The sequence below is a fragment of the Urtica dioica genome, chromosome 10 (genome assembly GCF_054948205.1).
Source record: "Urtica dioica subsp. dioica isolate 48M chromosome 10, U.dioica_male_clone48M_v1_H2, whole genome shotgun sequence".
NCBI lineage: Eukaryota > Viridiplantae > Streptophyta > Magnoliopsida > Rosales > Urticaceae > Urtica > Urtica dioica.
The window spans coordinates 2,633,060-2,694,007 of NC_142765.1; the positions used below are offsets into that span (position 1 = coordinate 2,633,060).

At 37.7% G+C, this 60,948-nt stretch overlaps 8 protein-coding genes across 13 annotated transcripts; 5 read left to right on the plus strand and 3 right to left on the minus strand.

Annotated features, from left to right (window-relative positions):
* The first annotated feature begins 6,834 nt into the window (after nucleotides 1–6,834).
* On the plus strand, nucleotides 6,835–13,483 carry LOC149383037 (kinase superfamily with octicosapeptide/Phox/Bem1p domain-containing protein). 2 transcript variants are annotated; one of them, XM_089628568.1, is made up of 10 exons: nucleotides 6,835–7,044; nucleotides 7,149–7,202; nucleotides 7,885–10,838; nucleotides 10,937–11,017; nucleotides 11,397–11,549; nucleotides 11,659–11,822; nucleotides 11,907–12,054; nucleotides 12,136–12,258; nucleotides 12,359–12,446; nucleotides 13,046–13,483. In XM_089628568.1, the coding sequence occupies exons 3-10, from the start codon at nucleotides 8,004–8,006 to the stop codon at nucleotides 13,237–13,239; spliced, it is 3,786 nt and encodes a 1,261-aa protein (XP_089484694.1). In that variant the 5' UTR covers nucleotides 6,835–7,044; nucleotides 7,149–7,202; nucleotides 7,885–8,003; the 3' UTR covers nucleotides 13,240–13,483. The 2 variants fall into 2 exon arrangements, with proteins under 2 accessions (XP_089484694.1, XP_089484695.1); XM_089628569.1 differs by having other exon boundaries at nucleotides 7,149–7,170.
* A 5,401-nt stretch (nucleotides 13,484–18,884) lies between these two features.
* LOC149383038 (GRAS family protein RAD1-like) lies at nucleotides 18,885–20,346 on the minus strand. The gene has a single exon (XM_089628126.1). The coding sequence runs from the start codon at nucleotides 20,323–20,325 to the stop codon at nucleotides 18,952–18,954; it is 1,374 nt and encodes a 457-aa protein (XP_089484252.1). The 5' UTR covers nucleotides 20,326–20,346; the 3' UTR covers nucleotides 18,885–18,951.
* A 6,594-nt stretch (nucleotides 20,347–26,940) lies between these two features.
* Nucleotides 26,941–31,719, plus strand: LOC149383039 (uncharacterized). 4 transcript variants are annotated; one of them, XM_089629113.1, is made up of 5 exons: nucleotides 26,941–26,996; nucleotides 27,816–28,491; nucleotides 29,184–29,748; nucleotides 30,871–31,258; nucleotides 31,348–31,719. In XM_089629113.1, the coding sequence occupies exons 2-5, from the start codon at nucleotides 27,881–27,883 to the stop codon at nucleotides 31,497–31,499; spliced, it is 1,716 nt and encodes a 571-aa protein (XP_089485239.1). In that variant the 5' UTR covers nucleotides 26,941–26,996; nucleotides 27,816–27,880; the 3' UTR covers nucleotides 31,500–31,719. The 4 variants fall into 4 exon arrangements, with proteins under 4 accessions (XP_089485239.1, XP_089485240.1, XP_089485242.1 ...); XM_089629114.1 differs by having other exon boundaries at nucleotides 26,982–27,084; XM_089629116.1 differs by lacking the exon at nucleotides 26,941–26,996 and adding an exon at nucleotides 27,060–27,079.
* Nucleotides 31,720–33,764: 2,045 nt separating this feature from the next.
* Nucleotides 33,765–35,151, plus strand: LOC149383040 (acyl-CoA--sterol O-acyltransferase 1-like). Its single transcript, XM_089629562.1, has 2 exons — nucleotides 33,765–33,951; nucleotides 34,616–35,151. The coding sequence occupies exons 1-2, from the start codon at nucleotides 33,845–33,847 to the stop codon at nucleotides 35,067–35,069; spliced, it is 561 nt and encodes a 186-aa protein (XP_089485688.1). The 5' UTR covers nucleotides 33,765–33,844; the 3' UTR covers nucleotides 35,070–35,151.
* Nucleotides 35,152–38,755: 3,604 nt separating this feature from the next.
* NF-YC2 (nuclear factor Y, subunit C2) lies at nucleotides 38,756–41,404 on the plus strand. 2 transcript variants are annotated; one of them, XM_089628415.1, is made up of 2 exons: nucleotides 38,756–38,953; nucleotides 40,269–41,404. In XM_089628415.1, the coding sequence occupies exon 2, from the start codon at nucleotides 40,348–40,350 to the stop codon at nucleotides 41,131–41,133; it is 786 nt and encodes a 261-aa protein (XP_089484541.1). In that variant the 5' UTR covers nucleotides 38,756–38,953; nucleotides 40,269–40,347; the 3' UTR covers nucleotides 41,134–41,404. The 2 variants fall into 2 exon arrangements, with proteins under 2 accessions (XP_089484541.1, XP_089484540.1); XM_089628414.1 differs by having other exon boundaries at nucleotides 38,756–38,870.
* A 193-nt stretch (nucleotides 41,405–41,597) lies between these two features.
* On the minus strand, nucleotides 41,598–44,885 carry RH36 (RNA helicase 36). Its single transcript, XM_089628413.1, has 6 exons — nucleotides 44,103–44,885; nucleotides 43,402–43,724; nucleotides 42,475–42,678; nucleotides 42,302–42,383; nucleotides 42,107–42,205; nucleotides 41,598–41,948 (listed from the first exon to the last, which is right to left on the minus strand). The coding sequence occupies exons 1-6, from the start codon at nucleotides 44,739–44,741 to the stop codon at nucleotides 41,784–41,786; spliced, it is 1,512 nt and encodes a 503-aa protein (XP_089484539.1). The 5' UTR covers nucleotides 44,742–44,885; the 3' UTR covers nucleotides 41,598–41,783.
* Nucleotides 44,886–46,454: 1,569 nt separating this feature from the next.
* SDRB (short-chain dehydrogenase-reductase B) lies at nucleotides 46,455–48,945 on the plus strand. The gene is made up of 5 exons (XM_089629480.1): nucleotides 46,455–46,743; nucleotides 47,350–47,509; nucleotides 47,589–47,761; nucleotides 48,311–48,533; nucleotides 48,653–48,945. Exons 1-5 carry the CDS (start codon nucleotides 46,552–46,554, stop codon nucleotides 48,805–48,807), a joined length of 903 nt encoding a protein of 300 aa, XP_089485606.1. The 5' UTR covers nucleotides 46,455–46,551; the 3' UTR covers nucleotides 48,808–48,945.
* A 1,683-nt stretch (nucleotides 48,946–50,628) lies between these two features.
* Nucleotides 50,629–57,204, minus strand: FTSH12 (FTSH protease 12). The gene is made up of 19 exons (XM_089628730.1): nucleotides 56,634–57,204; nucleotides 56,034–56,218; nucleotides 55,713–55,939; nucleotides 55,359–55,636; nucleotides 55,208–55,285; nucleotides 54,893–55,135; nucleotides 54,687–54,827; nucleotides 54,268–54,435; nucleotides 54,065–54,177; nucleotides 53,457–53,673; nucleotides 53,287–53,358; nucleotides 53,086–53,205; nucleotides 52,891–53,007; nucleotides 52,156–52,332; nucleotides 51,896–52,015; nucleotides 51,747–51,821; nucleotides 51,541–51,648; nucleotides 51,180–51,260; nucleotides 50,629–51,086 (listed from the first exon to the last, which is right to left on the minus strand). The coding sequence occupies exons 1-19, from the start codon at nucleotides 57,012–57,014 to the stop codon at nucleotides 51,009–51,011; spliced, it is 2,979 nt and encodes a 992-aa protein (XP_089484856.1). The 5' UTR covers nucleotides 57,015–57,204; the 3' UTR covers nucleotides 50,629–51,008.
* Nucleotides 57,205–60,948: the final 3,744 nt, after the last annotated feature.

Below are 60,948 nucleotides of genomic sequence, written 5' to 3' on the forward strand. Positions count from 1 at the left end.
TACTTAAGCACGCTTCAAAGCTCTCTCTCTCTCTCTCTCTATCTATCTCTCTCTCTCTCTCTCTCTCTCTCTAAACGGTTGTTGATTGTGCAATCATTTTTTTTTTCTCTAGCTGATTGACATAAGGTATTGGCCTAAACATCTTTTGAGCAATAGTGGTTGTAAATTGATCGACTAAACTAGAAAAACCTTCCTCCACGTTTAGTGAGTTTCTCTCTTTAATTAATTTCTTCAATTGATGTCTAATTCGGGGTTTCTTTTTTCCATGTGTTCAGAGTTTTAGGTTTTCAGTTGAAGAATAATAATCTAAAATGATTTAGATTTTAGAAGTTAGTTTGGAATAGAGGTGTGATATTACTAATTGTCTTGATGAAATCTGGAATCGTTAAACGAGACATTGTTTTGTGTGATCGTTACATGAAACATTATTTTTTGTGAATGATCTTATTTTAATAGAACAAGCAACTTATATTGACAATGGATGACTTGTCGAAGCATTGAGTAGCTGCCAAACCCGGAATAAAAAAGGGTCGGGCCGGTCCGATATTTAAATTGGTCCTGGTTTGGGTCTTTGTTCTAGGCCCAAAATCCGAGCCCGGTCCAAAGCCCTTGAAAAGCACCAAATCGACATGACCCAGGCACAGAATCGGCAGGACCCAGGCACAAAACCGGCACGGACTGGGCACGGCCCAGACACAAGCCCCTTTGAGGCCCAATTTATTTTTATTCTCTAAATATATTTATTATATAATTGATTTGATCGACATATCTAATAATTTTATATCATTATTATTTAATAACTGAAATTGATTCTTTATCAATCAAATACACACATACACCAATGATGATTTGATCCACGTATAAAATTAAAATTAAATGTCAATATAGAGCTCTGAACGTAGATCACGTATGTGATTTATTGAAAGTGATTCTTTGTCAGTATTTCAACATAGTGTGGGATTCAAATTTGCAATGAAAACTGAACGTATGACTTGAGAGTCAAAACAAACAATTGTGACCGTATCGTTTAGTTGCATGGTTATTAATATACGATTGAATGCAAAATAATATGGCAATAATTATTATAGACGTTGTAAAATATTATAGACGTTATTAATATGAATGTTGGTTGTAATTTTTTCCTATAAATAATGGTTTAGTTTCATTGAAAAACTCAAACCTTTCAGTATCATTTTTACTTATGGCCAACTCAAATGTGATTCCCGACATCGGTGATGAATCTCTTAACGAGGATGAAACTTTATTGAACTCCACAAATGCTATTCCATCCCAAGAATCTATCCCAGATGTGAGCGAGTCCGATCAAGCATCAAAGCGTCCAAAAAAATCCAACGCTTGGAAATACCTTAAAGAAGTGATCATGCCGAGCAAAACAAGCCCCACTGAGATGGAAATGCGAGCCGTTTGTCATCTTTGCAAAAATAATTACTCGAGAAAGGGAGGCGTTTTCTCGTTGTAGGGTGTGAGATTTGGGAGTTTGAAGTTTCCCGTGCAGAATTTAGCCAATATTTGGGCGGTGAAAGGCAAGGAGTTCTCTTGACGACCCGTAGGAGTTGCGGCCTACACCATATTCTCAGAGATCACGCACTTCATTTCGAAGGTTATGGATCATGGTGACCACGTCAAGACAGGTAGTCGGAGTAACTCCCTGTTAGGGAGAAGTTATTTGTCGCCTTTCGTTTGACCCTTGGTCCGTGTGGCGATTGTCGTTAGTAGGAACCGCATGAGGAGCGTTAGGTCGAGAACTAAGACGTTTTCTTAGGTCTTCACCACGCTCTTTGCATTGGACGGTGGGCTGATCCCTAAGATTTTGGTTAGCAGTGCGAAGGCACGAGCTTCATCTAGGAGTCTTGTTCTTTGCATCCGCTGACTTTCCACAACGTCTTCCCTTTGAGCAAGTCGGTCATAGGCGGGACGTCAGAAGTTTTCTTCTTGGAAAATAGCAGGCGCGTTCCTCTCTTAGGCGGGAGGTTCAAGAAATCGACTTCATTTATGGCGGGGAGTCCCCCGTCTTTAGCAATAGAAGTTTTGATATATTCGAAATCCTCGAGGTCTTCGTAAGTGAGATCGCTGTCATGACCTTCCTCATTGAGGTTTTCGGGTCCCTCGTTGGGGATTTTCATGAAGGCATTCTTCGCTCGTCATAGAGATCTAAGAATAAGAAGAAGATAGATCAAGCTTAGAGGGGCGAAGATGCAGTGCCTATGGTGCACGCTCCAACACTTATCATTAGTCTGATTACTATGTGAGGTAGGGAGCCGACATTCGTTAGTGAATATTTAGAAAGTTGATATGCTCGACACAGAGGAAACACAATGCAAAGGGTCCTCGATAGCATTTCAGAACTCTAGAATCGAGTAATCTTGACATGAAGTGCACAACGTAAATCGGCTAGCATGGGCGCATAAGGCCGGCATGCGCTCGCACGAAGTTGCTTCGCCCCGCGCCAGGTGATGGGTGCGGCGCGCCGAAGTTGCTTCGCGCTTATTTTTCAAGCACACGCGGTGTGATTTTGGAGGAGCACGTGAGGGGCGGTCCTCAGTGCATGGGCACGACGCGTTGAAGGAATGGCGCACCGAGTAGTTTGCGCGCCGCGCGTTTCTTTGCGCGGTTTGCGTGGTGCCCGCATGCTCTGATGGGCTCGAGCCTAGTTTTTTGAGCCCGTTTGAGTGAACTTTGACTCTTTTGAGCCTTGATGAGCTTTTTAGTGGCCCGACCATTGAGCTTTAAGACTTGGAATTCGATGCGGATCGCACGAAATTTAATATTTCGGGTTTTTTGAGAACGACCATGTTAATATAATATGTGAATTATCTTTTTCAACCATTGTGTCACAAAATTTAGTGTTTGTATGTATTCAAAGTTGTTGTACAACCGTATATTTTAAAAAATTAAGCTAAAATTCTAGCATAACATAACATCTCTATATGAGTTATATGTCTTAGTTCTCTAAAATATATATAAAGGACGCATACATAGTTACATACAGGCACGAAGCCATACAGGAGTGAGAGGGGGCTACAGCCCTCCCTAAATTTTTTTTTTTTTTTGTTGCATTTTTTACCTTTTTTTTTTTTTTTTTTTTTAATTTTCTTACAATTTTTACCATAAAAGTTTACAAATTAGCCTCATCTCAACATTTGTTTTGAATATTAACCCCTCTAATTTGAATTTCTGGTTTTCATGGTTACATACAGGCGACATAGAAACATGTAGCATATCTACTACAACACCACGTAGAACAACGCATACACAGTTAAAGACATTAATTTTTTTTACCGAGCTTAACAATGTGTTGAAAAAGTAGGAATGGCATTGTAGTAGGCTTTTTTTAAATTTGTTTTTTTAATGGCATTGAAGTTCCAAGGAAACGCACACCACATATAACTATTTGATTTTTACTATTTAATAATAGAAATAGATGAAAAGTTATCAGAAACGCTGATAAAAAGTTTTTTAATACTTAAATTCTACGCCTTTGTGAAAAGCAATGCATATATATATATATATATATATATATATATATATATATTTATATTTATAAACAACCAATAAATCTACGTGGTGTTGATGATCTTATCTTATAAACATTCAAAATTCTACTTTTAATTAAGCAATATATGACTATCCATCCTTTTCATGTACATACCCATATTTTTTGGGCGGAGTTTCAATAGATTGTCGTTATCTAATTTAAAAGAAGCAAAATAAATTGTACATATTAATCCTTTCAAATAAAAATGTCAAATAATTTATAAAAACGGGCCCATAATGGCAATTTTATATCAAAAAAATTAAGTTAGATAGTGACCTACGCCATTTATTATCAAACCCCTTGCTTATTCATGTTCACAATTCTATGGCATAATAATAATATAAAAAATTTAATAATACGGCAAGAACTCTGTAGCAAAGCTTAAGAGAGAAGAAAAGGAAAAAAAAATAAAAAAATAAAAAAATAAAAACCGACCAAGTTTTTTCTTCCGTAAATTTATGAACGTTTGAAACTCAAATAATAAAATAAATAAATATATAGTACATAAAAAAGGTCAAATATATATGTACTAATTTTGTTGGTTATTTAATCAAATTGTTAGATCTATCTCTTCACATGACTTCACGTTTCCATTGATCTCTGACTTGCATTTCAAGGGAAAGCCATATGTGAGCAATTGCGTTAAAATAATAAGTCAATGACCGCCTTGATGATTATTGAAATTCGATGAGCTTTATATACGGCAAAAGGGAAAGGGAACAAAAAAAAAATGGTAAAAGGTTCAGTTTTTTGAGGACTTGGCTTTGAGATGAGACAAACGAGTCAATGTAGTTACAAGAATAGATAAATCCAGTCAATGTAGCTTTGAACCGTGTTAAATGGTGCAATAATGCCTGAATTTGATAATGAAAATTTGATATTTTTAATACACCATAGTGTTGAATATACACATAAACTGTAAAATTATATATGTATATATATATAATATGCAGACGAAAATGATTTAGAATCAATCTCCTTCTCATTTTCAATCATACAAGATAAAACAATAATTTAATAATATGCACATTCACTTTTCCAAATACTCTCCTCCAAATGAAAAAAAAAATAGTTCAATGAAAGCTCTCTCTCTCTCTCTCTCTCTCTCTCTCTCTCTCTCTCTCTCTCTCTCTCTCATAAAACCCTTTGCACAAAATGTCGCAACTCATCGCTCATCGAAGACCACTTGGCCTTCCATGAAAATATGTATTCTCCTAAGCTTTTTATTGCTGGCCTAAAATTTCGATTAAGCCATTGTCGATGGTTTGTGATAGTTTTTGAAAATTTGCATGTGCTATATTGCATATGATTGAATGTAATACTTTTTTTAATTCTATGATTTGCGATGAGATGCGATAGTTTGTAATAGACTGCTGTATTTTTTTTATGACTGTGATGTTATATGTGTTATGATTATATTATGATATAATAATGCCTGTAATAATTTAAGAAAGATATATATTATATATACGATTACAGAAATAATGTATCGAGATTTATGAATATTTTTCTGTAATAATATAATATACATGTACAATTTTTAATTTTATAACCTTAAGAAAAATAAACTTATCATAAATTTTCACTAACTATAAATATATAGTTAGTGAATATATATATATATATATATATTCTATTTGGGCTTTTCACTAAAGTATGGCTACATACATTCACTTGCAGGTCGTTACTCACAACCAATCATGAAGATGTACTGACATAGAAGGAAGATAGAACATGGAGAAATAAAAAGGAGAGTAAGTTCTGAAGGAAAAATCAATAGGCACGAATATCGATGGGCGTTATTAAAAAAATGGTCTCCACTTTTCCAAACAAAATAATTTATTTTTCAAGCGAAAATGACAAAAGTGTCCCAAATTGAAATGGCAAATACTTCACTTTTTTTTATTATTATAAAAAAAAAGCTATCTAAACTGTTCGGTAAATAAAAAAACTACTTTGCGATTAAAATTCTTTTTTTATTTTTTAATTAAAAATAGGAAAGGCAAAAGTACATTTCAAACTACGGTGGTAAAATGTATGTCCATTAGTTTTGAAATTAATCAATAGTTACCTTAGGTGTTTAATAAGATCACATAGTCCTTTTATTCAACAACCAAAAAAAAAAAAAAAACCCACATAATCCTTTTATCAACCAAAAGAATCTTAACTTAATAATATACTTTTATCTCTCTTAGCATTAGACTCCATGGTGCCTACACCCTATTTCTCCATCATTTTGATACAATCATTTCTTACCTCTTGGATTGACCCCTACTTAATCTGGATCGAAACTAGTTTAGATCATAAATTTTGATTCTGACATTTACCTTAATGCTACCGAAACTACCGTTATGTTGGCTGACATTTTTTTTCTTCGCATTTTTATCTACCGTTATGCCACCGAAACTACAGTTTGGACCGAAGACAACAAAATTAACCATAAGACATTCTTTTCGGCTATTTTCGCATATTTTACATTTTTTTTTATTAATTACGGGCTGTTGGATTTTAATTCAATGGTCAGTCTTGCATATTCTAACAACTCGCCACGACAAACAACAATATTACTGCGGCGATTTTTTTTTTCTTATTTCATGTTTAAATATTGCATAAAATGCAAAAACTTAAACGTATTGAAAATCTAAATTGCGCAGCCAAAAATTCTATGTTATGAAGATGTCAGATTTTCGCTGTTTAGTTTATGCACGTTTTGAGAACCGAAAATTTCAAATCACTGATGCCCAAGATCACCTTTACTCTGCATATTCTGTTCAAATTATTATCAAATATTAAGTCTACTATTCTCTCTAGCTCTCCAACAATGGATTGATATAGATTTCGATTGATCTCTTCCGTCAACCAAACCTTTGTCTTCTCCAAACTCTTTATATCATGATTTAACCGCTTATTAATTACTTATTAATAATAGTGCAAAAATCTTAAAAAAAAAAAAACTATAACATAATCACACACCGCTTAATATATAATTTTTGTTGACATTCATTGAATTTTAAACATGATCTTAAAGACTAATTTAATTTTGGAATTAATAAGAAGCTGATGATGAAATATTAATTTAACCGAATTCCACCCAGGCTAAGGGCGGTCAGTCAACGAGTGCTGCTGATCACCAATACATAAAAAATAAAAAAAAAAAAAATAAAAAAAACAAATAAAAACAAAAACAAAAACAAAAAACACTTGAGTGGCCTTCCCGTAAATATGTAATAGAACAAGGGTATTCCCGGAACACAAAAATATAGCCTTACTATTTGTCTCGACTCAAAGCACAGAGAGAGAGAGAGGAATCGTGTGTGTTTTGGCCCAGCAATCATACCGAGAGGAAATAAAATATCGGCAACGCGTGAAATTAAAAGCCGTCGTTTTTGTTTGTCTTGAAATTCAAATAGTAATAAAAATACAAAAAAAAAAAAAAAAAAAAACGAGAGATTTCTTGGAGGAGAAACGCGAGAAATTGAAGGAAAAAGGTCTGAGAAAACTTTCATTTCGGAACTTTTATTGTTGAGCTTGTTTTGTTATCGGTACTGTGTTCTGATTCTTCTTTCGTTGCTGTTAAATTGGTTGCTTACAGGTTAAAGATCCATTTTTTCTGGGTAAGGAAATACAACATTTCGTATTGTTTCAGGTACTTCAAAATAAGCTTATTTTGATTTGTTTAAGTTGATCTATCAATGATTGCGAAGGGTACGGGGTTTTCAATTTTGATCTATGCGTTTTTTTAATTTATTATTATTTTTGTGTGTATTGTTTGTTACGTGTTGTACTGAATTTTATCATAATTTCTTGTCTTTCAATTTTGTTTATGAAATAGTGAAGTTGTGATTGCCATATGAGTGAAAAAAAGGTCTGAGATTGAACGTTTTGAGAGTAATTGAGAAATGGAAAATTTACGAAACAGTGATGAAATTGGTCAAGCTCGTAGGATTTTTTTAGCCCAAACCAGAACATGTCTAGGTGCTGGCGTTATAAATGAGGTTTGGTAGCCTCGTTAAAAGGATATGCATGTTTGTTTATGGAAATATTACAGAGTTGAGATTTATGCACAGATTTTGATCCAGAAAAAGAAATCTATGGATTTGACTTCGTAACTTTTGGGTTGACCTTGAACCGAATATTCTATTTCGTGCTATTATAGAAGTTAAAAAAGGACAATTGAAGTATACGATCAAAAGAGATTGTTTTAACTCGAAGTTATCGATCAAGAATTATAGAACTCTTGAGTTTATGTTGGAGCTATTTTATTTCTTCCTTTTGTTTTTGTTTTTAAGTCTGACTACATCTCGTAATTTCGTTTTCTTTCGTACCAGCCCGCAGCTGCCAATGAGAGTTTAGTGGATACCAAATGGTTTCTCCGTTGAACTTCGCTGTGGGTATTAATCCCGACTGACTGTGAAGAATCCTGGAAAAAGTTCCGAAGAATGGTACAATGGAGCAACAGAGGACAAATAAGAAGTTTCAGTACAATCCCGCTGAGCCTGGAAATGAAGAGTTCACGTCAACATCTCAGACTCTCGTGTCCGACAGTCTCAGCGGCGGCGCAAATTCTTATGCCAGACCCGCTAATCCAAGTGCTTCAGAAGTCAAACCCGGGCTTAATTTCTCAATACAGACGGGCGAGGAATTCGCGTTTGAATTCATGCGCGATCGAGTGAATCAATGGAAGCCGTTGCTTCCCAATGCCGTCGGCGATCCCAATCACGCGCCGGGGTACGTGGAGCTGAAGAGCTATCTAGATATAAGCCATACGGGTTCTGAAGCCGGGTCTGGAATTTCAATGGTGTCCTTGGGAGAGAGAGGTACAACAAATACGACACAATTTGAAAGGGCAAACTCGTCTTCCCGAGGAGACAGAAGTGTCTACGCATCCGCACAATCAGTGCCTCGAATGTCATCGGGATATGAGAGTAACAGAGGGGTTAGTCAGGGCTATGCTTCTTCTGGAGCCTCTGAAAGCTCAACGGGAAAGCTGAAGGTTCTTTGTAGTTACGGCGGTAAAATTTTACCTCGGCCTGGTGACGGGAAGCTCAGGTACGTTGGAGGCGAAACCCACATAGTTCGCATAAGGAAGGACATTTCCTGGCAAGAACTCACCCAAAAAACCTTTTCAATATACAACCAAACCCATGTCATCAAATATCAGCTTCCCGGGGAGGACCTCGATGCCCTCGTCACCGTGTCTTCTGACGAGGATCTACAGAACATGATGGAAGAATGTGCAGAAACAGATCATCGGGCGTCTTCGCAAAAACTTAGGATATTTCTGTTTTCACCGAGCGATTTGGATGATGCTCATTTCGGCATTGGTAGCGTGGACGGTGATTCAGAAGTTCATTACATGGTTGCCATCAATGGAATGGACCTTAGCTCCAGAAAAGTCTCGAACGATCATTTAGCAAGCTCCTCGGGAAATAACTTGGCCTCTTTGGATCGAGAAATCGTTGAAAAGGAGAAACACATGGCCGTGACACGTTCGGCGGGGCTGGAGAATGTAGGTTCTGCCAGCAATATCGTTCCGACACCAGTCAGACAATTTTCCGAACCGGTCGTGCCAAGTTCTTCAAACGCTTATGAACACCATCCTCATTTTTACCACGGTCAGATGATGCATCTCGGAGAGAATATTCATTACCAAGTGCACGGTGGCAATGTCGCTTCTAGTTCGCCTTTCCCAGAAGTTTCTGGTTCAACGCCTCTCAGCGAGTTCATCGATCAGCAAGGGCGTCTGACTCAGGGACAGTCTTTTGGTGTCATGGGAGTAAATAATTCGGAGATGGCAGTTAGGGAGGCGAAGATAAAACACGATGGCTCACAGCATCAAGCCAGCCCCGAAAAGATCACTCCATCAGGGAAAGAATATATTGTGGCTTCACAGCCATATTTCCCCGTTGAAGATCCACCCATCACAGTCGTTACCGCCCCAGCCCCAGAGATAGCTCAGCGATCACTGTCTTCGAAGAACGAGGCAGTTCTCCAGGAGCCTAGCAGGATCGCTCCACCGATGAGTTCTGCAAATCCACCACAGATTCCCAAGGGTTTCGAGGACGATCACCATTACGTAACTGGTGCTCCATTTCCTCCTCCGGGCTATATCAGGTCTGACTCGAGTGTGAGCGACCAGAGCTACCCAGAACCTCCTGTGGTTCCTCCAAGAATCTACTATTCGGAAAGGATCCCCAGAGAGCCGGCAGAGTTGCTGAATCGATCATCGAAGTCTGATGATTCGTATGGCTCTCCGTTCATCTTACCTCCTCCTCATTCTTCCAATATTTCGAGGACGGATTCAACCAAGGAAGGTGCCGATAAAGTTCGCAGAGACGGAAACCCAGGTTCCCAGATCGAGCAAGCCTCCTCAGCTGCCATTACACAAGACGGCCTCGCCAAACTTCAGAAGCCTAAGGAGTTCGTTGATTCGGTTCGCCATACCGATGCAAAGCATTCGCAGAATGTGGAAAGTGTTCCTGTTGATAGTATTGCTAAAGAGGATGGTACTCTCAAGTCTGAGCATGACGGAGTTTCCTCCAGAAAAGGCCAAAAGGAGGAGAAATCGAGTGAAATCTCAACAGCCGCAACTGAAAAACCAGCAGAAAGTCAGATTACTTCCACGGAGCGCCAGGTTGATGCTGCGACGAATCAGACGGCACATGAATTCGATGTGGGCACTGGCAGCGATCTCATTGGTGACAATAGGGCCGTTCATCCAAAGTCTTATCCATGGACAGAGAGCACAGGCCAACACTTTTCTCAACAAGAAACTTCGCCGATCATATCTTCGACGAAGCAAGCGGACATCTTAATCGATATCGAAGATCGCTTCCCTCGTGATTTCCTATCCGACATTTTCTCGAAAGCAATAATGTCCAAGGATTCGCCTGATTTTGGCCTGATGAACAACGATCAACCTGGTTTAAGCTTGAATCTGGAAAACCAGGATCCCAAGCATTGGTCGTATTTTCAAAGATTACAAGAAGGGTATGATCGGAAAGATGTTTCTCTAATGGACCAAGATCTTGGCTTTTCGTCTGAACTGGGAAATGATGGAGGCGATAGATCATATCCTTTGGGTTTACCAACAGATGGAACTCCGCTGGAACACGCAGAACCACAGCTGAATTTTGGGGAAACCAAGCACAATGAGATGGCCGGTCCAACAACTGTTGATTCAATGCATCATAGTTATGAGCATTCCCTACTAAAGGAAACTGACAGCACCCAGTTTGGTGCTATGATAGAGAACATGAGAGTGCCCGAGTCAGAATATGAGGTACTCATTGCTGGAATATATATATATATATATATAAAATTTTCTGTTATAGTCTTCTATGCTTCTTTTTTTATGATACCCCAATTACTTTGGTGCAGGATGGGAATTTCGATAGCAGGAGCGTTGGTCTACCTCCTCTGGATCCTTCCATAGGAGAATTGGATTATAGTACATTGCAGGTATAATGATTTGTTGGAAAAATCATTATGGGGTTCATGGAACTGGTGGTATTATATGATAAGTTATTTGTCTTGGAATTATTTTATGATGTGGTTTTCATGTGTTTGTGTAATATCCTTATTACAGACCAGTGCTTCAGTTAAGTTGGCAGTTTAGCTCCATTACATCTTTGAAAACATGTTATATATATATAAAAAATAAAAATAAATAAAAATAAAAAAATCCCTTATAAATGCTCAGTAGTGAAATCCACCAATAGTCAACTATTTAGTAAAGAACTTCGAGTGCTTATTTGCTTCTAGAATTCAGAACGTGGTTTTTACAGTCTGGTCAGCTTTTGTCTATAACTGGTTGATTCTTCCATATTGATCCACGCAGGTCATAAAGGATGAAGATCTTGAGGAGCTAAAGGAACTGGGTTCGGGTACCTTTGGGACAGTGTACCATGGAAAATGGCGGGGAACCGATGTTGCCATCAAAAGAATCAAGAAGAGTTGTTTCACTGGCAGATCATCGGAGCAAGAAAGATTGGTAAGCAATCCTGAATACATTTATACAACTTTGTAACATAAGCTCTTTCTTTGTTTCTCTACATTTAGAACTTATTTATTGTGCCAATCATTATTATCGTTAATTTCAGACTGTAGAGTTCTGGCGAGAAGCCGACATTCTTTCTAAGCTTCACCATCCGAACGTTGTAGCGTTTTACGGCGTAGTGCAAGATGGGCCGGGAGGGACTTTAGCCACCGTGGCTGAGTACATGGTTGATGGTTCTCTTAGGCATGTCTTGCTTCGCAAAGATAGGTAAAAAAAAAAAAAAATCCAGCAAACTCAGAGGTTTAATATAATGTAATTCTATTCCACATTTAACACGGTCTTCATTTCCAGGTACCTTGACCGTCGCAAGCGTCTAATCATCGCGATGGACGCAGCGTTTGGAATGGAATATTTGCACTCAAAGAATATCGTGCATTTTGACTTGAAGTGCGACAACTTGCTCGTTAACTTAAAGGATCCTCTACGGCCGATTTGCAAGGTACTTTATTCAGTATCCTACTTCTAGTCAAGTGAAACGTAATAAGAATGCCGTCGATACTAAAGCTACATCGCCTTGCAGGTTGGTGATTTTGGCCTTTCCAAAATCAAGAGGAACACTCTAGTTTCCGGTGGTGTTCGGGGAACACTGCCTTGGATGGCACCCGAGTTGCTAAATGGAAGCAGCAACAAGGTCTCCGAAAAGGTTGGGAGAGCTAGTGAACCTATCGATTTATTTTTTATTTTCTTTGTGGTCCTTTTTCGAGCTTTTGTTACAACGATTTACCAAACCATGTTGATTACAGGTCGATGTGTTCTCTTTCGGCATTGTTTTGTGGGAGATTCTCACGGGCGAAGAGCCATACGCCAACATGCACTACGGGGCTATCATAGGTATGGATTATTTTTCTTCCTTATTTTCAAGAATACCTCATTCAGGTTATGTTTGGAACCTGAAAAATCTAAAGGAAAAAAAATGAGAATCCTTCATGTTTTCTTTGGATTGAGGAAAATTGAAGGAAAGTCCATGTAAATGGGAGTTGGATGTGAATACTATCTTGGATGATTTATTTTTACTAAAATCAACCAAAATTGTTTTTTTTCCCCACGTCTAATGCCAAACTTGTCACAAAATTCAGCATTCTGTGACAAGTTTGGTAATAGATGTGTCAAATAACATTTATTTATTTTGGGATTCATATCCAAAGTTCATTAAGTAAATTTGGGATTTCCGTTTCCTTGGAAGAACGTATGGAAAAATGTAAGTCTTGAGCAAATTTACAGATGTGGAAAATGAAAATACAAAGGATTCTATTATTTTCCCTTCGTAAGTCGTATTTCATCGACTTCCAAACACAACAGAATTTTTTTTTTGTTTTCCTAAACTTCCCTTCAAAATTTTATTTCCCATTGTAAAATTCCGGTTTCAAACACATTCCTCGTGTGCAGTGAAAAAATCGTGTTAACAAATATTTTCTGAGTAAATAATACAGGGGGAATTGTGAACAATACATTGAGGCCATTGATCCCGGGTAGTTGCGATTTAGAGTGGAGAACGTTGATGGAGCAATGTTGGGCTCCGAATCCGGTGGTGAGGCCATCGTTCACAGAGATTGCGAGTCGGTTGCGTGTTATGTCTGCTGCGGCGAGCCAAGCCAAAGCACACGGCCACAAGGCGCCGAAGTAGAGACCGACCCAAAAAATGCAAAGGCTCATTTATTCATTCAGTTTGTGCACAAAGAAGAAATGGACAGATCAGAGATGGTAATATATTTTTACTTGTAAGGGGTTATTATTTATTTCTTTTTTCTCAACTTGGTTTTTCTATTGGGACTGGAGTCTGAGTTGAGGTTTAGCAATTTTTATGAGGTGACAAGTTTACAAGATTATTTACCCGTGAATGTATTATTCAAAGTTGCTTTTGCGTGCAATATCCTTCTTTTTTTACCATGCAACTTCTACACGCTAAAGAAGAAAGGGAAGAGATAAATAGAATCTTTGAAGAGCTGAAAATGAAAGTAAGATTCCCTTTTCAACTATAGATGTAACACTTAAAGTTGTAGAGTTAAGTGTTTTTATTTTTAATCTAAATTTGATATCAGAAATCCAAAAAGTCAGAAAAACAAAGGAAAAGTACGAAAAAAAAGTGAAAAAAAGTACTAATCAAACTGGATTCATTTTTTTCTTGGAGAAGTCTTAATGCTCAATCTTGCGAGGGGAAACATTTCATTGCTTGCTACTGCTTCTCTAGCTATCTGTAAATCGGCACCGGAAGCAAAAACAAACGGCAATCCACTTTCCTTTGCAAGTGTTACTGCGAAGACCCAGTTCCGGGATGCCAAGAGAGTATACCCTGTGTGTGTGTGTGTGTGAGAGAGAGAGAGAGAGAGTCCCGTAATGGTAAATTATTAATATACTTACATTTTCGGATAAACAAGACATGACTGTGGGGACGTGGGGTAACCAAGGGGATTATGAGACGAGTTATCAAAGTCAATTCATTTGTTTTCTTTAGTCGTAGAGCAAGTGCATGTTATTGAGAGATTGGTCGACCTCTTGAATTGTGAACCTAGTTTATCAATAATGTTAGCAATTTGTGTTCAATGCGATACGCGTCCGATGAAAGAATGACCTATATCAAGTTTATAAACCAACACATCTATCTAGTAGGGCGAGTCGGGATTTGAATCCCCGACACCGTGGTTCGTAGCCACTGCTAGAATCTCAAAGATCGATGTAAAGTAGCGTTGATATTGCGTGTTTCATCAGTAACCATGGCTTACGAAAGGCTATTTTTTTTTTAGTGTTGTCGCTTTTTTGTCGATTTGTATTTCATATTTGAGGGAAAAATTAAATTTTTTTAAACACTCCAAAACACAATAAACTATAATAATTATGGGATTAATTGTAATTTTTATGTTGAATATATAATGATAAGTTTTTGGGTTTTTTTTTTTTTGTTTTTTTTTTATGTCTTTCTCATATGAAGAATGTCCCACACTTACATATAATATCCAGCCTTATAAATTTAGCCCTTCAATATGTATATAAATTATTACGTAATATTAATTGTCATGGGTAAAAATCCACAAAAGATACAAACGACAATCCAACATAAAAATTGACCCGCGAAACTGGGATCAAAAGGAAAAGGCTCGGAAGCCCGAGGGAGACGCGTCGGCCTCCTTTCCGCCCACCTACCCAAAAGGCGCACTAGACACCAAAATGTGCCCGGGACGCCAAAAGTCCACGTCAAAGCGGGGGCGCAACGCCAAAGTGTGCGGCAATTACCGAAGTGGCATGCGGGACGCCAAAGTATTCGACAGATGCCTAATTGGCGCACGGGACGCTATAGTGCGCGACTAATGCCAAAGTGGCACGCATGACGCCATACCTTTCAAGCCATTCTCTCATTTTTTTCCCTCACCATCCTCTCACTCGACCTTCTCTCTCCCTACGACATTTCACGAAGATTTTTCTCTACTGCGCTTTTAATTACTTCGCGACGTCTGCACTGGAATTGCAATCGCTCATGATGAGTCTGTGAAAGTCGAGCCTTGGAGAGTGCCAGAGGATGGCATTAAATCGGAGATTGCAATGAAGGTTTTCAGTGTCTCCACAGAAGGTTGGACGCTCGTTTTCGTGATCATATACAGCTTGGAACTATCTCCTCCACCAGCAGTGCGCAAGGTAAGCTTTATTGTTGAAAACAACAAGCTTGAATTCCAATGACCACTCACAGCCAACTTTGGAAAGTCACATCTTTCTATTTCCTAGGTTAATTCTCATTGTTTCTATGTAAAACAATCATTTCTACTTATCTCATTTCTTGTATAAATAGAGGATTAATTTCTCCTCTCATAGAGCAAAATATACAAAATATTTTTCATATTCTCTCTGAGTCATATTACAACATTTATCTCTCCAATGAGTGATGTCTTTTGGTCTTGTGTTTGGCAGTGTTCATCATGTCTTTTGGTCCTGGCCTCCAAGTTCATCTATGTCGTTGCTTCACTTCCCTCCTTGCCCCTCGCTCTGATCCGACACGCCCGCCGCATGTTCGACAAAAAACCCCACAGACAACTCGGCGATCCTTTCCTCTGCAACTCCGTGATCAAAGCTCACTCTCTACAGGGACCCGAGGACACACAAATTGGCTTGCAAAATATCTGGTTTACATATTGCTACAGCAATATACAAGTTAAGACAGTGTTGATAATCTGAAATAAATAACATTGTAGAAAAGAAATTATATTTTGTAGGCCTACAAATTATCAAAATATCAAGACTAGACCCATTAGTTTAATAATATCCGAAATTGGAATTTTGGACACTTTTCGGACAAAAATACCCCTGAAATTCCACACACACACACACACACACACACACACACATATATATATATATATATATATATATTTATAACATTGGATTTCATCATATTGCATCGGATTTTGACGGATTTCATCGAATTTTGGCGGAGATTTTGGTTTGAAGGTCATCGGAAAAATCTGATGCATCTCATCAGATTTCATCGGATTCTTATGAAATCCGATGATCTCCGATGAGAGTCATAGGATTTTTTCAAGTTGTTTTTAGAAACTCTAACTATGGAACCTTCGACCACCGAAAGTTCTAATCTTAGCGCAACCAATTCGAAGGTGACAAGACTTGTGATGAAAAGGGATAGAGAGATGAAAAGGGTTTGAAATGAGAGAGGAAGATAGGTTATTTGAATTTCAGGGGTATTTTTGTCCGAAAAGTGTCCAAAAGTCCAATTTCAGATATTATTAAACTAATGGGTCTAGTCTTAATATTTTGATAATTTTGAGATCTACAAAATGAAATTTCTCTTGTAGAAGAAACAAATCACTTCCGAGTTTTTTTTTTATATAACGCATAGAAAAGATTTTTTTTGGATGTGAGAATATATTCAGGCCTTTCAATGGTGGACAAAGAAGGGGGTAATATCGAGAGGGAGAGAAAGAGGTTTTCCATTTTTTTTATACACAAGAATGAAGAAAAGAGATGGAAAAATACAATTTTATCCTTAATTGTTGAATATCGTTAGAGAGCCGTTAAGGATCACATATTCACCAATGTAGAGTTCAAGGGCGCAAATGATATTTTTCAAACTTTGGGAGTAGGTTGTTACGACGATATGAGTTGAGGAGGAATTTAGGTAATTAATCCTTTTTTATATATATAATAGTGACTAGAATAGGCTGCGAAGTTGTTTAGCTTATTTTTCTTGTCACATTGAAAGTTTATTTTTAGCAATAATGCACAACTATAAACCCAAATATATTGACACCAACATTCATAATCAACAAGGCTATTCTATCATTTGAAATATTAACACTGTCACATATATTTGTGGTTCAAAAAGAGGTGATTTGTTGTGTAAAGCTCTTAATAAACTATTCACTACATTATTATTAAATCTAACTATCGTATTTTTTTACATTATTATCATATTCACTGCACATATATTACTTGTAATCTTTATATTATTATCAACTATCATATCTTTTTTTTTCATTATTATCATATTCACTGCACGTATATTACTTCTAATCAACTATCATATGTTTTATTTGTTTACCAACTAAAAGATAATTTGATTTAGATCTAACTTACTTTTCGGCTATATTTATAAATAGAGTAATTTTTGGTTGAGAGAACCCTCAGCAACAAATACAAAATAAACATATACTCCGAAACTGTCGCCGCATGAATGTTTGATGTTCCCAAAGTGTGTGTGCTCTCTTGGTGGCGATCAGGAGTAAAAAATCTCATTCTAATTAAGGACGGTTTGGAAAGAGCTGGAGCTTTGATTGTTACTTTTTCGTTGATATGACCTTTACTACCTCTGTTTTCAATGGTTGCCAGGTAAATATCTACCGATGTTTTCCTAATTTTTTTAATTAATTTTTATATTTATTTTGCAGGATGTTTATACCATGTATTCCATCCATATAGGATTGCACACTGGCATATTGTGTAGCTACAAACAAAAGGGAGAAGAGATGACATTGTACATTCGGAATGCGTGGGAAGGCATTGGGTTCAATGATGTCATCAAAGTTGTCATTTAAATCGAGGAGGTTGTCAAAGTCATTTGCCATAAGTCGTCGTTTTTTCTATTTTGTCTTTCTCTCAATTTAGGTTATGTTCATGATTTATTTCATGAATATGAATTTGATGAAGAGAAGTCAGTTTGTTTTTTCTCAATATATGACAAACAATTTACAATCTCACTTGTATAAATGTATGTATATTCTTATACCTTTTATAATGTATATTATTTTTTAATATAGGTTTATTAAGGAGTTCAATTCTACGTATATTTTTTTTAATGTTTGTATATTCTATAATGTATATCTTTAAAACAACACAAAAAAATATATTCCATCCAACTTCACCGAAATTCTTGTACAAAATGAAAATTTTCATTCTCCCCTTTGCAAGGAGTAACTAGTAACTGAATACGTAATTTTCTTCAATATAGTTTATTTATCTCATTTGTCACATTTATAACAGCTTCAAACAATAAACTTCACTAATAAATACATGAGTAATAGTAATATTAGTAAATTGCAAAAAAAAAATATATTGATTAGGAAGAAGAAAGATATTAGTGAACTTACATATTGTTTTTCAATCAAATCGTTGAATGCATTCCTAATGAACCTTACAAATCTCGTTGCTCTCTTAATTTTTGAAGGATGTTTATACCATGTTTTCCATCCTTAGGATTGCACACTGCATATTGTGTGGTTACGAACAACGTTTAGAAGAGATTGCATGGTACATTCGAAATGCGTGGGAATGCACTGGGTTCAACGATGTCATCAAAGTCGTCGTTTAAATCGAGGAGGTTGTCGAAGTCATTTGGCACGAGTAGCATGATGACATAATTCATTTTTATGTTTCGTCTTTCTCTGGATCTAGGTCATGTTCATGATTTATTTCATGTATATGAATTCGATGAAGAGAAATCAGATTGTTTCTCGGTAGATGACAAACAATTTACAATTTTTGTAGTATAAATGTATGTATATTCATATACATTCTATAATGTCTTATTTTTTAATACAGGTTTATTAAGGAGTTCAAATTCTATTATATATATATTTTTTTAATCTATGTATATTATATAATGTATATCTTTAAAAAAACACAAAAATATATTCCATCAAAATTCACCGAAATTCTTGTATAAAATGAAAATTTTCATTCTCCCCCTTTGCAAGAGTAGCTAGAAATTGAGTAAGTAATTTTCTTCAAAATAGTTTATTTATCTCTTTTGTCACGTTTATAACAGCTTCAAACAATAAACTTCAGAAAATACATGAATAATAGTAATATTAATAAACTGGGAAAAAAAAAAAATTGATTAGGAAGAAGAAAAATTGTGAGTAGGCACTGATTCCCAAGCAGAGGCAAAGAACAACGACCGTCCTCTCCACCCCAACAACACACAACCTTCCTCAACCGCCAAAGTATAGTCTCTCTCGTCACACAACAAAACCCGAGTTTGGGCCAAAAAGTCAAGCCCATTAACAACAGGCCTAAACCCGGACCGGCCCAAATGGCTTCTCCACCGGTCCGCTCTCTCGTGTCTCTCGAACCGGGCCGAGCCCTCAAAGCCCACGATGTTTCTGATCTCCGAACCGAACCGAATCTTCTCGAGCCTCGCTCTCTCGAAGCTCTCTCTGGGGAGACTCAACTCGAGCGAGTCGAACACGGCCGAGTAGTAATGAAGCGACTCGGCGAACCGACCGAGGAAGAACGCTCCGTTGTGGTCCGCGTCTTGCTCCGTCGCTGTCAGGACCACCGGAGACGAGGAGAGATTCCTCACCGCCGCGAGAATCGCTGCCGGAGATTCCGCGGAGGAGGAGAATTCGTGGAGGCGTGCGAAGCTGTTGACGAACACCGATTCGCCGTTTCTTAACCCTAGATTCTCTCTGGTTAGGATCGACGGCGTTATCGGTCCCGGAATCAGCCTGAGATCCAACGATATTCCGAGGGAGACCGCTTCTCCGATGAGGTTTTCCGTTCCCGGCGGGTTCGGTTGATCGCCGATTAGGGCGGTGATTCTGAGATTTCTCGGCGGACCTTCGGGGCGAGAAGAGAGAGTTCTTATCAGCGGAGACCATTGGAGAGTGCTTTCCATTCCTAAATCGATAATGTGGATGCAGTCTTTTCCGGTCGATTTCTGGCTTATCGCTTCGTTCGCGACCATGAATCCGAACGCGACGAACGGCGTCGTTTGATAAAGGAGCCGAAAAGCCTCTGCTCTCTCCGAATCAGAAGCAGAAGGAGAAGAATTAGGGCTCGTGTTTCGATGAAGCATTGAGAGGCGATATTCGAGCCCCGCGGCGAACCAGTGACAGACTCTCTGAAGAGGATTGCCGAGAGGACTAACCGAAGATCGGATCTGAACAAGAAGAGACTCAGCGAGCTTCGAGTCTCTGCAATTCACGGCCTCAGCGCCGGCCAGCAAAGTATGGACCAAGTGAAGCCCTTGATCGACCGTTGAGCTTGACTTGTCACACAAGCAATCAGTTCGGGGCTCTTCGGTGATATGATCGTAGTCGTTGATAAAGCTATCCACCATGTCGTCGATCTCCGAGCTAGAGCTAGTCGTGGCCGCAGGGGAACATAGCTCGATATCTAGGAATATCTCTTCCCACTGGTTTCCGAGCTCTTCCTCGATTCTTGCCGGACAGAATCTCCGAATGGCAATATCGCGGTCTAGACATTCCATTCTCAGATTATTGATGAAGGTGAAATTTTAATATGCTTTATTCATACGAAAATAAGGAAGCTATATATAAATGGAAAATAATCCACAAAAAAGGTATATTTTGGTTGATTGTTTGTTGTGTGATCGATGACTTATAAGACATCTAACTAAGAGCTCAAAAGCCTTGACAATATTTGATGATAATATCTCAATAGGTGTGTAATGGGTGACCAATAATGTTTACTTTTCTGCAAGATATTCCTAGGATATCGTACACAATATGTTGCCAATGCTGAGAGACTTGGCAACATAATTTTGATAGAATATATTAGAATGTAACACTAGCTTAAAAGAAAGGGGGAAAAAATCCGATTTTCCGGTAATTTCTAGTGCAAAATATTCGGTATATGGAAGATATGTATTTTATATGATATTAATTTTTATTGGTGTTAGGCTTTTGTCCCAAGTCATTTCCTAGATTTGTTCGGCCAACAAGAAGCAATGGCACATCTTCAGGATGGTCTAAGCTAAGCTTGGCCTAGCTTGTAGGAGTATATATATTATACTTAGTTTGAATGCATCAAATCATTCAAGCTTTGACCTTTCTTGAAATCTATTTTTGGACCATAGTTTATTGGACTCCCATATAACTAACTGTTAAAAAAAACTATTTTGTTTAATTTGTCAAAAGTTATTGTAGTTTCGTCATGGGATTAGGTAGCTATAGTTAGAAAGTTGGTGTTTGATCTAATTGATTTTGATCACTATATAGCTTCCTTGTCTGAGTGATTTAAGATATTTTAACACTTGAGAACGTCGGCAAGTTCTATAAAATTGAAAAACATCATATCATATGTTAAATATATGACTCATAGCTCGAAATGGTTTTTAAAGTACTTGGCCGGATTAATATCTTGTCGGCCGGTAATTGATTGTATGGTACGGGAATGTCGATGATTGGTAGTAATGTCAAAACCATCAGGTAAAATTGGATTCTTCTTTATTGCCACGAGATTTATAACATCAATTGTTAATCTATATGATGTTCAAAGATTAATCATGAAGCATGTAATGGTGAATGAAAATCGAACTAAAAGTCAAGGTTATTCAAGCTGTTACTTTTTTTTTTTTTTAAATAAGGAAATCTTAATTTTCATTGCGGTAAAATGTGAAACTAAAACTCCTTTGCGTATGTGAGGTAGTGGGTGCAAATTGGAATAAATTTTGGAAAAACGACCACTTTATTTTTATTTTATTTTTGCTCGATAATCGTTGATTATTTATAACATTTTAACTTCGACTTGTTGAAAAATGAATTAATAAGTTTTTTGGAAGAGAATAAAATTCTTCGAAAAGTCATTGATGATCAACTGAAGTGGTTTGGTTTGAACTGTTCTGATAGGAGAGAGACATTGGATTCTGATCATATCTGGAGTGGCCTTTGAAGCGAGCTTTATAGCCTGGTGGATCTCATAGCATTTCTCAACTGTGTGACCAAGTATTTTGCAATGAGCACACAGAGAAAACTAGGATCCAACAAATCTCTGTTTTTCCTCTTGAGACACAAGAGAAAACACTTTACTGATAGGAGGATTATGATCCATTAGAAGTACTTGACCTCTAGCTCTATAAAAGACTCTCGAGTCCCATCTGAAAAGCCATGACACACTCATTTTGATAGTACAATTTCCACAAGCACAATTAGGTAAAAAAAATTATTCAGTTCATCCCTAGATGATACCAGCTTAATGAAGTATTCAGCCACATTTTTTTCTTCTTGAACTAGATTAGCTCTATCTCTCTCTCTTTTCAATTGAAAAATTCCAAGGCCATTACTCTGATGAAAATGATTGTCAAGATCAATCCAGATCTCTTAAGCATCATCAGAGAAGAGAACATTAGACGAGATTTCCTTACTAATTGAGTTCAACAACCAAGATAGACTATATTGTTGCTTCTCTTCCATGAATTACAAAACAAAATATCAGAAGTATGAGGTTTTAAGATCGTACCGTCCACGAACCGTAACTTGTTATTCATTGAGAGCGCAATATGAACTAAAATCTATTCCACAAGTAGTTATCTTTGATCGATGCAAATTCTTCTCCAACTCAATATGTGAAGCTTGATCGCCCTCCATGGTAGGATCGAGAGTCGAAAATCTCAGATCGAGCTTGGTCGAGAAATAGCAATGGCGGAAGTCACTGATCTGGTACCATATTGTGGATCGAGATCGAGTGAATTGGGAGAGAGAAAAAGAGAATCCAGAGAAGTGATAGAGCGGGAAAATGATTGCTCTGTTTCATTGATTGTAACTGAATCAACAACAAAATATAAAATAAAAAGTATAATAAATACAAGAATTAATGACATGTATCCCCCCCGAACTCATGTCGCGATTACAATGTGCCCCCTAATCTCGAATTTGTTTAAAAAATTGTTTTGATCTCTTTCTTTTCTCGCACGTTGCACCTTTTGTCAAATTGTGGCTGGATATTATCTCGGCAGGGTTTTGTCACGTGAGGACGTTTTAGAGGTAAATTATTTTTTCCATTTTACTGAACATAATTAAATTCATTTAAAGGCTGAATAAATACATGGATCCTAAATACATTTGTTAAATATTCAAAAAATTTCTCAAAATCGGGACGAGAGGGAAATTCTCAATCGGAACCCTAGAACCCAAAACTTTCGTGATTCCATCTTCCATAGTCCATCGAACCCTAAATCTCATAGTCGTTGTAAACGACATCGTCTTCCACGAGTGGTTTCACACCCAGCATCGATAAAACGGAGTCCATTGACAATCGTCGGAGGCCGCGGTGCTATTGTTGCATGCTATGTAAAGAGCGGACTTCGTGGCCGTCTGACAATCCAGGACGTAGGTTTTATATGGGTGTTCAAGATACAAGATAAGTTTTGGTCGCCGTCTGTTCTCGTAGGTTTTATGGATGTTTGACTTTGTTTGAATGCCTATGTTTATTTAATCGCAAAAGAATGTTGACAAAGGTTGTGGAATGTTAGAGTGGATTGATCCACAAATGTGTAAAAGGTCAGTCCAAATCATTCCCGGGTTGCTAAAAAGAATCAATACTCTCGAAGATGCACTGAACATCTAATTGTCGAAGAATTATGGTGATGACAGTGACCAAGTAGAGGTGAATAATTTGAGTGAGAAGATAGGAGAAGAAACCCAAAAGAAATTAAGCGTTATCTGATTATAATGGTTGTCTATGTTGTTTATGTTATCGTTTTCAAATGAGTAGCATTTTCGTTCAAGTAAGTAGCATTTTGTTATTTTTTTTGTTACACTTTTGGAAATTAGACTGCTTTGAAGTGCTAAATCTTTTTGTAAATGAGAAGTGCAATGAAAAGAGGTTGTTTTGGCACTTTTACATTCTCATATTCGATACACAAAATAATCAAAACAAATCACTTGATAAGAGGTTGTTACTACCATACTTTATTTACTGTTACCATAATCAGTTAGTTACACAGAAACATAACTTAAGCACATGTTTGTTACACAAAATACATCAAATGGCCATACATACATGACTTAAATAAAAGTTTGATACACAAAACAGATTAAATGGCCATATAAGCTGAAGTCAGGTTTGATACACAACCTAGCAATACACAAAAAACATATCACCATTGCCAAATCAAAATAAAGTCATTGGGACCCATTTTGCCTAGTTGGGAACTTATTCAGTTAATGTTGTTTTGGTACTACTATGCATAACATGTGTTCAAGGGACAATATTTAAAACAAAGGTCATGGTAGCGGCAAAAGCATATTCCATGGAGGCTTTTTCAAGAAATGGAGTTAATCAAAGCCGAGGATGAGGACGTGTACAACTGGTTATGCGAGAAAAATCCAACTCATTGGGCGAAGAGAAACTTCAGAACCACTCCCAAATGTGACATCTTGCTAAACAACCGATGTAAAAGTTTTAATGGTACTAGGGCTGTGTTACTAGCTAGGCAGAGTTCGATATTGTCTATGCTAGAGAGAATCCGGATGTAGTTAATGCAGATGATGAGCAAACAAAGACTGGCTTCCGAAAAATGGCATGGTGACATAGGGCCAAGAATATTCAAGATCATAGAGAAGAATAAAGACATCAATGGTGAGAATATTGCACAATGGGCTGGAGACTTACATTATCAAGTCACTAACATATATGTGTGTATGTATGCTTTTGATCACCTGGGCCAAATAACATGTTCTTGTGGTAGATGGGATTTGTCAAGTATGTTACTCCACTTTATTTTCAGGAAGAGGTTTGATTTTATTTTAGTTCTTATTAATCCATCAGAATTCCTTTGATTTTATTTGATTTGATATTAATTCATAGGAATTCCTTGTGCACATGCAATTCAATGCATTTGGCAAACGAAACAGCAACTAGAGATGTATATTAGTGAATGCTACAAGAAGGCCACCTACATTAATTGCTACAAGCACAAGATAAGTCCCATTAACCCCATTGAACAATGGCCTAAGATAGGTTTGACACCTATTGGAATGCCTTTCAATGGAGCAGAGTCGGGAAGACCAAAAAGATTGAGGAGACTCGAAAACGATGAGACTGTGCCACGAGGTGGAACAAGGATGACTAGGAAATATGTCACAGTCACCTGTTCTGGTTGTGGCAAACCTAGACACAACCTCACAACTTGCTTTCGGAGAAAACAAGAAGAGTTGGTAAGTTTGTCAGAGTTTGTTAAGATCAAATCCTTGTTGCTCAACATGGTGGTCAACCAAGGGAAGCTGGAGGTGCTAGTTGTCAAACCGAACCAAGCCAAGCCACTCAACATCCACCTACAAGGGTTAGTTTCTCAACTCTTTTTGTGGAATTTTTTTTTACTAAAGTGATGTGTCTAATCTAATGTTCTAGTTTAATCTTTCAAATTGCAGCGCAGTCCGAGACTGAATAGGGTCCCAACTAGACAAAATGGGTTACTCCCAAGGACTTTATTTTGATTTGGTGATGGTGAAGTTTTTTTTTCTTCTTTTTTTGTGTATTGCTAGGGTTGTGTATCAAACATGACTTCAGCTTATATGATGAAATGGAAATTGCGTCTTTGAAAACTTTCCCACTAGGAAAGACTAATTCCAATTTCAGATTGGGGCAAGCCATGTCCGTGTCTTCTCTGAATTCTTGAAACTTGGGAAGCACTTTCTTTGACAAGTTTGTAGGTTTGACATCATCTTCATCGGACGACTCGTTGTCCAAGTCTATATTTTCTTCATCGTTGTAGTCGCTGGCGGCATAAGATATAGGATCATCGTCACTAACCGCAAATTTTATGTTGCCTCTTTGACCACATTCCACAACATCCCCATCAACATCTACATCATCTTCACTGTTCTCAAACCCGCTATCTTGCTCATGCACCTCAAGTTCTACAATAGCAGGAGCTTGGATATGGTGATCACAAAACAATGAGATTTCAAATGTCTCCTCAATCCATTCGCCGACTGCTATCATCATACTCTTATCTGAATCAAGGTAGAAGAACCTTGTTGACGCTACCGGTAAAATGTAGTACAATGTTGAATCAGAATAAGTAAAATTCTTCTTCAGAATCGAATCAAGGTCCAACAACGACAGCTTATCAATGTCACAGTGGTCTACATAGTCGACTCGACCTTCTACGTACGAAAAACGTTCATTCATCATCTCCATTCTACCCCATGGTGAACTTTGAAGGTGAATTTACCAGAACCTTTCACTGCGAATAAAAATAACAAATCCATTACATATTGTATTAAATCAAAGAATAAACGTAATAAATACAAACGGACCCAAAACCAACAACTAAATCAACCACTAGTGGTCCCTACTCTTTTGTATTTAAAGCTTCTAAATTTTAAAACCAAGAAAATCAGACAACAGTAGTGGTCCCTACTCTTCAAATTTAAAGAATCAAAGCTTCAAACCGACAAATACCAGACATCGTGGTCCTTACCGCATTTTAGCCCTAAAAACATATATAAAAAGGGATTCTCACCATATTTTGGGCCATCATGGGTCGATGTGCTCCATTTTGACTCATCTTTCTTCTTCTATCTCTGCCCACGACTTACCAGATTTTTCTTCGGAGACTCGACTTTTTTCTTTTTCTTCGTTGGAGACTTCGTTCGGAAACCAGTACTGTTAGGGTTCGAGTGCATTGGAGTATTCAAAGCTTTCGAAGCTTTCACCATTTTCATGGTACGAATGAAAACCTAGATTTTTGAGATTTGTTTATTTTTTTTTACTTTTACTTTCATACATATATTATACAATTAAAATTCAAATTAAAACTATTTAATAAGTAAAACAATAATAGTTTAACTCAAGTACGAGAAAATACAATTATACCCTATAAAATATCTTCACGTGACAAAAACGTGTTGAGTTAATAGTCAAATTTTGACAGAAGAGACGACTTGCGAGAAAAGAAAGAGATCATATGACTTTTTTAAACAAATTCGAGTTCAGGGGTAAATTGTTTTTCAGCCAAGTTATTGGGAAGACCTGTCATTTATTCTAAATACAAACGATGAGTTGACGTGTATAGAACGAAAATAAACGACAAAGAATTAAAGAATACGACATGAAATAAATCGACACTGATTCTATATCTATACGCTATACAATCGTAACAAGAATTAAGGAAGTATTAACCGAGATTCGTTGGTGAGTGTTTCTCTCTTTCTCTCTACGAAAGCCTCTCTTCTTTCTCTCGCTTAGGGTTTCATGCTCGGATCACTCGGTTCTTCGTAAAGTTCGCCTCTTTATTTATTACTTTTCCTTGCTCTGAGATTTCACTTACAGAGGCTTTTCCTTTTCCTAGTAACTAGACAGAAGACTTGGATTAGATTCGAGTTATGATGGAAGAGTAAAGTGAAAATTTGCATTTCCTCTTGTCATGGTTATACTATCTGTCTGTAAATCTAACTCAAATGAATTAGGGCTGAGAACAAATAGATTTGCCTTTTCATACTTGTGAAACCCATATGGGCGTATAAATAGCTCTATTATTTCTTTCAATTCTATAGCAATCCAATAGTATGAGATCATGATTATATATTGCATAAAAAAAGAATTTACTTTTTGGTTAAGAGAAAATCGTATATGAAGAATTCAATAGATTTCTCAGTAGTTATTGCTAATTATACATTATAAGCATGGGATACATAGGACTTTAGAGGTGAATTAAGTAGTTTTAGGTTCAGAACAGGATCAATATTATCAAGAGTTGTATAGCCTATACATAGAGGAACTGAGGCTCTCCGATTATCTTGTATTTTCTTATCGTTTATCATAAGATTTCGAAGATTTCTATCAGGAATTAATGTACAAAACAAAGCTTGAGAAAGAACCCAAAACAAAGCTTTGTCATATCATCAGACTTCGAATTCAATAAATGCGCATTCAAAGAAACGCAATTTATTTATCTATCGATTACCCTGATTCAATCTTTTTTTCTTTCTTTTCTTAATCGACTATTTGCAGGTCCTTCATTCAATCTCTAGTATCTTCTCTTCTTTTCTCTACACACCCCCAAAAATAGGAAAAAGATGCCGCCGGAGCCAGAGCAAGGCGATCGGAGGCAAGAAGGAGGCGGCGGAGGAGGATTCGGATCGAGCATCAGCGGCATAATCAGGATCGCAGTTTTCTGGTATTTCGCGTCGAAGCTGTTCTCTCCGAAAGGAGGCCCCGCGACCGGCGGAGGAGACCCGGCTCTGACCACGTCGAACCTGTTCCAGAAATCGGAGCCGATCGACGTGTGGGTTTACGTGAACTCGAGCCTGGTGTGGCATCAGAGCGACATCCCGTATGGGGAGTGGGGCCCGCAGAGCACGAGGTCCGCGTCGTTGGAGTACGCTCTGTCGGAGGCAGTTCTGTCGCGAAACGCGTCCCTTGTGGCCGAGGTGTTTGTCTGCAAGGCCGGGTTCCCTCACGACCCTTCCGATCCCGAGTTTTCTCCCGAGGCCTCGTTCCGCGTCACTCACCCGCTCGTCACCTTCGTCCCCAAGCCCAAGTCCAACTCCAAGAGGAGCCTCCTCGACGCCTCCGATGACAAGGACAAGGAAGAGGAAATTCCCACTCTCGAAGCCTCCGATTCTTCTGCGTGGATGCCGTATTGGAGGCCCAACCTCACTATCAACTTGCTCCACGACTTCACCACGTACGTGTTTTTTTTTTTTTTTTTTTTTTATGGGTAGTATTGGGCCGGCCTTCCCAGACCCACTTTCACGAAGTAGTTTATCCCGGTCCAACCAACAGCCCCGAGCTCAGCGCCGCGCTGACGTGGCCGTTTGTACTCGTGACTTTGATCTCTTCGCTGTTGGAGACGAGTGAGGCGTGGAGGGCTTTGGTCGTGTGAGAGAAGCTCTTTCAGCGGAGTAGCTTTTGACCCGTACACGTTTAGCCGTATGTTGTTGTTATAATCTGCATATATAAGCAAGTGAAGTTGAAGATTACGTAATTATATATTACTGATATTATACCATGAAAAATGAGAGAGAGAGAGAGAGAGTGATGAGGAGAAGAAGAAAGCTGATGTGGAGATACAAAACAGACCCCATCTATTTTATAACCATGGTGTTTTGTGATACAGAAAACTAGAAGAAGAGGCTAGAAATCTTTATCGATAACTTGTACTCTTTGAGTACAAATCTCCAAAGGTGATGCAAAGGAAATCGATTCTCGCATACCTATATCTATATACCCATAAAAGACATTCCTTGGTTTTTAGTAGCCCAGTGAGCCCACTCGCAATATCATTTTGGGAAAACCCGACTCGAGAGTCCCTGGCAGAACAATCCTTTTGGGGGCGATTGATTGATGTGACAAAAATGAATGCCTTTTGTTTCGCAGTTACCCTCGCAACGCTTTGCCTCCGATGATCGCCCCGTTCCTGAAGGTGGAGCCGGAGTCCGGGAACTACTACCCGACAGTGTACTTCAACGACTTCTGGCTTCTGCGCGACAAGCTGATCCCGATCAACGCGACGACGATCTCGAAGACGCTGCCGCTGAACGTCGAGGTGGGACCCATCAGCATGACGAAGTGGCAGGTGCTCCACCAGATCGACCAGTCGTTCAGCGTCCACGCGAGCTACGGGAGCATGGTGGACGGCGAGGCGGACGAGCTGAAGCGCGTGTTCCTCGAGGGGAACCCCGTCCTGCTCGGAGTCACCATGCTCGTCTCGCTCCTCCACTCCGTGTTCGACTTCCTCGCCTTCAAGAACGACATCCAGTTCTGGAACAAGAACAAGTCCATGGAAGGCCTCTCCGCCAAGTCCGTCGTCGTCAGCTTCGTCAGCCAGCTCATCGTCTTCCTCTACCTCCTCGACAACGACACCTCCTGGATGATCCTCGGCAGCTCCGGGGTCGGCTGCTGCATCGAGTTCTGGAAGATCGGCAAAGCCATGCATATTCAGGTACCTAGCTAATTTAAAGCAATCATGGTTTTAAAAGGCGGTTTCAAGGCGCGCCTTTGAGGCGAGGCGTTCATAAATCTCCATTAGGCTTAAGCCTGGGATAAAAAAGAGCGATTGGCGCCTTGGCAGTTTTCGGTATGCTCAGAAAATAAACGCTGAAAAATCGCCTGAAACTGGTAGATTTAAAATAAAATAAAAAATTGGCCCAATTTAAATGTTTGGGCCTTTTTTTGGGCCATTTTTTGATCAGAAACTAATAAGACAAACGAAAATTAGAAAATTAGGACTGAAACTTGCGAACTTGCTGAAACCTGCGAAAATTAGAAAGTTAGGGTTTAATCAATCGTTTGATTGTTAGAAGTTTTATGGGTGATACATTTTTATTGTTAAATTAGCATTTGATGGTTGAACTAAGCCTTATAAGTACACTTTTTGTATATTACTTAAGATTTTATAAAATATTTTCAAAAAATTGGCTACGTAAGCCACCTAAACTATAAGAATTGTAAATTAGCCAACCTTTGGTAAATACTTTGTAAATAGCCAACTTGCATACGTGGCAGCCTATTAACTACCTTTTTTACATGTTTGGTTGGATTAAATAAGTCTTTTACTAATCTGTTAATAAGTTAACTTGGTTATTTACAAGAAATTAACGAAAGGTGGGCTATATCTCAATTCACTATAACCGTGTGACTATATAACTTAATAACCCAAATATTTTTTATTTATGCCTATCTTTTGAGGCTTACGCCTCAATACACCTTGCCTCAGAAACAGAAATCGCCTCGGTTACCATTTAGGCCTTTTAAAACCTTGGTTTCAATACATTTTTTACCCTAGGATTAAAATTTCCACCTCAAACGTTAAGATTGCTATTCAGCCAACGTTTCATGGAAGTTTTGAATATAGCCACCGATGCTGACGTGCCAAGATTAATTCCCTAGGCTTCTGTTATTTTACCCACGTTAATTTTGGTAGATGGCTAAAATACAAAATAAACAGAACTCTGATTGTAACTTAAGGTGATTATTGGCTAGTTAGCTACTGAACCCAAACTTGAAACTGCGGCTATCTTGTATTTTTTTTTTTTTTCCATTAATGAGTATTGGATTGGTGCAGGTGGACAGAAGTGGGAGGATCCCGATGCTGAGATTCCGGGACCGGGAGTCGTACAGCGGGAACAAGACAAAAGAGTACGACGACATGGCGATGAAGTACTTGTCGTACGTGCTGTTCTTGCTGGTGGCGTGCTCGGCGCTGTACTCGCTCAAGTACGAGCGGCACCGGAGCTGGTACTCGTGGATCCTCTCGTCCCTCACGAGCTGTGTCTACATGTTCGGGTTCATCATGATGTGCCCTCAGCTCTTCATCAACTACAAGCTCAAGTCCGTCGCTCATATGCCATGGAGGCAGATGACTTACAAGTTCCTCAACACCATCATCGACGATCTCTTCGCTTTCGTCATCAAAATGCCAATGCTTCACCGCCTCTCCGTCTTCCGTGACGGTACAGATCCAGATATCACTTGCTCAATCACTCACTCACTCATTCTTTTTCGTGTCACTCAAGCTCGTCTTCTTTTGTTTTTTGTGCAGATATCATCTTTCTTATTTATGTATACCAAAGATGGGTCTATCCAGTGGACAAAAGACGTGTCAATGAGTTCGGTTTTGGAGGAGAGGACGCCGACCAGCCTACGGAACAGCTCACCGAAGCCACACCCGAAGATGATAAGAAAACCAACTGATTTCCTTTTTTTCGTCTCTTTCTAATTCATGTTGCCTGCCTCGGGAAGATAGTGTCTTGCTTTGTCTACATTTTTTTTTTAACAAGGTTTAGATTTTTTGGTTATGTAATTTACATATAAATCTTCTAGTTCACTAACACCATTCAAGTGAAACTCAAAACATGTATGAAGGGGATCTTGTATTTTTGGGAAAGGAAAGCAACATGCATTACGTTTTTAATCTCTCATTCAGTTCTTGTTTCTCATATCTATAACTGCAAAAGCTAAAATTGGGAAATGGGTCCTAATAAACAGGCGTTTGGGGTTATAATTGTTCATATGACTAGTTAAGTTGCCCTCTTTGCCTTTCGGCGTCCGAGTCGCGAAATCACCTTTTCGTAAAGTGCCCCGTGGCAGAAGCTCTGTGGACTAAAGTTTTTTATAGTATGAATTTCGACTCTCCTCTTTCCGTCTCGTTCTCAGATTTGTGTCTTTCGTCTAAGAACCCGGGAAGACCGATTAAGTGGCAACAGGTGGCCAGAACAGTTTTTTTACGACCTTTTGGGGTATTTGGAATCAAAGGAACAGATACATTTTCGAGGACGCTGTTTTCTGCATCGAAGACCTTTGGGACAGTATTTTCAGGATTATCGGCCTTTGGATTTTGACCCGTAATCCTGACTTTTCTAGTTTTAGCCTTTCTGTTCTTTGCCGAGATTGGCCTAGTGCGATCTAGTTTGTATCTTGCTTCGTTCTAGATGAAAGCTTTCTTTTCTCTTTTAATGATATTTTCAGTCTTAAAAAAAAAAGACTAGTTAAGTTCATCTTCTCCTCGTGCTCTGTCCTGCGCCGTGTAGTCTTTCATGCCTTGGATCGCTCTTCCTGTTGGAGCCTCTCGAAGCTTTCCTCGTCTTGATTTGGTCCTTGAAGAACTCTTCTTGAGGCAAGACGTGAAGCGAAGCAGCAAAACAAAACAACTTTTAAACGGAAGAATTTAGTTGAGTTGAGACCTCTTGGTCGACCGTTGAGCTTGACTTGTCGCGCAAGCAATCTGTGTAAGGCTCCTCGTTGATATCATAGTCGTTGATAAAGCTATCCACCAACATGTTGATCTCCGAGCTGGCAAACCGGGGAGGCTAGAGCTGGTCATGTCCACAGGGGAACATAGCTCGAAATCTCGGAATATCTCTTCCCACTGGTCTCTGAACTCTTCCTTGATTCTCGCCGGACAGAATCTCCGGATGGCGATATCGCGGTCTAGACATTTCATTCTCAGATTATTGATGAAGTTGAAAGTTTAATGCTTTAATCTCAGCGAAAAAGCTATATATAAATGGAAAATAATCCAAAAAAAAAAACAAAGATATAGCGATATAAGCCACATAAACACAAGCGTTTGCGTTTTAGCCAACGTTTTGTAAATTTTTCGTAAATAGCCAAAAACTATTGTAAATATTTCGTAAATAGTCATATTTACTCTGCGTTTTTTATTATTTTGATAGCGTAAATAGATTTACGTGGCTATTTACAAAAAATTAACGAACCGTTGGCTATTTCAAAATTTCTTACATTTCATATGGCTAAATAACTACTGGATTAAAAAAAAAAAAAAAAAAAAAAAAGGAAATATACTGGTTGATTGTTTGTCGTATGATTGATGACTTACAAGTTACAAGGCATTTTATCTGACCACGAGCTCCAAAAGCCTTGACAATTAAATGGGGTAGGTTTAGCTTGCATGTGTACACCTAATAATAGTAATAATATAATAATAGATATCAATCGAATTATTTTAATATGAAAAGCTTACCATTTTCATCACTCAATTAGGTGTTTCTTGAGTTGACTATATCCTGTCAAAGAGAATGGAAAGCGAGAATAATAATGAAGTGAAGAACTTCATAAAGGTATGGACCACAATCTTGATCTCTCTATATTTTTGCCATGAAATTGTAAAGAAAGTGTCTCCAGGGACAAAAAGACTAGTCTTGACTCTCCCAATAGTGTCACTCTTTCTATTCCTTCCTCTGAAACTCAATTCCATCAATCTCGGACTCACAACCTCTTTCTTCATCACATGGCTTTGCAACTTCAAGCTCGTCCTCTTCTCTTTCAACAAAGGCCCTTTGTCTCACCCGCAAATAACCTCTCTTTCCCGTTTTATTGTCGTTTCTTGTCTCCCTATTGAGATACGACGAAAAAACCCACCCAATCACAAGAAAACGACAATCAAAAGTACCGTTATTAAGCTGTCGTTTTTGGCCACGTTGTTTTGGGTATTCAACCACGACAAATGGTCAATTTCCCACCCGCAGCTAACGTCACTCCTTCACGCGCCTCTTGTCTATCTCTTGGCGGAGACAATCATGGCTTGCTTGGCCGGCTTGGCTCGAGCCGGTTTAGGAGCCGATATAGAGCCGCAATTCGACGAGCCGTACTTGTCCACGTCATTGGAAGACTTTTGGTTTCGAAGGTAGTATAAGTATATTTTATTAGGGTTTTTTTTAGCTATATAGCGATTTGAAAATTAGCTTTTGGGAAATAGAAAACTTTTTGTAAATAGTCACCAGCTCTTATTTATAACGTCGAAAATGGCGTAAATACCCACCTCTTATTAAATAACAACTTTTGTGTAAATTTTAAGCGAATAATCTCTATTTTGGCATTGTTTGAAAGTTTTAGGATTTCATTTATACTTTTGGAGTCTGATGGTTTATTTACAATTATTAACGCATATTTACAACTATTAATGTCTTTTGACTTTGTTAATAAAATACTGTGATTATTTACTTAATTTTTTTTCTTCATAAATTGGCATCTAACCCATCAAAATTGAGAGATCTACTTTATATCAAACTTTTTGTAAATTTTAAGTGAATAAGCTCTATATTGGCATTGGTTGAACGTTTTAAGATTTCATTTATACTTTTTAAGTCTAATGGTTTATTTACAATTATTAACGCATATTTAGAACTATTAATGTCTTATTGGCTTTATCAATAAAATCTCGTGATTATTTACTTAACATTTATTGAAAGTTTGCTATATGGCAAAAGTTAATGTTTTCACTTGACTATATATCTAAAGAGCCTGTTATTATTGGCTTAAGGGCAATTTAGTTTTTTTACCATCATAAGGTACAATCTCCCTGTCGCCCACATCATGAAGACGACTGTACAGGATCCGATTTTCTCGTTATGGGCCGATTTTGTGGGCCCAAGATGGGCTTTTATTCCTTCGGTGATGGGCTTATTTCTGGTCAACGGGCTGGTCCACAAGCTCGTTTACTACTACGTCACTCGGGCGTGGCCGACGTGGGAGATCACGTGGTTCTTCATCCTCCACGGATTTGCTTTGACGGTCGAGATTTATTTGAAAGAGGCTCTGATTGGAGTTGACACGTGGCGAATCCCGAAGATGGAATCGGTGGCGTTGACCAATGGGTTCTTTGTGTTGACTACGGCGTGGCTGTTTTTCCCGCCGTTGCTTCGGCTTGGATTTGGAGCTCGGTTACTCGGAGAGTATCAAGCTTTAAGTGTGTTTTTTAAGAGCATCGCTCAAAAGCTGTATTTGATGCATTATGTTGTGTAGACCCAACAATCAAGATGTGGCTTGAAAATTATATATTATTCATTGAGCAGATTTAAAGGTATTTAATTTTAACTCTGGATACTTTTGGTGTAATTATAGTATGTTGTAGTTAGAATTAGAATTTGTATTTCCTTATGCTTTTGAATGTCTTATATAGTTATTTTTAAATGTATTGTTTTTAGGAGTTAATTTAATGAGCGGTTTAGCTACTCTGTCTATTGAAAAAGATATGGTCGAGAAACTTGATTATACAAATTTGATTAGTACTTTTGCATCAAAAGTGCTAGGTGTGTTATGTTTTGATGAATGAAAAACTTGATTATTTAAAAACAAAAAAAAACAAACAATATTTTTTTAGTCTTAGAGAATGGAGATAGAGGAAATGGATAAAAATCGATATTCAATAATCATCAAAATCACTGATTCGAGTATGAAATACAAGACTCGGAGTTGCAATTCGAACATCGAAAAAAGTCATCTCTTGGTTTTTATTATTCTATTTTGATTCAGGGCAATTTATTATTTCAAAATCGAGAATTTGGGAATTAGAATACTGATTTGGGTTTTGTTTCGGTTTCTTATATCAGAGTCAACATTAATAAAAAAAATCAATAAAATATATATTTGTGACATTGTTATTTATTTTACGGTATAATTTCATCATTTTAATTAAATATAAAGTATAAATTCGAAATTTTTGAAACTTAAATATTAAGCTTAATATTTAACTAAAACACGAAGTATATATATATATATATATATATATATATATATATATATAATTTTCCCTATAGTAAATTATATACATATTTATTGGTATTACAAGTCATTCTCAAGATTTGTTGGGCAAAAAGAAGCAATGAGACATCTTCTTCAGGGTAGTCTAAGCTAAAAGTTTGGCCTAGCATTTAGGAGTATACATATCATAATTTTTTACAGTGCATCAAATCATTCAAGCTTTGACCTAATGTTCAAAATATCGGAATATATTAGTGATATATCGCCGATATATCAATTTTTAAAGAGTCTCGATAAAAAATCCGTTGTAATCATTATCGTTTTATAAATATCGTTAAAATATCGATATTTTTAGTAATTAAAAAAATCCAAAATATCGACAAAATATTGTTTTATTTTTTATTTATTTTTTATTTCTTATCATTTATATCTTTTACTTATTAATTTTACTTAGTATAATGATATTGTCAATCTTTCCTTATTTATATTTTACAATACATTAAAATATATGTATGACAAATAACGTATTATATATATATAATATCTATATTAATAGACTAAATAATTAAATATATAATACTATTCTTTTTTATTATTTTAAAGAATATTTGTAATGTAGTAGAAAAATATAACAATTTCTTTGAAAAACATCATTTTATTACATTTTTTAATATCGAGAAAGTAATGTAAATATTAATAATGTATATCTATAAGAAAAAAGTTATAGGTATATTTTAAATTTGATTGTTTTATTAGAAATTTAAAAATATAAATAGTGGTACATATTTTATTATATTTTGTTATAAGATTTTTGTCGATATATTCGTCGATAATCGATATATCACCGATATAATCAGTAGTCGGTATTAAAATTGTTATAGAATATCCGTCGATATATCCGTTGATACTCGATATATCCGTAAAATCAGAATCTCGGTATGAGTATCGGTATCGATATTTTAAACATTGCTTTGACCTTTCTCGGTGCATCAAATCATACAAGCTTTGACCTTTCTCGATATCTACATTTGCCAATAGGTTTAGAGGATAGTTTATTAGATTCCCATATAACTAACTATTTTTTTAGACGAATATAAGTTATAACTAGCTATTAAAATAGTTTTTTTTTTTTTTAATTTGTCAAAAGTTATTGTACTCAAACAAACTCAAGTCATGGGATTAGGTGAGGTAGCTACGGCCTACGGTTAGAATGTTGGTGTTTATGTCTAACTGATTTGATCACCATATGGCTTTCTTGTCTGAGTGATTTAAGACGTTTAAACTCTTGATCAGAATGTCGGCAAGTCCTTTAATATATATTTTAAAAGAAATTGAGAAAAAGGTAAGTCCTTTAATATTGTAAAACCATCATATCATATGTTTATCTAATTAATTTAAGGGATGAAATATACGACTCGTTGTTCAAAATGGTATTGCTAGTAGATGGCCGGATTAAAAAGTTGTCGGCTAGTGAATCGATTGTATGTCACTATGTCTTAGGAAACTCGATGATTGGTCGTAATGTCGATTTTTTATTTACAGAAAAATAGAATAAAAGAAGGTCAATTTTTAATCATTTGCCTACGTATATGTTCAGTTAAAATAATTCAAAATATTTTTTAAAAAATTAACTAGACATAATCTAAATAGAGAATGGTTAACAAATAAACCACTTAAAACATATTAATTTTATTTTAACCAACGTTTAGTTAATAATTGATAAGTAGTCAAATTGATGATGTGGCAAGTGAAACCACTTATTTTGTACCGAATATACCCTTATTAGTTAATTAATAAAATTGATTTTCGTATTAAAAAATCATCATTATTCTTTAAATTCCATAATTATAGGATCTGGATTTTATGAATTCAAAATAAACTGAAACAAAAAAAAAAAACCGAAGAGGAAAGACTGGATGTGGAGCGCCACGTCATCAGCTTCAGCGTCGTGGGTGGGGATCACAAACTGAACAACTACCGATTGATTTTCGTTTCTGTTTTTTATTAAAAAAATAAACAGTAAATAATCGGTACTAATCGTTAATAATCGTTTTTGCTATTTTTCTTTTAAGTAATATTCGGTAATAATCGTTTCTGGTGTTTTTCTTTTTATACCAATTTGTCTTGTGAAAAAAAAAAATAAGACATCCCTAAATTAGTTGTTTATACATTGAGTAAAATATAGGAAACAAACTTGTTTGTACATTGAGTACAAAAATATTACATGGGAACGTTTTCTAAGCAATTGGCGATCCACTAATAAAAGTTAAAAATGCAATTGTATTGAATGCTTTGGTTTATTTATATGTATTTCAAACTTTTTATTTTAAAAAAGAGATTTTTCTCAACATTTTTCAATAAAACAGTTTTTTTAATTAAACGCAAAAAAATTATATACAAACAATTACTTCTCATTTCCTTTTCATTAAAATCTAATTAAATATATTAACGGTACCTAATTTAATCTAATGATAACTTAACATCACTTTTAAATTGGAGGTTGTGAGATCAATCTCGATCGACAACATATATTCTAAAAAAAAAAAAATTATTGCTGGTGAATATTGAACCTACGAATTTTATATTAAAAATGGTGTATGATTACCGCTAGACCAAACTGAGTAACACTTAAACAACAATCTTGAATTCATTGACGATTTAAAGTCCGAATTTTTCTTCAAACTAAATACTTAAAATTTAATCAAGGGTGCTAGATGTAAATAAAAAGTAAAACATGGATGTCAATATAATTTATTATTTTATTTAACTGTTTTTTTACCTCGTATATCACGGTCCTTTACCAGCATCTTTTTCGCTAAGCCAATTAGCCACTAGAATATCGAAACGTGTCCGCCGCGAACATCCCTGCTCATTCTTTAGTGCCCTCTACGCTCGCCACGTGTCGCCTCTTAAATGCCCATAAAGACCTCTCTTTCTCTCTCATTTCAAACTCTCTGTCCCTCCCTTTTAACTCTCTCTCCCTCTCTCTCTAAACCTCGCTTCTCTTTCTCTCTCTTAGGGTTTTTCTTTCCCTCAGTAAGAAGATTCAACTGAGCTTAGCTGGTGAGTGTTTCTCTCTCTACGAAAGCCTCTCGTCTTTCTCTCGCTTAGGGTTTCATGCTCCGATCATTCGGTTCTTCTTGAAGGTCGTCTCTTTATTTATTACTTTTCCTTGCTCTGAAATTTCACTTACGGAGGTTTTTCTTTATATATATAGATATTGACTGAAAGTATATATTTTTTTCCTATTTTTTTCTTAGTGACTAGACATAGGATTTGGATTAGATTCGAGTTACGATGGAAGAGTAAAGTGAAGATTTGCACTTCCTTTTGCTATGTTTGTATTCAATATCGATTTCCCTTTTTGCACTTCTGAACTGATTGGAAAATCGATTGCATGCATTGAAAAGATTGAGAATTCGAGAATTCTGCTGTTTAAATGCATTATTTGTTCACTATATGTAACTCTTGACTCAAATCAATTAGGGCTGAGAACAAAATTGATTTTCCTTTTCATGGTTGTGAAACACACATGGACATATAAATAGCTCCATTCTTTCTTTCTTTCAGCTATGTAGCTATCAGAATTGAAATAGTATACAACCTTTACAGATTGCAAAGAAAGGAATTTACTTGCTGGGTAAGAGAAAAATGATTTGCTAAGAACTGAATAGATTTCTCAGTAGTAATTACGTATTAGGCATCAGGCATCAGGCATCGTAAGAGTGGACTTTAGGCCATGAAATAAGTGAATTGTGATTGTAGAGTCATAATTAATATTATTAAAAGCTGTATAGTCTTTACATAGAGGAACTTGAGTTTAATTTGGTTAAGGTTTGGCCTTTTGGGAGAGTTACAGGTCTCTAGAATACCCGATGATCTTGTTTTGTTTTTTTTTTGTTTGTTTGTTTTTTTTTTTTCCGTTTATCCTACTAATGCTAAGATTCTTTATTTAATATATAAAAAAAAAACCTTATCAGTAGACTTCAAAATTTGATTAATGTACAATAATAAAAAAAAATAACAGGTCTCCCACATACTCGAATATTTCGAACAGGAACCAATTTTTAACATGTCTTGCTCCATCCCTGATCTAGATCATCTTACCAGTATCTTCAACTGTAGCAAAAAAAAAACACATCTTAAATTGTGTGCCCGAGAAAGAACCCGAACAAAGCTTTATCCCATCATCACACTTCAAAGGCATTTTTTTTTAACCTATCGATTGCCCTGATTCAGTCGTCGTTTTATGTTCTCTTTCTTAATCAACTATTCGCAGGTCCTCCACTCATTCTAATGAAAGGATAGTCCTCTCAACTGAACAATAAAAAAAAAAGAAAAAAAGAGCATGGATTAAATATACATTAAAAAAAAAAAGTCAAATTTTATTTTATCTATCGATTACCCTGATATTCAATCGGCGTGTTTTTTTTTTTCTCTTTCTTAATCAACTATTCGCAGGTCCTCCATTCATTCTAATGAAAGGATAGTCCTCTCAACCGAACAACAATAGTAATAAATTAAAAAAAAAATACAAAACATGGATCAATCGGAGCAGAACCAGCAACAACAACAGCAATCGGCGGCGGTGGGGCAAATGGGTTACGCCCCTCCACCGTACCATTCCCCGGCCAGCCATCATCAGCCCAACAACTTCTCGAACCCGTCTCAGCAGCAGCAGCAGCAAGTGGCGTACCAGCAAGCCCAGCACTTCCACCACCAGCAGCAACAGCAGCAGCAGCAGCAGCTGCAGGCGTTCTGGTCGAACCAGATGCAAGAAGTGGAGCAAGCCTCGGACTTCAAGAACCACTCCCTCCCCCTCGCCCGCATCAAGAAGATCATGAAGGCCGACGAGGACGTCCGCATGATCTCCGCGGAGGCCCCCGTCGTCTTCGCCAAGGCCTGCGAGATGTTCATCCTCGAGCTCACCCTCCGCTCCTGGATCCACACCGAGGAGAACAAGCGCCGCACCCTCCAGAAGAACGACATCGCCGCCGCCATCTCCAGGACCGACGTCTTCGATTTCCTCGTCGATATCATTCCCAGGGACGAGCTCAAGGACGAGGCTGGGGTCGGGATCGGCTTGGGGATCGGGAAGGCCGCTTTGCCGGTCGTCGGGTCGCCCGCAGACATGTCCTACTATTACGTTCAGCCTCCGAATCCGGTGCCGGGGCCCGCCGGGATGATCATGGGGAAGCCGGTGGTGGATCCGGCCGCCGCGGCGGCCATGTATGCGCAGCCTCGGCCGCCGCCCATGGCTTTCGTGCCGTGGCCGCAGAGTCAGCAGGGCCAACAGCAGCAGCAACAACCCCAGGCCGAGCCTTGAATCCGATCGAGTCAGTGATCGGAGGGTTCGGATTTGAAGTTGGGTTTAGTTTGTAGTTGGTTGATAGTTTTAGCAGTTAGTTTTTTTTTTTTTTTTTTTTTTGAGTTGCAAAATCTGTGATTAAAGAGGGGAAAATATCTGAAATATTGTGTTGGGTTTATGCAATATTATTATTATTATCATCATTATCTATGGGGATGTACTATTTTGTTTGAGATTTCTTATGGGGTCTTTTTTTTTTTGGTTGTGAATGAGAGGGGCAATTAACTGACATTACCGGAATGAGATTTCCAAGTTGTATTTGACAGCGTCACAAAAGGATGATGATTAAGAACCTTTGTGCGGATCATCAACAACTCATTATAATTCTCATGGTATTAGGTGCTTTACTGATATGTGGTACTTGTTACATAAAGAAAAGTGAAACCCTCAAATAGCTAAAAATAGAAGCAGTGTGCAAAGAATACTCGTGTAAAAAGGTTTGATCAAAATTGTGGAAAGGAATAAGCGTAACTAATTTTCCTCTTAGTATGGTATGCTTGTGGTCGATACAATTTAACTCTGCCTGCCAAACGTCAAACTGATGTTATAAATATATTATTAAAAAAAAATTAACACAATATTTCCTAATATAAGACAAAAAAATTATCCTATGATTCAGTACTAATTTTTTTGTTCCTCTTCCTCTTTCTACTCTTGATGAGTAATCCTTTCTCTCTCTGGGTCTTAAGTTTCTGCTCTTTCCGTGCTTTGACTTTCTCTTCGAAGCCATCGTCGCCCATCTTCATTATCGCTACTCGATTAGCGTTGAAAACCTGCATTTTAAAGCAGAAGCAAACACACAGAAACATACTGAGACATAGCAGCGAAAAATCAGTTTCACAAAGCAAAGTGGATATATGCCAAATACGCTCCACCCGCGATTCTGCTTTAAGTCGCGAGCGATGAACCTTGTAATTGTTTGGTATCTTACCTCTTTAATATCGGATAGCACCTCGTTTTCTTTGCATTCAAACTCCTCGAACTTCTTCCCCACCTCAGCTTCGATTTCCTGAACAAGATCTGTATCATTCTGCAAAATACACGGAACAGCCATTATTCAGAACAAAGTAAAAATAATAAATGATTTTTTTTTTCTCAGTCGTGTGATTGGCTGTAAAATACTAACTTCAGTGACCAAGCTGATAGCCAACCCTCCTCTTCCTGCTCTTGCGGTACGACCCACACGGTGGATATAATCTCTTGGAGACCTGCCATTGTGAAAGAACCCGGTTGATTTTAGGTTAAGTGTGCGTTGAAACGTAATATATATATTAGTATTTTTCGGAATAAAGGTAAGACCTTGGTAAGTCGTAGTTGATAACAAGGTCAACAGTTGGAATATCCAAACCACGACCAGCGACATCTGTGGCAAGCAATATCGAAACCTTTCCAGATTTGAAGTTGTGTAAAGCTGCTAGTCTTCGAGACTGAGACTTGAAGGAATGGAGCGCCACAACTTTCTGTTCCAGCTCTTCCAGTAACAAATCCAATTGGTGACAACTTCTGTTTCCGGTCATTAAGAATATTAGAACATGTTACTCTCACAGTCTCACTTGAGGCTTAAAATCGAACTTAAACAAAAAAAAATGTTAAACACCAAGAAACTTGGATATTCTATCAATTAACTAAATGTCTAGTCTATATCTTCACTCAGCTAAAACACTGCATAGCTCTCGTCTCTATCAAGAGAACGCATCGTATATGATTTAGCGTCATAACACAGGCAATGAAAAAAGATAGGATAAACTGAATACAAAGATAGTAGTTAGGCTTTTGAAAAGCCCGCTCTCTTAGGGTGTGTTTGGAACCTGGAAAATGGAATCCCTCCTATTTTTCTTGTGATGTTTGGATCGAGGGAAAGGAGGGAAAAGAAAATGGGAGGGAAAATACTTAACTAAAGAGTGGATTTCATTTTCCATCTGATTTTCCAAAGGACATCCACATTTATTTTAGTTACATGTAGGTTTACGATTTTTAAACAGACCCTTACAAAAATGAATTTCTTCCTCCACACAATTTTATTACAAATGCCATTCTGCTAATCATAAAATAGCCATTTTTTTTAGACACAACAACTTTTAACTATTTTACATCCACCCCGTAATTATCTACTAATTATTACAAATCCTATATCCCTTAGATCCTAAGTTTTAACACCTAGACGCCGATAACAACAAGAATACAAAGTACAAGTAAAAGGAAAAAAACAACTGAGAATTACAATACCTGCAAGTTGAGACGAATATCATAGCGGAGCGAACGTTCAGCTCTTTCATCTTAGAAAGAAGGTGTACGAGGTAAACGTCCTTGACCTTTTTGGGTACGAAAATAAACTGTTGCTTCAGGGTTTCGACAGTCTTAAACCCTTCGTACGCCTCGAAAAAGTAAGCTTTGTTCGCCGAAAGCTCAATAAGCATCTTAAGCTCATTAGTCATCGTCGCAGAAAACAACAAAGTTTGCCGATTCTTTGGTAAGCACTGAAAGATCACTCTCAGCTCCTCTTCGAACCCGACATCTAAAATTCTATCCGCTTCATCCAAAACTAGAAACTGAAAGCAACCATTAAAAAGAAAAGAGAGTTATCAACACATTACTTCAAACAATGTTTCCAACCCAGTATGAATTGATTCTGCGACATAAAATCATTTTCTAACTTACTCAAACTCCTCAAGTTTGAAATATTAAAAAAAAAAGATATATAAATAAATTCACACACATTCCATTCTCACACTATCTACACCGTCCCAGAATCCAAAAATCAAGCACAATCCTATAACCCGCTACTTAATTTTTTTTACCGAACCACGCCTAAGACACCACTCAATGACACAAAACAACAGCACAAACGCTCTCAAATCCTCAAAAGTTTTATCTCCCCACAAACACATTTCTTGACACACAAGCAAGAAAAACAAAACACTAATCACCTTCGTCTTTGAGAATATCTTCGCGATCCCTGGATCTTCCTCAATCAAAACCCTAATCCTCCCAGGCGTCGCAATCACCACGTGAGGCCTCTCCATCAAAGCCTTGGCCTGAGTCAACAAATCCATACCTCCGACCACCACCGAGCACCGAACCCTCACGGCGCTCCCGAGAGCCCTAAACTGCTCCGCCATCTGGTACGCAAGTTCCCTCGTCGGAGTCACGACCACCGCGAAAACGCCGTACGGATTTCCCGCCAGTAGCTGAAGAATCGGAAGCGCGAAGGCCGCAGTTTTTCCGCTTCCGGTCTGAGCTAATCCGAGAACGTCTCTTCCCGCCAAAATTTGGGGGATGCAGCGAGCCTGAACCGCCGTCGGTCGCCGGATTCCGAGCTCGGAGCATGTCCGGACCGCCCAGTCGGCGAGCCCTAGGTCCTTGAACGACGCTGTTTGGTTCTGGTGCTCGGACTCTTCTGCCGTTGACTTTTCCACGACGAGATTGAGATCGGAATCGGCGCTGGGGCTAGGGTTTGGGAGGGCTTTGGTTATTGTTTTTTTGGGGGCTTTGGAGGGTTTTGGGAAGAGACGAAAGGTTTCTTCTTGTTCTGTGTCTTCTTCATGAACGTGTGTTTCTTCTTCCATTGATCGAATTGAGTGAGAAAGATTGAAGATTTTTGTTCCCTTGCCGGATTATCGATTCCCTCTCGCTGCAAGTTTTTGCCAGTTTTTTTTCTTTTTCGGTGGTTTAGTTCGTGGCTTTAGGTCGAATCGGTGACGAGGGATTTGTGGGCTGTATATAAATTAAAGCCCATAACTTGTTTATGGACAAAATTGTGGTCTGGCCTGGACTTTACTCATTTTTTAGGCTTAGCCCAAATATAATAAATATTTTGTATTTTAAAGGCAAATGAAAAATGTTTATTTATCTTAAAAAAAAATTTATGATATTTTTGAATCATTAATTTTATTTAAAAAAATTCTCCTATAAATTCTATTTGATTTTTTTTTTCTTCACACATTTGTCTTTTACCCTCAAAATACTCCTATAAATGCTCAAACTTAATTCTCTTAATTCTCTGTTTAGAAAATTAGGAAAATAAGCACTTGAGTTGAGAATGGCATCTCGTCAACCAAAAAATGTGGAGAGATACTTTTTGCCCTTATTTATTCCCTTATTTTATTCGTAATTAGTGAAGTGTTCTCGAAATTTACTTTTGAATTCCCAAATATAGGGAATTTCAAAAATAAATGGAAGAGTTACGATAGCAAATAATAATGACAATCTGTGTAAAGTTGAGACTAGAGAGTAGGGTTAGGTGAGCATTAACATTGTGAAGTAAATTTCATGTGTAAAAGTATAACTATAAACCGTTGGTGTCATTTAAATTGAGAAATTTCATTTTATAAACTCAAAAGTTATGAAAATATCTCAATTAGACCCGTTAGTTAAAAAATATTCAAAATTGAACTTTTGTATCAATTTTGGACGAAAATACCCTTAATTCAAAATAAATCATCTCTTTCATTTTCACTCTCACTTTCTCTCCACATCAAAGAACACCAAATCCGACGTGAGCCCCATTCCGACGCCCAACCACATCAAATCCGACGAGTTTCAATGCCCACCACACCAAATTCGACCGAATTGGAGGTGAATTTTTTATTTTTTTAAGGTTGATTTGAATGAGATTTGGAGGTGAATTTTTTTTTTTTTAATCTGGGAATTTCTGATGAAGATGGATTCCGACACGTTCCGACGAGTTCCGATGGATTCCGACACGTTCCGACGAGTTCCGATGGATTCCGACACGTTCCGACGAGTTTCCGAAACCCTCAAAAACTATGGAATTTTTTTAAAAAACGATGCGAAACCATCAAAATCGAAGCTAAAATGAGAGGATTGTGATGAAGAGGATTTAAAAATGAGAGGAATATGTGTTATTTGAATTTCAAAGGTATTTTTGTCCGAAAAGTGTCCAAAAATCCAATTTCATATATTATTAAACTAATGAGTCTAATCTTGATATTTTCATTGTTTTTAGGTCTAGAAAATGAAATTTCTCTTTAAATTTCATGGGCTAGCATTCAGTTCCCACGTGGTGTCATTTAAAATTAAAGTAATCGTACGGATATTACTGATGTAAACAAAACAAAAAAAAAAAAAAAAAAAATTTGTACAACGTCTAGTTAATGGGCTTTAAAGAGATGGGCTCAGGTAGGCTTAAAGCCCATCCTCATTAAACCCGCAGACTTGAACCAAATAAGTGGGGCCCACATTTTTCAAAATAATTAAATAATAATTCATGTGGACACAAACAAAAACTCTAATTTTTTTAATTTATATTTTTAGACAAAAAAAAAAAAAAAAAAAAAATTAGTGGCATAACAGTATAAAGCGATACGAAGCGAAACAAACAAAACCAGAACCGAAGAAGAAGAAGAAAGGTTGAAAATGGAGAATTCTTCACCGTTCAAAGCGGAGATTCTGAAAGGAAAAGTGGCTCTGATCACCGGAGGGGCTTCAGGAATCGGACTCGAGATTTCGACTCAGCTCGGCCGCCATGGAGCTTCGATCGCTCTCATGGGACGACGGAGACACGTTCTCGACTCAGCCGTTGACTCGCTTCGCTCGCTCGGAATTCCCGTAATTTTTCTCTCTTTTCCTTTTTCCTTCCAGTAATTTCTATCTTCGACAATTGATAAACGTTGGACGATGGAAAGTGTTTTCAATAATAATATTATTATTATTATTTTTAATTTCTTTAGCTATGAAAGTTGACATTGTGCTGCGAGAAATGAATTTTTTTCTTCTTTTAGTTTGAGATATGAAATGATAATTTCAATTGTGTTTTGCTTTGTTTCTGTTGACGCAGGACTGTAAAATTTAATTAGTGGGGGGTAAAAGACTGGGAAATTGAAAATAAATTCCTTTTTTTCTTCTGGAAACTTGTTAATCGTTTCTTTTTTTTCTTCTTTTTTTATTTTTTTTTATTTTACTTTGTTTTAATAATATGGCCTAGTACTATCCTATGAACGGCTTTCAATGCGTTCAGCATTAATGTAATAATCCAAAGGCATGGATTTTCAACAGAAGACCATATGAGAGAAGGACTTTAATGCTAACCCTGACTTTTAAAAAAGCTCACCTATTTTTTGTAGCAAATTTCCAAAACCTTAATGGACAGCTCTGGTGTTATTTATGATCACATTCAAGTAGCACTTTAGCATAATATATCATTTTTTTTTTCAGGCCGTAGGATTTCAAGGCGATGTTCGCAAACAAGACGATGCGAAAAGGGTCGTTGAATCGACATTCCAACATTTTGGGAGGATCGACGTGCTCGTCAACTCCGCAGCCGGTAATTTCCTCGTCTCGGCCGAGGATTTGTCGCCGAATGGATTCCGAACGGGTAAGCATTTCCGATGAGTAGCATCGAATCGAACGGATTTTGGTATTTATATCGTTCTTGATGATATTGTATTTGACAGTGTTGGACATCGATGCCGTTGGAACGTTCACGATGTGCCACGCGGCGCTCAACTATCTAAAGAAAGGAGGGCTCGGGAGAGGCTCTTCCGACGGTGGAGGAGCGATATTGAACATCAGCGCAACCTTGCATTACACGGCCGCGTGGTATCAAATTCACGTTGCCGCCGCCAAGGTTTGGTCCTAATTTAGATGACCCTTTTTTTCCATTTTAGTACTAATAAAGTGACATTTTGCTCCCTAAACTATTATGAACAATATTATCCCTGACCTTTTGCTTTTGTAGCATTTGTGTCATATTTCATAAAAATGACATAAATATAAGTTTTTACACCAAAACAATTGAAAACATATTGTAACTTTTTTTTAACTTTTTTTTCTAGTTGTACAAAAACACATTTTTTCTCGAGAATTTAACAATTGTTTAGCGTCTATCAAGCTGTTTTAAGCTTTTTCGGGGAAGAATTTCATTAAAAAAAAAGTATTTATCAAAAGGGACTTTAATGGAACCCCAAGAATTTGATCTAGTCGCAACAATAAATGTTGAGATGCATCGATAGACGCACAATCTCGGGTTCAATTCCCCCATAAACTAAAAAAACTCAGGACCACTGAGAGGCTTCTTAGCCGATACCCACGTTTACGAAAAAATTATTGTTTTTAGACATTCCTGGCGTGATAGTTGATGAGGATCTATTTGCGCTAAAGTTCTCGCCTTTCACAGGCCGCGGTCGATGCCACGACGAGAAACTTGGCATTGGAGTGGGGGACCGATTATGACATCAGCGTCAATGGGATCGGACCGGGTCCCATTGGCGAAACTCCCGGGCTGAGTAAGCTCGTACCCGACGAGATCAAGAACAAGACAAGGGAATATATGCCACTTTACAAAGTGGGAGAGAAGTGGGACATTGCCATGGCTGCCTTGTTCCTCCTTTCGAATGCCGGTTTGTTTAGCTCGCCTCTCTCTCTCTCTCTCTTCTTGATGAATAGTTGGTACAATGATACATGTATATTTTTTAATCGAAGTCGCCGCTAATGAGTTTTTTTGGGGGACTTTGGTCAGGTAAATACATCAACGGAACGGTCTTGGTGGTCGATGGAGGGCTTTGGCTGAGCCGGCCGCGCCACATGGCCAAGGAAGACGTGAGAAAGCTTTCGAGGAGTGTGGAGAAGAGGTCTAGAGACGCACCCGTGGGATTGCCGAGAAGCAAGATATGATTATTTATTCATTTATATATGTGAGATCAATATCAATTAAAGATGCCATCTTTCTGGTGTTCTGTTTGGGTGATGTTTTTCTTTGATGCCCTTATAACCCTTTGGCTATAAAAGGAATAAACTATCAAGTTTTTCATTTCGTGTGTTGACCTGATGTCATGGGATTATTACTCAAATAAAGAGGTCTAGTTATATACATATATAATAAAAAAAAATCAATATATAAATATTTATATTTGTAATGTTGAATAAAGATATTATCTTTTTTTTTTGGAAAATATCACAATTATCTCTTAAAAAATTTGATGACTCTTATAAAGAGGAATGCTATTTGTCACGGGTCCGACTTTTGAACGACCCATTGAGCGTGTGACAAGTGGACAAATTTTAAATAATTTTTGGTGTTTATCATTTTTATGTGGGGAGTCGTCAGTCGTCCCATCGTGACAAAAATCATTTCTGCTCTTATAAATCTCTTTGTTTAATGTTTCTTGGACTTTTTTCAAAGAGAGACTTCACTTAATCTCTTCATTTATCTCTTTGTTTAATGTTTCTTGGACTTTTTTCAAAGAGAGACTTCACTTAATCTCTTCATTTACCAAGAAGGATATATTTATTATTATTTGTAATGTAAATCAAAGATATGGAAGATGCTCATACCAGATTGAAATGGTATCCGATAGAATTGATAACTAGATACAATGAAAGGATTTTTTCGCTTTAGCTACTAAGATCTTTCAATGACAGGTTGTCTCTTGCCCATGTCTTGTTTATGGGAAAAAACATATCATATCTATCCCAATCCCATGAATTTTACTCTTTAGTTACCTCTTTTTTTTTTCTTTTTTTATTTTTTTTTATGAACTCTCTCTTTATAACAATTTTTTTTTTTGGGTGAGAAATCTGTAACAAGGTTAGTTTCTTTCTCCATTTTAAAAACTTGCTAGTGAACACGTCATTGAAAATTTTGTTGAAGGAGTATATACGAGCTACATAAAAATTTAAAGAATAATTAACTACTAGACAAGATATTATTGTGAAACTGATAGAGGGAGGTAATGATAGATGTTATATTCTCTCCCTTTTGTTTAGGGTGTGTTTTTTTATGCCCTTATAAGCCTTGGTTAGAAAAGAACACACCATGAAGTGTTTCATTTCATGCATGGACTGCCTGAATAATCACTCCATTACTCCAATAAATCAACTGCGGATACAAAATTTGTATATTCTAACTGCAACATTGATTGTATTTTCTCTACCTTAAACAACAAAATAAATCAACTGCGGCTACAAAATTTGTGTGATGGCATATGATATCAATTTCTCCGCGCCTTTTGAATCCGCTGGAAAATCTCTCCGAAATGTACGGAAAAAAATCAGATAACCATCTTTCTCTGAGCTCTTCTAACTGCAACAACTCAAAGCAACCCGGTTTGGGGTGATGAATTGATAACATCGTTCGATTCCCGCGCACGGAAATTATAACATTTGTGCAGCGGTGCAGGATAAAGATCAACCGTCTGATATCGCATTAGTGGAATTACCAGGTACAGTTAATTTCTTATTTTTAACATTAATTAAAGATGTTATATTTCTTGTGTTCTGGGGTGGTGTTTCTTTGATGCCTGTCTTGGCTAGAGAAAACCAAAAAAGAAAACTACTTAGCTGCCCTAAAAGATCATTTTAATACTTCAAGAAAGAGGTCTAGACTAGAGATGCCCCAGTTGGATTTACCATGAAGAAATATATAATACTTCATTTGTAATGTTAATTAAAGATATTATTTTGTGTGTTACTTTGATGATCTTCATAAGCCTTGACTAGAAAAGATTTCATGATCTTTTTATTACTCCAATTAAGAATTTGAACATAGATAGTATTTTCTCTACCAACAAACAATAAATCAATCACTGCGGATACAAAATTTGTGTGAAGCTTTTTTAGCTTCATCTTCAACAGAAGCACATCGACATCTATGAAACCATGATATGAGCTTCTCTGTGGCGTCTGAATTCGCTGGACTAGAAAATTTCGCCAAAATCTATGACGAAGGAACCGACACTAATCGCCTGTGAGAGGCTTTGGCGAAAAAATTCAGGTTACCATCTTTCTCCGAGCCTTTTAATCACAATAGCACAATGCAAATCCGGTTTCGGGTGTTGAAATGATGATATCGTTCGATACTCCCAAGTGTGAAAATTCTAACATCTGTGCAGTGGTGCAGGATAAAGGTCCACCGTCTGATATCGCAATTGATCATTACGCGGCAACGGTCCCTCCTAAAAAAATATCAATAGGTTTCACAACTTAGAGAGTGAAAAGTAAGCAAGTGGTATTGCTTTTCTAATGTGAAGATATATTTTTAAAAATACCTCGTCCGGGTTGATTTGGAACGGCTTTACGAAATCTTCAAACATTACCGGAGAAAGGCCCTTCATTAAATCTTCCACCTCCTAAAGCATCAAACCACATTTAATGACGCCACATTTAACTTTTTCGATCATCCACGACTATAATAGGATATCTGTCTGTCTAATTCATCAGTTTTTTTTTTTGGGCAATTTTGAACATATCTATGTATAAAAGTCTACAAAATTCGAGATTCATATCTATTAGGTCAAATTGACTGGATTTTTTTTATGACATTTCCCTAAAACAAGTCCCAAAAAAAAAAAAATAATGATAATAATTTGTTCCGAACTATCGAGACCACAGTTGTGGGGATTTGCTTACCAGTCCGGTGATCCTCGAGTTTTGCAATAGTTCCGACGTTACCACGTCAAGAATATGCCTATTCTCCTTGAGAGCATTCATGGCTAGTTCTTCCGTTTCTTCAATGTACTGCAAGCACTATCGAATCTCAGAACACAAAACCAACGATACCATAGAAAGTAAGTGAACTGCATAAAGATCAAGAAATAAGAAGATTACGGTTTTACCCTAGTCAACTCTCGCGTAAACATCTCTGAAACTTCGGGTGTCATCTTGTTCGGAATCACTTGAGGATCGTCCCACTATACGAGAATGGAGTAAAATGAGAGAGTTATACCAATTAAGACACCGAGAGAGAGAGAGAGAGAGAGATTACTCTATATCTTATCAACTCGCCATCAGGGCTATCGGGTCTATCCGCTAGTCCGACTCTTTTCGTTAAAGGAAGAAGCCCCAATTTCCGGTTCTGGGGGCTAATCACCATTTCTCGAGCAATCTAAAGAGAGCAAAACGAGCGTTAAGTGCGAAAAAAAAATAACACGGAATATACATCATCAGAGGAAACCACAATGCAGGTGGTCGAACCGAAGCATACAATTACGACACAAAAAAAAAATGAAATGGGTTAAAGATGACCTTTGTTATCTTCTCGAGATCATCGGAGCCTCCATCGGTGACATCGTCGCCGTATACGACGCGCTCCGCACAACGACCGCCGTGCGCAACGACCATTTGCATTTTCAAGTACCCGAACGTCGAATAGCCTTGATCCACCAGGTTCTCCCGCGGAAAGAACACCGAAATTGCAGTTTCCTATAATTTTTTGGTAAAGACACCCAAAACTCAATCAAGACAGATAAAAGCGGAAAGAATTCCTGAATTTTTATGATTGTGCTATTTTACTCCCTAACCTCTTTTTTTTAGCAGTTTGGTCCCTAACCTATTGATTTAGTAGTTTTATTGGTCCTTTTCAGGGGGGAAAACATTTGCAAAATTCAATACCTAAACAACTTAAAACATACTTACAAACTAAAATATCTTTTTAATTTTGAAATGTAATTAACTTAGTTACAAACTACAACATATTTATAAAAAATCTAATTAACTTATATTTTGAAACTAAAATCACTAAATAAAAATTTAACTTTATTTAAATGATACTTTTAAAAACTATAAACTAGTTATTCTTAGTTTATACGAGTGTTTTAGCTTGTTTAGTTGTCGAGTTTTATATTTAAAAAGAAATCGGAAAGGACAAAAAAAAAACAACTAAATCAATAGGTTAGGGACCAAAATACTCCAACAAAAAAGTTTAGGGACCAAAATAGCACCATAATAAAATTGAAGGAGTATTTAACCAAAAGTTTGTACCTTGCCACCAGGAAGGAGCTGAGAAAATGCATGCCAATCAAACTTAGGAAACAAGTGAGCCAATACTATGTGTCCTGCTTCGTGCACCGCAAGAAGCTTCTTCTTCTCAGCCGAAACCTGAGACCAAAAACAGCAATGATTTATAAGTGACCAAAGTAAATAACTAGAGAGAGAGAGAGAGAGAGCGATGCATACGTTTGCTTCACATTTCTGTTGCTCTTCCTCGGTCAGAAGTACACCCATACCCTCCAGTAATTGCTTGTCTAACACATCCACGATATCTTCTTGCGAAATTTTCGTATTCCCTTTCCTCACCTAACAATACATATAAACATAAACAAGGTTGCCGAAATGCATAAATAAATTTAATGAGAACTTTCAACTCTTTCCACTCACCGACATAATCGCCGCTTCATTGACAAGGTTTCGAATATCTGCCCCGGAAAATCCAACGGTGCGGAAGACCAGCTGTGGAGTCCAAAGAAAGCCACCGTGTATGATCAGGAACCAAATATATACATACATATCATATAATGAAGGAATAAGAAAAAACATGTATAAGGTACCTTTCGAAAGTCTACATCCTCTGCTAGCTGCTTTCCAGCGCTGTGAACACCAAATATATCAATACGCTGTTTCGAATCAGGCAAACCTATGAACAACCGACGGTCGATCCTCCCGGAACGAACGAACTCCGGGTCCAGCTCGTCTGGCCTATTCGTTGCGCAGATAAATATCACCGCTTGTCTGAGCGAGAATCGTTCGACCCCGGTTCTCTCTTTGCTGTATACTCCACCGACCATATAAAAAAATGAGAATATGAATTAGCATATATCTAGGATTAAAATAATCATCTCTGATGATTGGTTGATGGTTCAATTTAAATAAATAAATAAATAAAAAGATTAAAGAAAAAAGTCAGACGGAATTTAATAACACCGATCTTTGTTTTTCGTGAAAATTTCGTCGGTTTTATATGAGATTCTACAGTAACCATTTAGAATAAGGAAAATCACAGGAAAGTTGCTGGATTTGGTTGAAATTTAACAGCAATAAAACGAAATTCATGGCATTCACCAGCCGATATCCCCCGAAAACCAAAATTCCGGGTATTTACAACTCCATGGTCAATAGACTTCAGAATTTCGATTTATTTTTACAGCGGTACACTTACTCTCCGTCGAGTTGTGCTATCAAAGCCTCGAATGTAGCCCGTCTTCTTGGATCCTTCCTTGCATGTCGTCCCGCGATCGCATCAATTTCATCCACAAACACAAAAGCGGGAGCCTATCACACACACAGGATTGGCATACAGTTCCGATTCGAATTAGGTATATAATTATATATGATAATAATGTAACGATCTTATATACTTACATTTCGTCTCGCGATGGAGAACATTTCATTGATTCTTGCGGCACCGCTTCTCTCGCTATCCGTGAACTCGGCACCGGAAGCAAAAACAAATGGCAATCCACTTTCCTTTGCAAGTGTTCTTGCGAAGAGTGTTTTTCCAGTTCCAGGAGGCCCAGAAAGAAGCACACCCTGTAATCACACGAGAGAGAGAGAGAGAGAGAGGTTAGTCTCGTAGACGTAATTAGTAATTTAGTTATATTTTCGCATAAATAAGTCATGATGGTGGGTTATGAGAAGAATTATTGAGTCAGACAGTAAGTGTGTGATTAGAGAGATTGGTCCACCTCTCTAATTGTGAACCGAGTTTATCAATAAATTTGTGTTCAGATCTTTACTTGTCCTATGAAAGAGATGAAAATAAAAAAAGAAAGTAGCCTTACCCTAACAAACTTAACACCTCGCTCATAGTATTGCATCGGGTTTCCCATATAAATCATGAGCTCATCAAGAAGGTCCCAAACATCACCTCCCAAAACGACATCCTTGTACATCGATTTCGTTTCACCGACATCTCCAACGGGCTGAACATACACTCGATGAAATACGAGCTAAAAAAAACCTAAAAAGGGAAAAGCAAGAGATTTACCAAGATGAAGTTTTCGGCATAAGCCATGTCAAAGAGCTGATTATACTTTTTGTAGAGAAAACGCTTCGAAGTGATGAGCAGAAGCATCGCGGTTTCCCTCAAGAGCCAGAGAATCAGAATCCCGGGCAACAGAGCGATAACGAACTTCATGAAGTAATGAATCTGGCGTTTTTGAATCATGTCGACTTCGACACCCGAGCTCGTGATGGTCTCAAACAAGTGCGGGTCTAAGGGAATATCAACCTAACAAAAATGAAATAAGATCAGTAAAGTAGAGGACTCGAAACGGAGCAATGAAATCACGGATTCGCTTACAGTATATTCTAACGGAAAACCTTCTTTCATTGTAACGAATACTCTCTTTAGATCCTCGGTGAAAACAACTGCATCGACCTGTCAAATCGGAAGTGAACACGTTGACAAAGTTCTTTAGAGTCAAAACCCCAGACAGACGCTTCGGAATTACCTCTGAGCTATCGAGTTTCTGAAGAAAATAAGTGTATGGAAGTTTGGGACGATAGAGCCACCATCTCTTCTCAATCCACAAGGCTCTAGTTCCCCGAGTCTCCGTTGACTTTTCCACAACGTCTTTGCGAAGACTGTTCTCGACCTCTTTCATGTCGAATTCGATGCCGTACCTAGAATTCATGGAATCTACTTTCTCCGAAAACTTTTCCTTTTCGATTATCTCGTTCCATTTTTTGAGTCTTTCGCGCCATGTCACTCCACTTTCCTGGATTTCACCTGCCAACCAAAGGCTTGAACTTTGATAGTTTTCAAAAATGTGTTAATATATGCACAAATATGCAAACAAACAAACCTGAGATTCCCAACTCCTTCTTAAGCTCTTCCTTCTCTTCCACGCTCAATTTCGCGTTTCTGTCAAGAATTTGCTTTACGTTTTCTTCAGGAAGCTCTGGATCGTCCTCCCAAGCGTCCTCTCCAACATATGAACTATCATGGACAATCGTTCCATCGGGTCCTTCAAGGAACTTCTTCATTTTCAAGCCTTTAGGCATTGTCTTCCTCCACATACCCTTCTTGAACCTGAAACTCACTCACAAACAACCACCTGGTTGAATAGATAAGCCTCTGATGTTAATAAGAACGGTCTCTAATAATCTATTTATTTTTTACTTACTTTCTAACATTGGTAGGAGTTGGCTCGGGAATCAAAGCCTCCATATAAGCCTCTGTCAATTCTTCTTTTTGACGATTTATGACCGGAGCTCGGACCGCCGAGAAGATTGCACGAGAAGATGTTACCGAGACAAAGATATAGAGAGCCAATACAGCCACTCTTTTCGCATCCCATGATTTCAAATCCTGCGAAACGGAGAATCATAATACTTCTACCATCATAAACAATATAATAAAAGGAGGCCATATAGATTAGTAAGGAATTGCTCCTTTCAACAATAAAAATCAAATATATCTAACTTTTTTATGTAAAAAAATAAAATAAAATCAACCACATTTTGTTATTACACTCCAACAAGTACTGATGAAGAGTGTGAAAAGGCTAAACCTCTGTCCGAACCAAACATCAAGACTGAAACTTGAATCTTAATCAGTCTACTCATTTCCCCATAACCAAGAGTTCACATGTGGCTCTTTCTATTTCATAAATGAATTAAGCTTACGCACACATTTTGTAATTATTATACGCAAACAATTATAGGAAAAACCTTAACGCCCGAACATAAAGATCAAAACTTTAAATCTTGCTCAGTCAATTTACCTTCCAACGCTCCAACTCGTTCCAATTCATAATCTCCATCAAAACGCCACTCCTAAGCCGTTCCAACTCGTTCCCATCAACATTAAAACCTTCTCTGACTTTACTACCCAAATCGAACCCAGTCTCCTTCTTCACCGAGTCGCCGAACTTTGACCAGAACCGGTCCGAGCCGGTCCGAACCGACCGGCCGATTCTCCGCCATGAGAACCCGTCGGACCCATCCGGGCCCGAAGCCGCTAGAGCGCGAAAGGACGATCTTTGGCGGGAAATCTTGGTGGGTCTTCTGTGATTGGAGAAAAGAAGATGGCTTTGGAGTGGTGTGAGATGAGACGAAGAAAAGAGAAGTGGGTTCGGCTTCAAGGTGGTGATTGTGAAGTCCATTTACGCGAACAAGGGACTCAGAGCTGAATAAGAGACTGTGAGGACCCTAAAACGAAGAAGAAGTGAGAATGCATTTGGGAAATGGTGTTTCTCTTTGAGAAAGGGAACGAACACTAAAGAGTGAAGAGAGAGGGGTTTTTGGGGGTTTATTATCCGATGGGTGTTTGATATATTTGTTTTGAGTATTTGGCCGGCTGTTTTAATTTCAAGTTAACAAATATATATATATATATATATATATATATATATATATCGATAAAGAAAAAAATTCATTTCGGTTCGAGAAGGAAAGCTGCAAAATAATTAAAGGTGGATAAAAAAAAATTTCATGAATGTATTAGATGTTTACCATAATAAAGTTAGGTAGTTCAAGTAAACTAGCTAATAAGAAACATAAATTTATTAAAATAATTAATATTTGAATTTTCAACGTTTCACGTGAGTTAATTTGTATAATTTTTTTTATAATTTTATCTGTTATATGTAATGGATGACACATGTGACTAGTCCATCTACGCTTTATGATGTCGTCAACTCATTTTTTGTCATTGAGCGCTTCCAATTTTTTCTTCATCTCATAGAACACATAATACAGTAATCTCATCGTGTGATGCACTTTAGTGTCCACCGATTGAAGAGTGGTGTACATTGACTTAAAAATTGTATATACTTCATCGACAGTTTGCCAAAACATCAGGTTCAAAAAAACCTCGGTGATGGATTTACCTGTATGTGTGGGACTTAGTTTATTGCCTTCCCACCATTGATTACTGAACATCGTCTTCAACGGAGCACTTTTCTCACGGAATCTTCTAAGAGCTAGATAATTTGTTGCGAACTTGTTGCCTCAAGATGGATAATTTCACCTGAGGAAGCCTCCCGTAACATGGACAATAGAACGTCGTGGTTGTAGATAAACTGTGTCGCTTCTCTCGCTGCTTTGATTGTCCTCTTAAATCTGTCTCTCTTCTCAGTATCTTCTAACATCAAATTTAAGCAATGTTCGGCCCAAGGTGCCCAATATACATTATAACGCCACATCAATTTCATATAGCAAACTTATATTTTGATTTGTTGTATGTCACAACTTGGACGACATTATGTCTCCCAATTTCTTTCACAACATCCTGCAGTATTTCATAGATGTAAGCTCGTCGGGATTTAGTAACTTACCAAACTTCGCGAGTGATTTTCGCCAAAACGCTGAGAAGAGTCACCTTCAGACTTTCCGGAAACATGAAGAAATTGGAGAGAAGTGACAGAAACACGTGGAAAAGCTTCAGCGAAGGGATGAGAATGACCTATTTTTCGGCTTGTTTCGAAAAAAGAAGGACAAGTTTTGGTTATATACCACGATTCATAGTGGAAAAAATGCTGAACCAAGTCAGTTCGTGTGAACCGAGAACCGGATCGCTTCTCATCTGGTTTTACCTAGGTTCCCATGAAACTAATGGTTTAGAATGAATCGCTGTCGAGATTTTTCAATTTTCCAACTTCTGGCCGGTTCTCTCAACTAAGGAATCGAATACCGTTACCGATGCCGTATCTGGACTCAAATTTTTTTTCGGTTCCCGAGAGATGCCCTTGGGTTACCGGGATATCCAGTGAAACCAAGGGTAAACCGTGCCGGTGTACTTACCGTTATCGATGTGGTTTACCTGCAAATACCGAACTTACCGTGTGGGTATCCAGTGAACAAAAAAATTATGAAATGTCATACATATCTCATACCATAGGCTAAAAATGAAAATAGTTTACAATATCTTTATTACATAATCAATTTGAACCCCAAACCTAATGAAAATAGCATAAACGTTCCAAATGTTCAAAGAAAACAACCAAAAAAATTACTTCTCCGGTAATATCCCTCGACTAAGGGTCATACAATAATTGTACCAACTCAAAAAATGAGCGTATGAAGTTTGGTACGTCTCCAAATGGTAGTCATATTCCCATTGCGAGAAAGAGTATTCGGGATAACCTTGTTGCAGTCAGACTGGGGTAATGATGGGTTATGGTGGTGGACAATAGTCGTTGTTGCGATAAGAGGAAGACCATTCATAATTCTGGTATGAGTACACCGTGTCTTGAGGAGTAACTGCCACCGATCCAAAGTTGGTCGACAAATCATCAACGTCATTGCTAGACGTAAATGGCATGACATTGTTCATTCCTCTGCTGTGGCCGCCCCCATAACCTATGTTAAAAAAAAGTCGGGTGGAAACGGTTATAGTCTTCATCACTTGGTACGTATCCACCGCCACCACCACTGTAAGAGCCTCCACGTCCGTCCCCACCACCACTATCACCACTAGAGGAGCCTTCGCCATAGTCACCACCACCGTAGGTACCTCGATCGTCTTCATCCTTCCACCTCCATCACTCCTTCCACCTACACTTCCTCAATCACACTACCATCACCGTCAACAGAATCAGAGCTGTGGCTAGATTCGCATTGAGGAAGAACTTTTTCCTCTATCACGCGCTCCGGATCAATCCAAGCTCTAGGGTCGTTTGAGCTACCGTCAGATCTGGGTTCTAGTTGACGTCATCCAGTGAAACCGAGTCAATCCACCAAAGCATATCATCGTCTCCATCATCATCCTGACCCGAACGCTCAAAAGCTCTTTCGATGATATCTAAAGGATCGATCGGGGTTGTTGAGTTGTCGTGGATCCGGGTCAATTCTCTAATCTGCAGCTTCATGTTGTACGAGCAGAAGACAAGCTTCTCTAGCCTCTTGTATGCTAGGCGGTTCCTTTGTTTGGTGTGGATCAAGGCGAAAGTGCTCCAATTTCTCTCGCAAGCAGATAATGATGTCGTCTGAGACAAAATTTGAATGGTCAACGCTTGCAACGTCAGCGTCCAGTTTCCATAACATTCCCATCATTTACCTGTAATCATGTCACAATAAATCAAGTTATATAATTTCAAATCTTGATTTTCGCAGACGGTCAAGAGTTACCTCTTTCGAAAATTTGTGACCTTATCTCCTCACCCACATCCTCCATCCATATCGTTCGATCTACTTCTTCTCTTCATCATTGTCGTGATACCAAAAAAAAAAAGAAGAAAAACGCTCTGAAGCTTTGAGCGATTGAAACCGAGAGAGAGAGATGGAGAGAGAGCAAGAAAGACAGATAGAGATAGAGAGCGTTCGTCGGAGAAGGAAAAGTTGAGTCACGTCTCCGTCCATCTTCATTCATCTTTTACTATGTTCTTCTTCTCCCAGTCTCGTCTAAGCTCGCGTTTTGGCTAGGTGTGAATTGTTCTTCAGGGTCTTGTGTTGCGATTTTTACGCGCGCAAGTGCACGTGTCGCTCAAGTAATATAGTGAATTAAGTACGAGTGTCGATCCCACGAGGAAAAAGCTTAATTAACAAACAAATCAACTAGCACGAATTGAACTTGAAGGGAAGATTGAAAGATGTCACAAATTGTTGACAAGTTCTAAAACAATGAATTAACAAAACACTAAAATAACAGTTTTAAGCAAAAAGAGAGGCTAAGGACCAAGGCTTCACGGGTTTATTCAATGGTTTGGATACACGAGTTTCACGCATAATCAATAATCAACTCACTAACTTTTTGCTAATCATACTCTCAAAATAATATTGCTAAATCTCTCTCGAGCATCTAACAACCTATGTCAAAATTAGGAAAATCTTCTCTCGATCTCAATCCCTAACAAAAACATGCATTAATATTAAGAGCATTCACACGATTCTATGACAACCAAGTTATCTCTAGCCTAGGAATGCATCATAGTAATTCAAACCAAAACACTAACAACCTAATCTTTCCCAAGCATCAAGTTGAAGTACAAAAATCATGAACAAGGTAGCTAATCTCGATCAAGCAATAAAACGGATTAGAATTAAGCAAAGTAATAGAGAACGAAAATTGAACTTCAATATATTAAATCATATCCATCA

What these genes read in the sequence shown, in the direction of transcription:
- NF-YC2 (XM_089628415.1), top strand. Translation starts at nt 40,348, where the DNA reads ATGGATCAATCGGAGCAGAACCAGCAACAACAACAGCAATCGGCGGCG.
- LOC149383037 (XM_089628568.1), top strand. Translation starts at nt 8,004, where the DNA reads ATGGAGCAACAGAGGACAAATAAGAAGTTTCAGTACAATCCCGCTGAG. An exon ending in TGGATTATAGTACATTGCAG is followed by an intron (nt 11,018 to 11,396) that starts GTATAATGATTT and finishes TGATCCACGCAG; the next exon opens with GTCATAAAGGATGAAGATCT. An exon ending in GCAACAAGGTCTCCGAAAAG is followed by an intron (nt 12,259 to 12,358) that starts GTTGGGAGAGCT and finishes TGTTGATTACAG; the next exon opens with GTCGATGTGTTCTCTTTCGG.
- SDRB (XM_089629480.1), top strand. Translation starts at nt 46,552, where the DNA reads ATGGAGAATTCTTCACCGTTCAAAGCGGAGATTCTGAAAGGAAAAGTG. An exon ending in TTCACGTTGCCGCCGCCAAG is followed by an intron (nt 47,762 to 48,310) that starts GTTTGGTCCTAA and finishes CGCCTTTCACAG; the next exon opens with GCCGCGGTCGATGCCACGAC. An exon ending in GTTCCTCCTTTCGAATGCCG is followed by an intron (nt 48,534 to 48,652) that starts GTTTGTTTAGCT and finishes GACTTTGGTCAG; the next exon opens with GTAAATACATCAACGGAACG.
- LOC149383038 (XM_089628126.1), bottom strand. Translation starts at nt 20,325, where the DNA reads ATGGAATGTCTAGACCGCGATATTGCCATTCGGAGATTCTGTCCGGCA.
- RH36 (XM_089628413.1), bottom strand. Translation starts at nt 44,741, where the DNA reads ATGGAAGAAGAAACACACGTTCATGAAGAAGACACAGAACAAGAAGAA. An exon ending in ATCAACTACGACTTACCAAG is followed by an intron (nt 42,384 to 42,474) that starts GTCTTACCTTTA and finishes TCACAATGGCAG; the next exon opens with GTCTCCAAGAGATTATATCC. An exon ending in CTATCAGCTTGGTCACTGAA is followed by an intron (nt 42,206 to 42,301) that starts GTTAGTATTTTA and finishes TGTATTTTGCAG; the next exon opens with AATGATACAGATCTTGTTCA.
- LOC149383040 (XM_089629562.1), top strand. Translation starts at nt 33,845, where the DNA reads ATGGCTTGCTTGGCCGGCTTGGCTCGAGCCGGTTTAGGAGCCGATATA. An exon ending in GAAGACTTTTGGTTTCGAAG is followed by an intron (nt 33,952 to 34,615) that starts GTAGTATAAGTA and finishes TACCATCATAAG; the next exon opens with GTACAATCTCCCTGTCGCCC.
- FTSH12 (XM_089628730.1), bottom strand. Translation starts at nt 57,014, where the DNA reads ATGGACTTCACAATCACCACCTTGAAGCCGAACCCACTTCTCTTTTCT. An exon ending in ATGCCGAAAACTTCATCTTG is followed by an intron (nt 54,828 to 54,892) that starts GTAAATCTCTTG and finishes GTGTATGTTCAG; the next exon opens with CCCGTTGGAGATGTCGGTGA. An exon ending in ATCTCGAGAAGATAACAAAG is followed by an intron (nt 52,016 to 52,155) that starts GTCATCTTTAAC and finishes TGCTCTCTTTAG; the next exon opens with ATTGCTCGAGAAATGGTGAT.
- LOC149383039 (XM_089629113.1), top strand. Translation starts at nt 27,881, where the DNA reads ATGCCGCCGGAGCCAGAGCAAGGCGATCGGAGGCAAGAAGGAGGCGGC. An exon ending in TTGCTCCACGACTTCACCAC is followed by an intron (nt 28,492 to 29,183) that starts GTACGTGTTTTT and finishes TTTGTTTCGCAG; the next exon opens with TTACCCTCGCAACGCTTTGC. An exon ending in CCTCTCCGTCTTCCGTGACG is followed by an intron (nt 31,259 to 31,347) that starts GTACAGATCCAG and finishes TTTTTTGTGCAG; the next exon opens with ATATCATCTTTCTTATTTAT.